This window comes from Chaetodon trifascialis, chromosome 15, assembly GCF_039877785.1.
Source record: "Chaetodon trifascialis isolate fChaTrf1 chromosome 15, fChaTrf1.hap1, whole genome shotgun sequence".
NCBI lineage: Eukaryota > Metazoa > Chordata > Actinopteri > Chaetodontiformes > Chaetodontidae > Chaetodon > Chaetodon trifascialis.
In genome coordinates, this window is record NC_092070.1 from 19,662,254 (window position 1) to 19,733,265 (window position 71,012).

The 71,012-nt window shown below is 42.3% G+C and overlaps 4 protein-coding genes across 5 annotated transcripts in view; 1 reads left to right on the forward strand and 3 right to left on the reverse strand.

Annotated features, from left to right (window-relative positions):
• Positions 1-5,817, reverse strand: part of ints1 (integrator complex subunit 1) — a 17,725-nt gene extending 11,908 nt beyond the window's left edge. Inside the window, exons 1-21 of the mRNA XM_070981025.1 lie at positions 5,707-5,817; positions 5,185-5,313; positions 4,798-5,088; positions 4,511-4,707; positions 4,036-4,173; positions 3,790-3,949; positions 3,584-3,689; positions 3,317-3,503; positions 2,944-3,089; positions 2,724-2,865; positions 2,409-2,585; positions 2,205-2,313; positions 1,996-2,116; positions 1,830-1,907; positions 1,587-1,744; positions 1,221-1,317; positions 1,047-1,138; positions 872-932; positions 589-786; positions 133-262; positions 1-30 (exon numbers count right to left, since the gene is read on the reverse strand). The exon at positions 1-30 is cut by the window's left edge and continues 150 nt beyond it. Of these exons, the coding sequence (XP_070837126.1) occupies positions 1-30; positions 133-262; positions 589-786; positions 872-932; positions 1,047-1,138; positions 1,221-1,317; positions 1,587-1,744; positions 1,830-1,907; positions 1,996-2,116; positions 2,205-2,313; positions 2,409-2,585; positions 2,724-2,865; positions 2,944-3,089; positions 3,317-3,503; positions 3,584-3,689; positions 3,790-3,949; positions 4,036-4,173; positions 4,511-4,707; positions 4,798-5,088; positions 5,185-5,239 (2,673 nt within the window). The 5' untranslated portion in view covers positions 5,240-5,313; positions 5,707-5,817. The remainder of the gene's footprint in view (positions 31-132; positions 263-588; positions 787-871; positions 933-1,046; positions 1,139-1,220; positions 1,318-1,586; positions 1,745-1,829; positions 1,908-1,995; positions 2,117-2,204; positions 2,314-2,408; positions 2,586-2,723; positions 2,866-2,943; positions 3,090-3,316; positions 3,504-3,583; positions 3,690-3,789; positions 3,950-4,035; positions 4,174-4,510; positions 4,708-4,797; positions 5,089-5,184; positions 5,314-5,706) is intronic.
• Positions 5,818-11,200: 5,383 nt separating this feature from the next.
• Positions 11,201-20,737, forward strand: mafk (v-maf avian musculoaponeurotic fibrosarcoma oncogene homolog K). Its single transcript, XM_070981051.1, has 3 exons — positions 11,201-11,354; positions 17,582-17,660; positions 17,746-20,737. The coding sequence occupies exons 2-3, from the start codon at positions 17,616-17,618 to the stop codon at positions 18,181-18,183; spliced, it is 483 nt and encodes a 160-aa protein (XP_070837152.1). The 5' UTR covers positions 11,201-11,354; positions 17,582-17,615; the 3' UTR covers positions 18,184-20,737.
• A 436-nt stretch (positions 20,738-21,173) lies between these two features.
• Positions 21,174-40,817, reverse strand: tmem184a (transmembrane protein 184a). Its single transcript, XM_070981050.1, has 8 exons — positions 40,599-40,817; positions 36,482-36,647; positions 35,497-35,587; positions 32,365-32,440; positions 28,574-28,665; positions 27,019-27,188; positions 26,741-26,938; positions 21,174-24,180 (listed from the first exon to the last, which is right to left on the reverse strand). The coding sequence occupies exons 1-8, from the start codon at positions 40,797-40,799 to the stop codon at positions 23,951-23,953; spliced, it is 1,224 nt and encodes a 407-aa protein (XP_070837151.1). The 5' UTR covers positions 40,800-40,817; the 3' UTR covers positions 21,174-23,950.
• A 1,691-nt stretch (positions 40,818-42,508) lies between these two features.
• On the reverse strand, positions 42,509-45,424 carry psmg3 (proteasome (prosome, macropain) assembly chaperone 3). Of its 2 annotated transcripts, none has more exons than XM_070981421.1 (3): positions 45,297-45,424; positions 44,241-44,469; positions 42,509-43,173 (listed from the first exon to the last, which is right to left on the reverse strand). In XM_070981421.1, exons 2-3 carry the CDS (start codon positions 44,457-44,459, stop codon positions 43,021-43,023), a joined length of 372 nt encoding a protein of 123 aa, XP_070837522.1. In that variant the 5' UTR covers positions 44,460-44,469; positions 45,297-45,424; the 3' UTR covers positions 42,509-43,020. The 2 variants fall into 2 exon arrangements, with proteins under 2 accessions (XP_070837522.1, XP_070837523.1); XM_070981422.1 differs by having other exon boundaries at positions 44,973-45,417.
• Positions 45,425-71,012: the final 25,588 nt, after the last annotated feature.

The following is a 71,012-nucleotide window of genomic DNA, read 5'->3' on the forward strand; positions in this document are numbered from 1 at the left end:
AGCCAACCACGGCATGGACTGAGAGGAGGCCTGTGAGGATTGAACATGCAGTACAGTTACACACACTGAAGACAAAAGCAGAAGAACGACGTGCTATTTAGGCTACATTTAAGTCAGTCACATGGCCGTTACCTGTCTCTGGATGATGTTGAGGAGGAAGTCTGGGTTGCGGCTGCGGCAGAGGAGATGTCCCAGACGAAGAGACTGGTTGAGACTTTTTACCTGCTCCTGGACCTGAGGAGGGGGGCGGCGAGGAGGACCCCTGAACACAACAGAAACCATCAGTCCATCTCCGTCACACAGCTGTAAGAACTCTTATTTGTCCATTCATTAGGCACAGTGGCCTTCAGCATTGATGGACATATAATGTGTAACCAATCTGATGTGCTGTGGGCGGGACATTGAGCAGACAGAGAGAAGTGGCGACATCAGAGCTAAAGCAGCAGTTTTAAATGAATCTTAGTCTGCTGTATAAAAAGATTGAATATTTGGCTCCTGTTGCTCAATTTAAAAAACTTTTCTCTGAGAACACATTTTATCAATCAACTAGTTAGATGGCGCATGAGGTAATTCCTCTTGGTCTCTTACTGCGGATCCAGACTGGTAAGCTGAGACAGCAGCAGGCTGTTGCTCTCTGTGATGGTCTGTTTGGTGGAGGCCGCTGCCAGGTGGCTTTCAAAGGCCAGGATCTCTTGTTTCTCCCTCTGGGAGATCTGCAGCTCCCTGTTGATCATCTCCGTCTTTGTGTCCTCATCCGCAACGGTGCACGGAGGGTAGGTGTAGTTACTGTGGAAGCACAGAGAGATGTGTGTTAGTTGTTCAGCATTTTTAGCTTGAAACTGTTTTAGCGTACAGGGTGACCTTCACCTACTTTGTCATAACCATCTCCATGAGCATTTTCAGCGTTGGATAGCCATCCCAGGCAGCCAAACCTACAGGGGAAAAAAGTCAGACAATATATTATAAAATGATATTTAGATATTTAGATATAATAGCTTAGAATATATATATATATATATATGCAACATAGAAACTGACTGCTGTACCTATTTTCTGAGGATTAAACGCAGCCACCACAAGCAGCAGCAGCCAGGCCTTCCAGTACAGTGTGGATATTGCCAAATTTGGTGGATGGTACCTTAAACATTAAGAGTCCTTTGTTATTTGAGAGTGTAAACTGTATGGAGTGAAAATGTGTTTAAAAGCCAGTAAAACGGTACCCCGCAGGCAGCTGAATGTTCTCTGGGTGGTGGTATGTACACAGATTGAGCACTGCGTCAATGAGTTGGATCCGTTCCACCTTCAGGACCTCCAGATCTGTTTAAAAAGACAGAGTCAGTCAGCTGTGTGGTTTCAGACTGATGCAGTCAAACAATTACAATGAACGCCGTGCTTCCTCTGTTCACTCTTTCCTGGCATGCTCGTAAAACAAGCGAACCAGCAGTTACTCCTTGAAAGGCTTCAGCTGGCTGCTCATTAAACCGATGCATGTGCGTTCACCAAATGTCCAAATACTCTTCCAGAGAGTAATAAACATTTTTAACTGTGATCGCAAACAGTAACAGCCTAAGTGGATCTCTACACACCGTCAGACTGAACTCCAGCAGCCCTCTTCACCAGGTGATCGGCGAGCTCCATGGCGTCGGCCGGGCCCAGCGGCAGATCACGTGACAGCCCGATCACCAGAATGCGCATCAGTGTGTCCTCCAACAGAGGCACCTCGGAGCAGAGGCGAAGGAAGAAACTGAGAAAGGAAAGTAAACAGCTGCGTAAGATGACGCTGTTCAGAAAGAAACACGATTCAGGTTGAAGGCAGGAGGAAAACTCACTTTCTGTCGCTCTCAGGAGGCCAGTTGTCCCACTTGTAATACGTCTCCGGTTGCTCCGTGAAAAGCACTTTGTGAAGGCTGCAGACATGAAAGACATCGTTGGTATACAAAGCAGCTGAAAACAGGATTAACAGTATGAACACATCCGACGCGTGCAGTTACCCACCAGTGAACGTAGTCTTTTGCGCCAACTTTGCTGATGGTTGGAACCACGGTGTGAAGCCACCACACGGCGTCTCTCTGGATGGCAGCTATCTGATTCTGAAACGACCTCAGGACCTCCAGATCTGAAGCGAACCGGACGCGCATTTAAAAAGCAAATCGTGTATGAAACGGTGAACAAATAGAGCATTAGAAAAAACACACAGCGCTCACTCTTCTTCTCCCCTTTGTCCCACGCGATGCCAGCTTCTTTGACCTGAGCCGTGATGCCCAACATCATGGAGACGGTCAGCAAATCCGTCACCTGGATAACAAAACGCTCCTACGGGAGAGACGAGGACAAACAGCTGGAAGTCAAGTGTCAACGCGTGAAGATTAAAGCTTAAATGACTGAGCGAGCTTCACATTTGTACTTACTTTGAACTCCATGTCGACGTAGCTGGCCTCCTTTCTCTCCTGCATCAGACCAAAACAGAAGGACTGGAAGTTAATCTCATGCTTGGTCTGTTTGATGATTTCTCTCAGCAGAGCTCGGGAGGCACGGAGGTAATCATCCTTATTGGTGAGCAGGTCCTGGAACACCATCGCCAAGAACTGCACACACAAGGGAACACAGGGTGATTTTCAGAAACCGGCAGAATCCAACAAGCCAAAACTGGAGCTGAAAACAGACGCTGATTAAAACAGCAACATTATTTCTAATCTGCGAACAATGTTTTTCTCTCGTTTGACCTTTGGCGCCTGCTCTGGGCTGTGCTGCAGCACCGTGTGGAGGACTTGCATGTTGTTTGGATTCCTGGCATTGGACAGCTCATTGAAGATGACCAGCTTCACCATAGTGGCCAGGTTGTCTCTGTGAGCATTGAGCAGCTCCCTGGAGAATCAGCGACAAAGCGCCAGTCAGTTTAAGTCACCGCACATTAGACGCAAAACACAGAGGCGCCCCACGGACCTGACACACAGCATGTAGTGGTTTAGGAGGACTTTGGGTTTGAGCCGGATCTTGATCAGGTTGGAGATCACCTCCATGTCATCTGCTCCGTGGGAGTTGCAGTTCATGCACAAAGACATGAGGAGGTCCTGAGCTGGTCGAGTCAACTGTGCACACACAAAAACAAAGAAGGAGAGCTCATACTCATGACATTATAATCTATATTTAATTATTAATTTACAAAGATATTGTGATAAATTATCTGCTGCAGGACTGCCACGATCACTCTACAATTCACTCACCAAATGCAGTGTGTTACGACAGGCTGTGGACAGAAAAACCAGCCACTGAGACACTGGGAAACTGAGCATTTACAAGGATGTCTGTCCCTCACCTTCGGGTTCTGGAGCCACATCTCCAGCCTCTGCACAGCCATGAGCCGGGCCTCTTTGTAGCCACACGTGGCTGTGAGCAGGCGCAGCAGGTTCCGAGACACGTTGTCCATCGGCTGCCTGCGGTTCAGCTGATCCCTGAGGACGTCCAGCACGTAGTCCTCCACGCTCTCTGCCAGTTCATCGTACCTACAGCACACATGCAACAATTTCAAGAGGTGTCTGTTGGACTGTACGACACATCACATCTACATGGGTACGTTTGATACCTCGGCATGACCTGCCCTTCATCCTCAGGGCTGAGCTTCTCCTCAGCTATCAGCAATTCAGTCTGGCTGTCGTCCTCATCAGGGGTTGAGGGATGAGGGCTGCTCCCTAAAAACAAAGCGGAAACACACAAACGCTGTATTAACCGATCAGCACTGTTTCCCTGCAGCAGCCAACAAGTTTGTGTGCTTTCTCAATGTAAGCATACCCGCACTGAGATCTCCACCGGAGCGGCCAGTGTCAGCCTGCAGCAGCATACTCTTCGGGGGCATCTTTGTCCCAAAAGCAGTCTGGATATTGTCGACGAAATTCTTGCAGTGAGAACTGTCCACCCAGATCCTTTCCCCCAGGGAGTCCTCAATGTACACCTGAAAACACATTTCAGATTGACAAAGACTTCCTGCATGGCTAAAAGAGTGAATTGTTTTAAAAAAAAAAAAGAGGAGATTCTCACTTTAACGAAGATTTCTGGCCAGTTCTCGTCCTCCTCGTAGGCTGCCATCAGCAGATTGCAAGCGAGGACAGACACAAGGCTGTTCCCCTTCGCTTTGAAGTTGATGGAAGCGTCCCGACGCAGGAGGCTGCACAAGGCCTGGGGAGACAGTCAAACTCCACCTGTGAGGCTCACGTTGGAGAAGATGTCTTTGCTGGACAGTAATTATACAATTATGTCCAAAAAGACATCTTTCAAGGACGATTCATGTATATACAATCATGAAAGGACTGAGATTAAAGACTGGTTAGATGTGCATTCATTAATAATTGATTCATTAAGTTTATTATATTCCCTACTTTCATCAGACACCAAAACTTTACTACTTTTAAAAACTAGGCGATGCTAAAGAAACACGCGTGTTGAAACAGAATTACACAGGCTTCACTTTCCTCTTGACAAAGGTATTTCAGCTTCACTGCGTCAGAAATCTCACCTCAATAATTCCTTCAGTAGCAAAAACGTTGGGCTTGATTTTGGCCAGGAACATGAGACTGAGGTACAGCGTTATGTCAGGCTTGGCGCGGTTCATCTTCAGTTGCTTCACTGCTCCGCACAGCAGCCCCTCAATGCGATCATCATTCCCTTCAGACTCTGCAGCTTCAATCTCATCCAGCAGCACCGCCGGTGACACTACAGGAAAAAACGGGGGGTGTTAACTTTGCTTTTTGTGTTAGCGTTTACAAGTTTTTGAAGAAAAAAAAAAAACAGCCATTGATTTACCTTCTATAGGTACCACTGATGGCTCCTTTATTGAGGGCGATATTGCCCTCTTGTCCACAGCTGCCACATCAGCGAGTCGACCCAGGGCACTGACTGGAGGGGTGGTGGACAGCTTGGGCCGCTTGGTGAGGCTGGACAGACCCGATGAGGAGGGCAGACTGGAGGAAGTCTCTCTCTTCCGGTCAGCAGGCAAACCTGTGGATGCCGGCTTCAGGAGGACAGCGGGGGCTTTGGGCTCTCCACCCTGACTCTTTGATCCGAGAGCGATGAAATCTCCTGGTGGAGGGTGACCTGGAGAAAGCAGACGTCCAATTGAGTTCTGATTTTCTTCTGCTTTGCTACTGAAGACAACACTGCGATGACACAGGGGTTGGCATTACAACCTACCTGATGGTTTTGCAGCGCTGGGGCGCCTAAGAGTTGTGGGCTTTGGACGATTCATTCTGTCCAACAGGCGCAAGTCGAAAACGGATTCACAGCAGGTCAAGCGGCTGACATAACAGAGCTGAGAGTAATCTGTATATGGGGAAATACGCGAGAAACACAGGATTAGTAAACGTAAAGCACTAAGATAGTGATGTTAGCTAAGGTAGCTAAACAGCTAGGGGTACAGCTAACATCAACTAGCAATTTAAGAGCCTAAATTGCAGTAACTAATCATTTAGAGGGAGAATAACATTAATGCTACAGAGCACAAGCAGTAAACACAATATGCTAAGTTTGACTTGACAACCTGCATGTTTTTAATTACGTTTGTTACATACCGGGCAAAAGCTGCTAAGCTAACGATAACAACTTTGGCTTAAAGCTACATATGTGGCTGCTAGCAGCTTTGGTTAGCTTAACCGTAGGGAGTGACAGCGTTAATTGGCGTCCAAATCAACAATCTTAAACAAAAACGGGACTCACATATTTACTCGGCCGCATAAAAATGACCGAGTTCAGCCCGAACGATGCACTTTAAGCAAAAAATTAATGTTTGCCGACTCGAAGATATCAGACAGTCCGAGCCATGACGGCTTCTTCTTTTCCGAGTCACTGTTGTTCGTTAGCAAACAACAGCACATACTGCCACCTAGTGCCAGGAAGTGTCAGGTGGGGTTGTGCCACTGGAAGTGACCTCTTTATAGCAGAAGTAAGATGAATGCTTCGCTCCGAAACGCCAAAATCACGAGTCCTCGTTAGTCCTGTTTTGGGCGTTTCATCGCTACACCGCTACACGTCTTTATATCAAAAATGTTTTATTTTGAAATTGTTCACCAGAATCCTAGTTATTTTTTCTACCTTGACGCTAGAGAAGTACAGCTGTAGTTACTAGCTGTGACCACCAGGTGGCAAGAAGATTCATCAACATCGACTCGCGTTAAGTAAGTAAGTAAGTAAGTAAGTAAGTAAGTAAGTAAGTAAGTAAGTAAGTAAGTAAGTAAGTAAGTTATTGTTTAGTAAGCTATTTCTATCTATAGTTGTCCAATGTAAAGGTTTACGAGAAGTGCTGTGCCGGTTTAACAATAAACAGGTGAGAGTAGTGTTCAGCAAGTCATCGGTCTCACCATGGTTTAAGTCAATGGCAAAAAAATGGTTGATATGCGTGTGCCCTCTGGTGGTCACAGAGAGTGACTGCAATTACGATATCGAGTTAGACACAATAGCATAGTAAAGCTTCCGGTCAACACTTTCAAAGAAAAACTTTCCAAACGACGGAGATGTAATTACACAACAAATACCAGGAATTGTCCAGCAGATGTCACCATTTCGCCTGTATCAAATACTTTAAAAACAATGAGTCATTTTAAGCACCACTGCTGTAATGTGGTTCATCAGTACATGAGAAAGCTTTTCCTCCCCCTCATCAGTGTCAGTGTCAGCAGATGTTTTCCCATCTCATATTCATAATCAACAATCCATTTGATGTCATACATGCGCAAATAATCTGTTTTTCTAATCAAATTTTGGATATAGTCCCACTACTTTTGCTAAAGACAAGAAAATCACAAGCTTTTCCTGCATTTTCACCATTTTTTTGTTGAATTGAAGAAGTGGGACAACCTCATTGAGTATTATTCACTACAAGAGAATCGTTCCTCAAGAAAAGATTGAACCATTATCTTTAGTATGACAGCACGTGTTGTTTATGGTTATTTCCATCATTAGCTGCTTCCCTGCTGGACAAAATAAAAGCACAAAAAGAAGAGAAATGTGATCGTACATGAAGTCAAGGTTGGACAGAGACACTTTCAAGCTTCCTTTAAATACCTTGAATGTAACAGAAGGTGGCAGCAGTCTCCACTCTGCATTGAAATGGTATTTCTTCAATGCACAGTGTGGGCTGTTTGTACCTTATCAGAGCAGGATTTTATCATCTGTGGAAATACATAAACATTAATGAAAACAAAACAAGACGTCAGTCTAAATGAAATGTTTATCTGTTATAAAACAATTACATTTCCTGATGTCAAGGACCACACGCCTGAAGAAGAGCCGCACCAAAACAAAATAAGAACAACTTCATGGTAGCTCTGCACAGCTCAGTGCGGACAGCACAAAGGTCTGAGGTGATGTTCAGCACCCCAGCAGCCACAATGACACCGTCAGACTGAACCCTAAAGGAAACAAGATGCAGATGTTTTCAGTCTTAAGTCATCAGAAAAGGTCTCGATGAGTCATTTATTCAAGTAATGCAGATGCACAGTTTTTCTGAGAAATTCAAGAATGCAATATTTCATCCCAACGACTTTTTTCACCCTGTAAAAATGTCCGTGCCTGGAGGAAAACCAAGTGGCTTTACCACCCTTCATAATGTCCATATTTAGTCCTGCCCCTGGTCAGCGGCAGCGATTTGTTCATTCCTTAAACATCGCTTAGCTCAGACAGGACTGTCAAGCACAGAAATAAGAAAGTCTCAGCTGCTGTGTTTACAAGCTGTTCTCTAAAATCCAAAGCTTTTGTTTCGCTCATGCAGTAGTTGTCAGTGCGGTGAAGCTGTCAGGCTGTAAACAGTCCACCATGGCCTGCTCCAGCTGCTGCCACCACTACTACTGTAACTCCACCATGTTCGTTTCCACGCAGCTCCAACCTGCCAGCCGGTTACGTAAAGTGTTTTCATATGAAACACATTTTGGTGAAGTCAGTGGAATGTCCAGTCAGAGCTCCAAATTAAATCTTGTGTCATCTGGGAAGTCTACAAATCTGCAAAAACAATTCTTCTACTTCTGAAATGACGTACAGGCCGCGCTGAGCCAGAGGCAGCGGTCTAATGTGTCAGGCATCCTCGCTTAGACATTCTGAACGCTGTGAGGAGACTTGGAGGAAGAAAGTGTTTTTCATCCAGTGTGATTTGTGTGTTTGGCTCGCTGGTAATGTCATTACTTCAGCTCTAAAAAAAAAAACATGCATGGTCAGTATCAGATTTTTACTCATAATTTGAGAGCATTCGCAGGAAAAAGGAGCTCTCCTTACCACAGGGGGCCTCTTTGTGCCAGATCAGATTTCTGAGTTCAGCAGTCTGAGTCAGAAAGGGGCAAGATTAGTGACTCAGTGTTACTTCCTGTAATCTAAAACGGCCTGCGAGAGCCTGGACCCCACAGCGTGCTGATCTAACGAAAAGCCCGAGCAGTCTGCCACACAGGGGCCGCTGTTTTTGTTTTGCTGGCCTCGGTGGGAGTATTTCAGGTCATCTGTGGACCCTGTTGGCGGAGGGGCAGGAAGTGGGTGCTGCTGTGGCCCTGATGGAGCAGCTGACTGATGGAAGATATCAGCGGTAGAGTTTTGTTTCTCTTTGTCGATAACTGGCTGATTCTCCACACAACATTGTTTCCACTGCGCTCATCTCATTTAATCTGCTGTAATCTCATCTCTAATTGAACATAGTGTAGTATAATCTCACTCATCTCACCTCTAATATAACCCATCCCATCTCATCTCATCTAATGCAATAATCTCTAATTTAATCTGATCTCATTTGATCTCTAACAATGTAATATCATCCTTTTTCTTTATATTCATCTCTAAATGAATCTAATCTGATAGAATCTAATCTAATGTAATATAGTTCTATTTCTTATTCACCTGTAATCCAATCTAATCTAATCCCATTTTTATCTAAACTCATTTCTAATCTCATTTGATCAAGTTTAATTTCTGCTTTAATGGAGTCTAATCTCACTATCATGTCATGCAGTCTGTGGTCTAATCTATTGCAATCCAATCTCATCCCAAATCTACTCTAATTTCGTGTAATCCCACTTGATTTGAGTATGTATTTGAGTATATTATCTAGTATTAATACCACAGGGTAGAAGTACTCCATTGAAAATAAAATAGCTGCATTTAAAATCTTACTTCAGTCAAAGTACATAAACTGCAACATCAACATACTTAAAGTGAGTGAAAATACTCATTATGCAAAATGGCCCATTTCAGAACAGTCTCTATTAATAATTTTGACTGGATTAGAATTACTGATGCATTAATGTGTAAGTGTAACCAACACTGCAGCTGATAAAGCTGGACTTAATCATAATTGATATACTGCTGCTGATCTTAATCCATAACAATATTTAGCATTTAGTTGAGTCATGTTTTATATTAAAAGCCTGAGTTTGCAGAGTAAGCAGTGACTAAAGCTCCTAAATACATGTAATGAAGTAAAAAGTACTATATTTGCTGCTACAGTGTAGAGGAGTAGAAGTATACAGTAAATACAGTACTGAGTAAATGTACTTAGCTCTGATCCACCAGTGAATCTAACATAATCTGTAATCTGTAATCCAGCTCTCTGCATCCCGTCTGGGTGGAACTGTTTCATTGTATGAAGCTGATTTGCTTTTTATCCCAAACACGCGCCAGACGGAAGAATCCAAGTCCACGTGGGATTCAGAGGAAAAGCTCCGTGTGTTGAGTCACTATCCGTAAACCATGACAGTATCCTTCATCTGCGCCAGTCTGCGGCTCTGGCACCGAGCCCAGGCGAGAGAGGTGAATTCTCAGGAGTTTAGTCAGTTTTGCTGGAAGCTGGTGTTTGTGATGTGTGAGCTCCAGTCAGCGTTCACTGAGCGTCAGTGAGAATAAAGCCTCCTGACGTTAGAGACTGCTTAACTTTGGCCTAATCAGTCACACCAGTAAACTCTAACTCCACATTTAACATTTATTGACTCATCACCAACATTTTATCTAAAGGTCAAAATGACATCAAGCATCTGAGGCAATGTTTGAGTGTGTCTCCTCTAAACACAGAAGCCATCATGGAACCAATATGATTCAGTAATGAAGCTGCTTTTGGCCCAAAATGGGAAATTAAAGCGCCTGAACTCTTTAAATTACGAGTCCCACAGCGACTGATCTGCGCTGCATCTTATCTGCACAAACCCTCCGAGATCAACAGTGAGCTGCAGAGCCAGCACTAACTGATCGTGGATGTGGCTCGTCGTAAAATACCCCAGATTCCATGTGTAATTTCATTATTCCTGCCACACAGACTCCAGATCCAGATGTTTAGCGCTGCCGTGCATGTGCTGCGAGGACGCGTTGGGATCTAAACGTTCAAATGTGCAAATTCCACACAGTCTTAGTGCTCGTCCCGCAAGAGACCTGTGGGTGTTTCACGGGATACATTTAGTCTTTGAGAATTTGCTCTAAGCTGTTGATCCAGCCTGAGAAAAGTGTGTTTTCCTCCTCTTTTTTAGCCTTGTTTGAACTGCGTAGCCCTCAGTGTTTGGAGCGTAAACACCTTTTAACAGGCACCATCTGAAGCGACCTCCACGCTGAACCCTTCTTATGTGACATAAATGAACAGGGGGGCCTGATGAGCGCCGGCCTTCAGAGGCTCCTGACTGAACCCATTTATATTGAGCGCTTAATTACGCAGAGCAACCTGTGACACCGCTGGCAGGCGCAGTTCAGATGAGAGGAACCCTGTGACTGCTCTACTACGCCACATACTTTCCTCAGGAATGGAATGCGGCCGCTGGATGGAGGGAGGGAGGAGGTCGCTGTTTTCTCTCTGTTTATGCACATTTTTTGAAAACCTTGTAGTGAGGACTTGACCATAAAAGAGTCTGCATACAGAAGGAGGAGGAGGAGGGGTGGGTGGGGGTCAGCGCACTGGGAGAGCAGCACGTTTTGGGACCCCCCCTTTTGGATCTTGAAGTGAGTTTTCCTTGAGTGCTCTTGGCTAATATTGGCAGCATGCGCTGACTTTGTGCAGATTAGTTTTGTAAAGTAAGCAAAAGCCGCCGCCAGCGGTATCTATCTTCTATTTATGGCCTTCCCCCCGCCGCCCCCCTCCCCCCCTTCCCAGACTGACGTCAGCAGAAAGTTATTTTCATGAATGGAGGGGGCGGTCACGAGGAATCGGTGACGTGAGTGCTTGCGGAAGCAGAGCGTGGAATGTTGGTACATTGTTGTTGTTTTGTAGTTAATTTCGTACGAGGATTCGCCGCTGCCCGCGCGCCCGCCGGACGCTGTTTACCGACTCTGTCAACGCTCTTCTTCGGCTGTGTCGGAAACCTACTCGGCTCGATTCTACGCATTCCGGTCCGCAGATATCCGCGTCCGCAGAGGTGAGGTGCTGCGTTTTATTTATTTATCTCTTCACTTTTTTTGGGGGGGGAAAGCTGTTTTGACATTCCGTCTCGAGACCGCTCCGGTTGTGGCGGGGACACGCGGGCGCACGCAGGCCACGCGCGGCCGTCATGTCGGAGGGGTTTTGGTCCCGGTTCTGAAAGCTGGTGTTGACTTTGTAGGTTGTTTCAGACACGTGTTGTGTTGGAGTAACATAACACAATGCTGAAAAGTGGCTTCGCAGGCTCGTCTGTAGGAAGAGGGGGAAATAAGAACAATTAATGACTCAGAATGACTTCTCATTTTGTTTCTGCTTGATTTATTTTCTCCATTTTCTTTTTTTTTTTGCCAAATTTCAGCCTCTGTCTGTTAAAATAATTGAAAGCTTAGTGGATTCATTCATCTTTTCTTAAATGCTAATAATTTTACATAAAGAGAACAGAAAAAAAACGCTTCCCGTAAGAAATACGGATATAAATCAGATGTTCCCGAAGTACATTAAAGTTAATGTTATAATGTTGCTTTATGTTGTTAAAGTTCGTGTTACAATAATAAAAAAGTCCATTATTATGATTTATTATGAGGCAAATGGTGATTTGTGTTAGTCGTTTATTCATAGGCGACTTTCTGTCTCTCGAATCAGCTTTTTTGGGGAAATGGAAGCGAAATCAACAGTTTTAACGAATCCATTGAAACATTCTCACATCCCCTTTAACGCTGGCCCGCCGACGCGGGATTTATTAAAAGCTGCCGTAACGCAGAAATAACCAGCCTTACTTCTGACATCGGAAACAACACGTGGTGCGCATTTTCGACATGTGGGACAAAGGGCACGACGTGAAGTGAGACCACCGGGGCTGACTGGCCCCCACAGGAGAAACAAACAGTCACCGAGCAGCGGGAGGAGCGCATATTTCCACAAACCATAAATCACCCTGGAAGAGAAAAGGCTTTGACTTATCTGTCCGATTAGCTATCACCTGTGGTGGAGATAAATCTTGACTTGGGTAAAGAAAAGGAAGCTGTGTCCTGCGTGTCCAACAGATTCATTTTATTCTAATGCCATGATAATAACAGTTAGATCAGACACGCTGCAGCTTGGCTCTTTAGCTTGTTTTTCCTTTACGGGGCAGCTTGCACTTGTGACCTTTTAAGGCCTTTGTGATCAATATATGGAAAATATTTGTCTTGTTTCACTTCGGCGGGCACGCAGGTTTGCGCTGAGGGGCTTTTCTGTCGTTTGCGGAGGGTGCGCAGCTGTCTGCCGCTTTCACAGGGGCGGTGGGAGCGGGCGCACTCCTCTGTCATGAGGTTAACATGTGGTCCAGTCACAGAAGTGATGATGTCTTCTCTGGATGGAGAAGTATCAGCGGCTGACTCATTTCACCACCGCAGCCTGTGACAGTGACAAGGCACGTCGGGCGAAATTCCCCCAGAAAGCACAGGACCCGGTTTAATGGTCACCAGATCTGGACAGTTTCTGGTTTCGCTGGCCAGTCGCGATGGATGAAAGCTGCGCAGAATGCAAAGCGTTTTTCTGCGGCGGAGGATTGTGAAAGTAAAATAGCTGTGGTTACTGATGCGATGACTCACGTTCGCTGTGATGTGTTTTGCTCCTCTTACTGGAAAAAATATGTCGAGTTTTGATTATTGGCTTTGGGAGCCAGTGATTTTTTTTTTTTTAACCCACAGCTGAACATGCATGACAGGGAACAGCAGACGGATGCGTGAACAGGCCCGGGGTGCATCCGTCCAAAGTGACCCCCTGACAGTCACCCAGTGTGTCACACAGCCCACCCTCCCTCATTTGCATCCAGCCTTTTTTTTCTGTCAGAATGACCAAATCTGAGCCAGCTACTGTCACCTCATTATGGTCAGAGGTGTGGCGAGCTCACTCCTTTATTTATCCTCTTGTGGGATTGTGTTATTGGGAATTCCTTGCTGGTTCTCGATGGGGCTGACTTGCCATTTCCACTGCTGATCTTTTCCCTTCACAACTTCCCGATTCCATCCACCATGACTCAAGCTGCATGTTTGCAGCGAGACAAACAAACACTGAAGCTCCATAGCTTTCAAAGGCGTATGTTTTGCTGTCTCATCATGCCTGGCATCGAGCCAGTGTCTCAGCCAGCTGAAATCTGGACAGTATTGGGTTATGAAGTGAAGAGCCGTGCTGTGTTTTGGTGTGTCTTGTTTGAGGGAGATGTGATTTATGCTTTAGTGGGAAACAGAATGTGCTTCGTATTATTGGTTCCCAGGTAATAAACAGTTGGACAGGTATGCCCTTGTTTTTTTTTTTTCTTTGCATTCTTGACATTTCTTAGAATCCCAGGGTCCCTGGTGGGGAGAAAATCTTCGCTCAGATATCCGGCGACCTCTCCTCCTTTTCCGCACAAACGTTCCGGTGGTCACGCCAACCGTTTCCAAGGCTCTCTGTACTTTTCCTTCCTCCCCGTGAAACAACGGGATTTTCCAGGAAACGTCAGATCGGGAGGGTGTGATTCCCTGCCGCTGGTCGTCGCTTTTACCAGTAAACAGCATGACTCACCGCTCAGCTATGCTCTCCATTTCCTTCACATAATATCCCACCAAATGTGCTGCGCTGGAGAAAGAGCAGAGCGCCGGGCGCACCAGTCTGCGGAGAACTCTCTCCACCTCCCTGAGAAAAATGCAAGAAAAGCAAGAGCTGGCTCAGAGGAGGGCATCGGGCTGTCGAAGGGAGCAACAAGTCCACTCTGTGCTTCACCCACTCCCAAATTATATCAAAAATAGAAGAAAAACAAAGTCCAGACAAGCCAACTCCGCATTTGTCACTGGAGCGTGAGCGCACAAGTCTTTGATATGCTGTTTATTTTAGGAGAAGCCGGGGCCCCGCAGTTACCTGCTGTAACCAAAGCGCAGCCTTGAACTTGACCAGATGTCTGCCTTTAAAAACATAAACATCAGTGAACAAATGGCACATGGGTGTATTTAACGGACTCCTCTCACGTACAGACGCCGTGATATCAGCGCTCTTTTAGCTCAGGCTGATCTGAGCGCACGTAAAACCGAGTCTCTGCCTCTGTTTTTCAGGCGCTCTCTAAAATAGTCTTGAAAGGGTCAGCTCATCTTCAAAGCCGTGTGTACACCCAAAGAACAAAGTCGATTTTTTTGACCAGAAAACATTCTGCTTTCCACATCAAATGAGACACTGGCTTGACAAACAGCCGTAGACATGAAACATGTGTGTGGAGCGTTAGTCGTGGACAGTTGGTCCAGGAGTGACTCTCATGTCATCCCTTGGCTCTAATCTGCATCGTTAGGTCATAAATTGTTGATAACGTTGTTCCTGAGTAAACTTCTGGCTATCAGTCATCCAATGATCTAATTGAGGAATGAATATTCTACTCTGCTGTGTGAGACGTTGAAATTAGAGATCAGCCTTTTTGCTTTGGCGCAGATGAAGGCAGTGAACTCCTGACTTCCACACGTGTGCACGCGGGCTGCCTTTCATTTGTTTGGGCAAGAAAAAGACGCGAGACTCTTCTGAATTCCAGACATTTTGTGAATTTTGCAGCCGTTGTTTAACAAGTGGGATTGTCTGAACCCCACCCCCATCGCTGAGTGCATGGCAGGACATATTGAGACTGAGACTGAGTCCCCCCCCAGTCCAGATCTGCCTGAGTCGTGCATGTGAGGGTTTGCACATGTGTGTTCACTCAGGAATGTGGTTTTTGTTCTTCGCCCGCCATCTGTGGCTCTTCTTTGAGGTATTTTCCCAGAGTCCTTTTCTTACTGTTATGAAAAACCTAATACAACTTGTTTTCTTGACTATGGCGAGGAGCCACGGCTTGTTGTGAAACATGCCTGTCTCGTCTCTGTGGCAAAAATCACAAAGCTTGGATTTGGCCGTGTGATATAATGGCTGTTTTTCTTCTAAGGAAACGTTGCCGTCTTGATCAGGAAAGCCTTGTCCCTCCGCGAGTTGCAAAAACATAAGCACATGCCCAAAGAATTTGAGGGAAACAACCTGGCCTCTTGGTTTAAGCTGGAGGCCTCCTGCATGAAAAAAAGGGAGGCCCCAGACCACTTTTCCATGATCTTTGTAAGGAATCAACCCAGGGACCCCCCTCTGACGCAACACCACTTAAATTAGGCTATTTAGGCCAACTTGCTGTCGAGGAACGACGTGTTTTAGTCCTTCATCTTCATTTGGTGCTGCTCAAATCTCAATTATGCAACTCTGTGCAACGTGTTTTGCAGAATGAATGACCTCAGATAGCAGCAGCTGGGAGTTTATGTGCCTCTGGATTTAGCCGTTTGGTCTGTACATGTATTTTTCATTTGTTTTTGTCCATGTCAGGATTCTTTGAGGTTCATCTGCTGGTGACAAAAACACAAAAGCACATTCTGTAGACGGCTATTATAAGAGCAATGACTAATGTTCAGGTCCCACCAAAGCCAGAGAGTAACAAGGCTGTTTTTCACGTCCACTGCGCTATTTCTTGCAGTGTGCAGCCGTAAATCAAAGTCCTGCATTAGTAATGTAGCCTGAACATGTGAAAATGTGCTAAACATCCCCAAAAGAACAGCCACACCCAGGCTATGTTCTCCCATTGAAAGCTGCAGCACAGGGCTGTGGAGAATATTTGCCCTCTCGCTGAGCTATCACTTATCGCGTGCTCACTTAAATTGTTTAGTTGGCAGAAATTTGTGTCAGCACTGTGAGCTAAATATATCCAGCAGAGTTAAATAAGGGCATAGAGCAGCTCAGGAAAGCCCAGTGTAAGAGGATCCAACCAGCGAGACACGGCTCTAAATCGATAGACTACATTGTCTCACAGCAAAAATACTTCAGTGACTATAAAGGAAACTATTTCTCTGTGACACTCTATCTCCAGGAATTTTCCACATGCGTATCTACTGCCCTGTAAAGTTCAGCATAACTGTAAATGTTATGCTGATGTGAGGGTCTGTTTTAATGTGTGCTGAGGAGGCAGAGTGGACTGACTGTGTCCCTGTAGACCCAGAGACATCAGATCAGAGGAATAAAGAGTCCACACAGGACTGGATTGAAGTGAAGGGACGGGATAAAGCGGAATCTCGCAGATGAACTGAGGACACGAGTTATCAGCACAAGTCAGTGCTTCTGATTTCCTACTATGTGCAGGCTGTGTTGCGGTTATGAATGAGGCTTGTTTACCCTTTGGGTGACCATGTGACTCTCACTCCCACGCCCATTTGCAGGGCGTTTCCATGGCAGCAGGCGAGCATGGAAGTCAGGCTGGTCCACAGGTCCTGAAATGGAGCCTTGGGGGGATGTGAGCCTCTCACGGGACCTCAGCTCAGCGCTCTCGCTTGTTTCAGCCGTGTGTGTCAGTGTGAGGAGCACAGGCAGGCTTTTCTCTAAACGCAGCGGAGAGCTTGAATGCAAAGCTCGGCGAGGAGAGAGAGAGACTGGCTGCCTGTTTCTAATCTTGCTTGGTCTAGTGAACTACATTGTAAAGGCCCTCCTTCTGAGCAAGTAAATATAGGCCCTCCAGTGTGGGGGTTTCATGGTGTCATGCTGCCCTCTGCTGGCATCTGAGGCTCTAACACGCAAACACAAATATTGACACAGGGCATAACTCTGGCGTGTTGTTGTGATGACTTAAAGTGGATTTACAGGGAGGAGTGCCAATAGTATGACATGCTCAGTGTCTGTAAGGTACAGAAATATGTATTAGAGGCAGAAGTCTTCATACTTCATTACTCACTACTGTATTCAAATTCCAGTAAAATAAGCAAAAATGTATTTAAAATATCACAATTAAAAGTACTAAGTCTGCAGCAGTGCTATATTATGACATGTTATACTAATATTACTGATGCATGAAGCTCTAAGTAGCATTTTAATGTTGTGGCTGGTTGAAAGGGAGCGGATTTAAACTATCCTCAACTTTTGGGAGATTCATCTTTAATGCATCATATTTTAAAAACTGATGTGTAAAATCTTAATCTGTAAAGTAACAAGTAGCTAAAGGTGTCAAATAAATATTGTGGCTTGAGTATATAATGGACAGTGCAAGTACTTGAAATTGTGCTTAAACCTGCAGTGCAGAGCGTTTGTCTCCCCCTTCTGGCAGTGAGAGGAATCACACAAACACTGTTGAAAGTTCTTGTGCACTTTGTTGCTTTGCACCAGTGATAATGTTTTTTCAATTAATTTAAGATTTAACAATATTTCCCCTTTTTTTGTCCCTCCTAGTGAGTCTTCTGTGAGATTCTAGCCAGTTGTCTGCATGCAGGGAATGACGACTCATTTTAAGACGAGCAAAGCTTTAAAGGTAAGCGTGACACGTCTGAGAGGTGATTGGTTGGACTCGTATCCAGATGTGTTGCTGTTCCTCATCCACTGCTCGTGTCCCGCAGGTCAAGAGGGAGACTGGCGAGAATGCCCCGGCGCTCAGCGACGATGAGCTGGTGGCTATGTCTGTGCGGGAGCTCAACCAGCACCTGCGGGGGCTGACCAAGGAGGATGTCGTGCGGTTGAAGCAGCGGCGGCGGACCCTGAAGAACCGGGGCTACGCCGCCAGCTGCCGCATCAAACGCGTCACCCAGAAGGAGGAGCTGGAGAGACAGAAGATAGAGCTGCAGCAGGAGGTGGACAAGCTGGCCCGCGAGAATGCCAGCATGAGGCTGGAGCTGGACGCCCTGCGGGCCAAGTACGAGGCCCTGCAGTGCTTCGCCCGGACTGTGACCCGCGGGCCCCTCTCGCCGGGTAAGGTGGCCACCACCAGTGTCATCACCATCGTCAAGTCCGCCAACCACAACAACTCCAGCCCGACCCCGTTCTCAGCTCCCTCCTAGTGTTGACAGGACTGGGCTCTCCGTCTCCTGCCTGGTCCGTCCTGGTTCTGACCCAGCCTGAACCCACTCATCCTGCGCTGAGAGGACGCTCAGTGGTTAGACTGAGGGATGGAATGGGGTTGCAAGCTCTATGTGATGTTATGCTGCATTCACGACTCTATCTCCCTCCGCCTGTCTGTCTTACACGATCTATGTTGTCTGTGCACTGTGCAAACCCTCCCTTCCCTCCCCTGACCCCCAGCACCGGCAAGGTATTGGACCTCAGTGACCCTTCCTCCGTGACTGATAGCAGAGATTTGCTTTTACTCCAGTGTGAAACGTATTTGCCTTTCTGTGGCAGCACTGGCCTAGGACAGCTCTTACGCTTCACCAGATTTAAGATTCAATGCCAAATCACATTTTATCTACATAGAAGGGTCTCAATGCAAATTGAGCCTTTGAAGCTGTTGCCTTAAAAGGATCCGCAAGTGATCAATACAAATTATTATGTAACACATGTAGTTTAACACAAAGGATTTAGCGTTCCAGCTTTGAGGTTACCAGTGGTCTCCAACCAGTTGCCTTCAAGTGCCAGCCAAACACAACAACAGATGTTTTCACTGATTACTTCCTCTTCTCTTTTGGAGCGTGATAAGCAATGACATCACCTGTTGTAGTGTTCGGTTGGAGTGAAAACCTGCCAACACGTGGCTCTCTGTGGCCCCTTTGGAGAGCACTGCATTATGCAGTTTGATACCTGACAAATGTTTAGCTGAAGGGCTCTGCTTGTTTATAGTTCTGTCTTGGTTATGCAGAGTTTTTACTTGGTGGTCGGTCACGCCAAACAGCTGTTTTAATATTTAGGATTTGATACTAGAGAGGAGCAGTCAGGACACTCCAGTAAAGGCTTCCACACATATGCTGATGGTGGTCTAATGTGGCAGTTCTGAAGCAACATTTTTCATTTGAAAATCAAGCCATCAGGCCAGAATTTGTATGCAAGCCCTTGCTGGACGATATTGACTCATGCTATAAAATATTATCAAAGATGGCAGCATGTGCCTTTTTCCCCCCTTCTATTGGCAATTCATCCATGGAAGGCCTGACGTGTGCTCATGTTTGGTTGAGAAATTATTGAATTTGTCAGTGGGGCTGAAAAATGTTGTGCAGCCATGTTGCTGAAGACATTGGAGGGTGCTGTGCAGGTGCTGCAAGTGATTCTGTTTGCTTCTTTGTGGCCCTTTTGACTCGAGAAAGTACTCAAAGTTTATGCTTCTAATAATTTGAGATGCAAAAGAAGTGAATACTCGTTTTCCGCGGATGGGAAATGCCATTTGTTTAAAAAGGTAGATTAGGGGAAAGTAAAATGTAAAATTGGAAAGTGATTAAGGAGCATTTTGGGCCGGATTTGTTTGGACTCGACATTGCCCATTGTCTGTCATTATACAGCACTTAAAGCACACTGTTTAGATACAGTATAATAGAAAATAATTCACAGGAAAACTGCTTCCTAGAATAGGAAAAGATGACAGAAACTGTTCTTGCATTTCTTTAGTTACTTGGGCTTAACTGCATGACGGCATGTGGTGTGACCACCTCCTGCACAGGCCTGACGTAACGAAGAATGGTGTACTCTCTGATATGTATGCCGCAGCACTGATTGGTTGTGCCTCTTTCTTATATATGCCACTCTTTGGTAGGTAATCCATATTGGATATAGTGATAATGAGAGAGGTCCTTACAAGTGAGATGCAATTCAACTTACTTCCTGTATATTACAGATTACCGAAATGACGAAGCTCCCACTGCCTCCGTTGTCACTTTACATTGAGAACTCCGTCCAAACAGAAATCATTCCTACTGCTGGGTCACGAGAAGTGCTGCTGCTGGTGTTGGTAACTCTGAAACAGTAGCTCTTTACCTTGCTTTTGACACACTCTTCTGCAAGAGAACTCCTGACGCCCATCTCTAGAAACAGCGGTGTCATGACAAGTAAATGCAGTTAAAATCCTCCTGTTGTACATTTTGAGATATTTAAATATGAAATTCACTTGAAATCAAGCCGTTCTTACCGAGGATCCATTCCTAATTTGGAGTGAAGTCGATAGAGATTGCTCATGTCAGGATTTTCTCTTGGCTAAGAGGACATGACTGTTCTTCCCCTGTTCCATAGCTGCAAAGAACAGTATGGGGAACTTTGCTGCTGTACAACCTGCTGTGATTTTTAAGCAGGGGCATTGCTGTGTTCTTACTCTCATTTTGTATTTTCACTTGGTTTCTATGTTGTTACATCCTATGTCCTCTTTCTGATACTTAGTTTTATATGCATATACAGTATATAAATATATATATATATATATATTACATATTTTTCTATATTTATGTCTTTGCTATCCTGGGAGTGGTGTGATTATATAATCAATCTTTAAACTCTAATTATGTCGATGCTGACCCTTTTCTGAAAAAGTTGTATTCACATTTACAATGAGACAACTATTCACATAACTTAAGGCTCTTTGTCAGTATTTATACCCCATGAATTAGTTCTTCTCAGCATATTCACTTTTAGTCAAATTCACAAATTGGACAGACTGTGACTCGGGTTACACACAGGCTGCAGCTAATTATCGCTAACAGTCAAGAATGAACTGTTTAAAAACAGTGAAATGACATCCTGACTACAGGTTCACATCATTAGTAAAGACTCAGGTTTACTTCATAACTTGTAAATCTGTTCTAGCATTTCAACGACACAACAGGCACAAATTAAAAAAATAACTAGGTGAGAGGCTGGAAGTCAAACCATCTATGCAAAAGACAGCTGATTCGACATAATGTCTGCACCATTTGGCTGGAGATTTGTGCCAATCATTTACTTTAACACAGAAATCAATGATCTGAAATATGCAAAACAATTGCACATAATTCAGCACAAGAGCCCACTGATCCGATGTGATCAGACTCAAAACGGCCTAATGTTGACTACATGTTTGGTTCTCAGTTGGGCTGTTTTGGGCTCCAGTAGTTTAAGGAAAAAAAAAAGAAAACTTGCTCCTGCGTCGAAGGATGAACCTACACGTGAACCTGCTCAGTTGTTCTGCACACAGATTGACCTGATCTATCTTTCTAAAAATGCCGATTGATGGACAAGTTTTTGTAACCTCTAGGAAAATAACTGCGACACTGCTAAAGACTGTTCACCCAGACCTCTTTTGTTTAAGGTCTGTTGACGCCTGAGTCCAGATTAAGTCAGAGGAATATAAATGTTTACAGAAGTCATGTCTCAGAGCATTATCTTACATACTATTTGAAGCGTTTCCTGACGTTACAGTGACCTCTTGTGGTCAAGATTCAAAACAAAATGCTGTAAAACGAGGCATTGTTGAATTTTAGCACTTATTACTGTATTTGGATATGAGGTGGATGCTTTTTGGCTTCACACCTGAAGAATAATACTCTGAAATTTTACAAAAAATGTAAAAGTCTATGTTTCCGCACCGTGCCATAATAAAAGACAAACCTCTCTACAGGTGAATTAAACTCTTATTGTTGATCCCACATCCAGCGTGACCAAGCAGAGGTCCATGAATGCTCTCCAACACGTTTCTCTTTGGCCGTCTTACCAAAGACAAGCGCAGATTATCTTCCATAAATCAGTCAGATTTTCACAGAAATGCGGACAAGTTTATAGGTGGGAAGAGGCAGAAACATTACCTGCCGCGGATGCTCTCGACGGCCTTCTTTCTTCCCACAGCTGATGTGACTGAAAGCAAGCAGCTGTTAAAGATATCAATGGTTATTACACACAACTGTGTGTGCAGAAATGAGGGTTTCTCCTATATCTTGACTACATTTTCCTCCTGAAAACATGTCTTTGATTCAATAAGCTTTCACACACACAAGCTTCGCCAGTCCGACAAGCTACAGTATTTAATTTTAGCTATGTGGAAAGTCAGTTTTAGTGTTGAAGATGGAAGAGGTTTGGACTAAAAACTCCATAAAGAAGTAAAGAATTGAGCATGTGTATGGATGATTTGGTTGTGGGTGAAATACTTTAAATGTTAGTTTCTATGGTTTCAGCAGGTTTCTATGTTAAGTTCGTACTTTAGAGTTAAATGGATTTCCTTGTTCTAGTCTTGTGGTAACATGTTGAGGCTTCATGAGCGACTCAATAGCGACTGTAAACGAGGACAGTAATAAGGCAGCATAAGCAGATTATGTACCCTTCACAACTTGTCATTACTCTGCTCATATATATTTTATATTTATTTCATTGAATTGTGTAATTTTATTAAAAACGACACCTAAATTATTTTTATTTTACATTCATTTATTTACATGTTTTCTCAATGAACTACCCTCATGTACAAATAAAATCTGTATTTGTTTCTGCTCTGATTTAAAGTATGGTAAATTATTCCTACAAATAGGTCTGCTGTGTCTGTTTTTGTATTTTCAAATAAAGCTTTTTCCTCATTGAGAAGTGCAGGTTTACTCAGTCCGACAGGTTACACGAGCAAAAACAATTTCATTTTTCCACGAGTGCCACACAGGACTGACAACTACTTTCTAGATTTTCAGAAATTACTTTGTACCCAACTGTGAACTCATTTCTGCTTTCCCAGAAAGACAGCTATCATTGGCACAGAGTGTATCAAAATTAAAACCTATGACTTCATGTACAAAACTGGTCTCCAACAACGAATGCATGTAGAAAGTTAAAAAGTGGGAGAAGAAGAAACTACAAAGTCTTTCAAATCACAGTTTGTCTGTTTCTCTTTTCCCTCCGACACACAGATTCTGACTACGCCTGAGCTACACATATTAAATACATTAAGATCTCCCCACTTCATAATCCAAATATTAACATAGAGCATATTAAAAACAACCACAATTTACACCAATCAAACGGTGGACATACTTCATAAACCCTGGAACATGAACATGTGATGTGAACGTGTCAAACATGACGAGCATTTACAATAGTGCAGAAGCTGCAAAGACTCTGACTGTTAGCGCCCGCTGAAAGGCTGGCTAGATGCACCGATTTACACTCTTTAGCATGGTGGGAAAATTAATGAGAATAATAAAACTCCCATTCTGTAGGAGACAGTTTATCCAGTTTGTCCGTGCTCTGGTAGATACAAAGGACTGCGAAGTGCTACAGTCTGCAGTTTGAAGGGCCTGCTCCAAAACGAATGTGTCTTTGAGCGAATCTTTCCATTTGTCAGGAAGCCACGCAGAGGAATGCTCAGCAAATTCTTCAAACCAGCAGATGTGAGAGACGGTCCATGAAGTGTCATTCCCCGCCATCGCTGGCTTCCCTGCTTCCCACCTGGAGTCACATATTAATCATCTCCTCTTTGAAACCGACATGAATCAGACGGAGCACACTTCAGACGGCCAGAGACCGAGCACTGACATAATGACAGACACAGAATCAGGATCAGGATCAGGGACACTGCTGCACAACCAGCAGCCTGATTTACAGAAAATACACAGCTCCAGACTGACTGAGGGCAGGTGACGCGCCTGCGACGGTTACTGCCAAGATGGAGACACATTAACTCTCTGGTCAATGAGCTATCAATTCTAAAAACTCTTGGTGCTTAAATTATTCATTAAAACAGGACACAAGCAAGCAGTCCATCTTAAATACTCAGATAATGAAAATTAAACACCTGGATTCGATCCAGCTCTGTGCGATATGCGATACAGCTGTTTCCACAGGAGGGTCACTGACAGGGGTGGCAAGGACGCAAACACCTGGGTCTTGCTGGAAAGATGCCTAGAACTCATCATCAGAGGTAATCAGCATGATTTTATCAGACTTGCGGGAGCTCTTGTTGCCTGTGGCCACTTTGCCGTTCGCGCTGGGCTGGACCACCTCCTGCGTGGACTGCTGGGTGTACTGCTGGTAGGCCGGGGAGAAGTTGTGGATGGCATCCTGCACCATGTCTCCTGGGTTTATGGTCTCCTTCAGACCGCTGGAGATGCTCTGCATAGGTGGGATGTTTTCTGTAGGAGTAACACCAGAACAAGGACATTGGGAGATTCATGATGAGACAGTTTTACAGTTTTGAAGGAATACAGTAACTCTGAATTGTTGCTTTTACGTTTGGGTTTTGAACAAATTAAACATATGAGACATAATGCCTCAACCGTTGAGTTTCAGAGGTGCAAACAGGTGGATTCTGTTACCTTTAGGCGGACCTCGCTACCTGTTTCCAGTCTTTATGCTGAGCTAAGCTAACTAGCTGCTGAATCCAGCTGCATATTTATGGCAGAGATGTGAGAGAAGTAGCCTCTAATTTAACCTTCTGCAAGAAAGTGAATAAGCATATTCCCTTAAAATCCTGAACCAAGGGGACAGATCTGAGTATCTGAATAAAAAATAGTGCTGCTTTAGTGCAGAATGTAATATGACGTCTTGAAGGCCAAAGAAAGATTGTATAGTAAAATGCTATGAGCCAGAATTGAATTACAGTGGTTTCATGATTTTAATTAAGTGTGCATAACTAACTAATGATCAATCATTTCAATCATTCATTCATCGACAAAAAAATGTTAATCAGAAGTTCCCAAGGCCCCGGTAGCTATTACTTATTCTGTCCAACAAACAGACCAAACAAACCCAAAGATATTCTGAGTGAAAACAAGACAACTTTTACACCGCGTTTCCAAATTTCCACGACGAAACATTCAACACCACTTTGTAAATGAGACACAGGAAAGAAGCGTGTTCAAAGTGAAATCGTCACTATTTCATATGGACTAGCAGTATAGTTTGAGTGCTGCTTCACACAAACAAGTAAGCACAGCAGGGGCTGGCGTCAGTGTGGAGTATCCGTCTATAATGGAAACATGAAAGCAGATAGAAATGGTGCCAGCCGGACTGGATCACCAATCAGCCTTCATTTTCCCAGGAGATGGTACCCAATGGCAGACAAAACTGCACAGTGAAAATAAGACTTATAGGGAACTAATCCAGACGCTGATAGGGTCATTATTCTATAGCTCTTACGTTGTGCAATGAACATTTACTTCATAATGATGCGTTAAAGCAAAAAACTTACAATTACAAATTACAATTTGATGCATAATCATATTGAAGAGAAAAGCAGCAAATGCTCTTATTCCAGAAGCCAGAACAACAAAAGGTTTTGCAGTTTTGCAGAACAAATGACTTCAGGGTTAACTGCCTATCTGTTTCAGTGCTGCTGCAAACTAACCAACATGGGAAGTGACGGCAGTAATATTTAACAATTAGTATATGAAAAAAAAAAAACCAAATAGGCTTGATTTGTTCCTGTCTTGTCTTTTTCTCCCAGCTGCAGTCTATGAATGGACTGGACAGAATTCAGTCACAGCCACAGTCTCCACTGATTGTCCCTCAGCACCCAGCTGTGAGCCAGGTTGAATTTAGCCCAGAACTAAAAGCCGGCAGACATCCACAGCCTTCTGTTTCAGGGTCACTGACAGTGCCGTCTGGATCGACTTATGGAGGTGGCAAAGAGAAGGACTTTGTGGGTGGGGGTGGAGGGGGGGTACAGGACAGTTAGGCACAGTCTGCTGAGTTTCTTCTCAGTGCCTGCCCGCCTGCTCCACGGGGCCGAAGCAGATGTGGCAGAGGAATTGCAAACTAGAGACGTGGCAAACTCTGCAATCAGCTGAGCGGTGCAGAGCTGAACTACAGGGTCTGTGTCAGTGCCAAAAGGTTCAGTTACAGAAGGGCTGAAGCAACAGAACAAAAACACAAAGAAGAAATTTAATTATCAGCTGTCACACGGCAACATTATTATTATACTTTCACTGGACAGCAAGATGAATAATTGATATCTTTCTGTGTGGACAGGAGGAACAGGCGAGGATGAAAACCAGTCGTTTCATCCCTTTATCTTCTTTGATTAAAAAAAATAAATGGGTACAGAAATATTTTCATCGTCACCTCCTGGACTTCCCAATGCTAAGCAGCTCAGAGGGGACAGAGGGGGTTTCCTATGGCACGAAGAAAAAAAAAAGGCAGAATGATTGATATCGCTGCTGTTCCCATGACTTCCATTTGTAATTTGCTTGGAAGCAGCGCTGACGTCAAAGGGCTGCCGCTCGCTCCCTGCTGGTCACTGTACTGTTGCTTTGAATTCCTTTTCATCTTCCTCTACATTGCTTTACTGGCCACTGTCCTCGAGGCCAAGAGTAATAATGTTTGCCCTCAGACCGCCGAAAGTCCCTGCTGACTTCCAGCCTGACTGACACACTGATACCAACAGCACTGCATCTAATATACAGTAAGCACGCATTTGTAAATATGTAGACACTCCGGCTCGTGTTGCTGTTAAAATAGAAGGACTGAATGTGAAATCCAACTTTAAAAGTCAGCATGTCTCGGCTAAGTGCCTGCAAAATGCATGGAGCAAAGCAATTACTGTTCCTGCTCACACTTTCAAGCCAGTGTCGGTCCTGATGCTGCAGGGGAGAAGGCCAATTAGCCTCGGGACGTGTCAACATATTTTCAAGGCGAGGGCAAGAGGTAATGATCAGCTCAACAGCTTTCGGCTGCGCTGGCTACAGCTCTCACCTGGCACTTCATTTTTTTTCTCCTGGTAGACGGTGCAGGTGAAGGCGTATCGGAGGGCAATAGCAGCGAAGAACATTTCAATGCAGATGATGAAGTTCTGCCAGCCTGCCGCCACGGTGCCGGCGCCGACCTCTTGTCCATCGATGAAGAGCGCGTTGGGTATGACGCCGCAGCGCTCCAGGATGGCGAGGACCATTCCTGCGAAGCATTTTCATCAGCAGTTTATACTTTCATGTGCTGGTGCTGATACAAAAGAGCGAGTGGAGGGGCGAACTTACCTTGCCAGAAGGATAAGAAGATGACAGACTTGATCGTGAGGAATTTGAGCACTGGCTCGTACGGCCTGAGCAGGTCACTTGTTGCGAAGAAGAAGAGGAAGAGCGCGTAGAGAGCAAGGCTGACCGAGAAATTGTAGATGATTGTGATGTACAGGTATCCTCCGTTTATGCTGCTCGGAAACAGTAGGAAAAGCAACACGGTGACATATTTTGACAACTTTACCACCATAAGACATTTTTCCATCTGTGACCATGTGACAAGGCTGCGTATGGCGATGCAGGAAGGTTTTTAATATGCTCATAGTTTGAATCAATCTATTAGTTTGGGCTGGATAAAAATAGCTGGCAGATATTTTCTTCCATATTGCAAGAACAGCTGGAAATACAGACTTTTGGTCCTCTTTTATGAAGCTGTTAATAAAGCTTGTTTGTATATGGCCTTCCTGTCTCAGGATGCATCCGATACACAGATTTTTCTGTTCCATTGTCGCTGCCTTTCTACCCTCTTTGCATTCCAGAGAGCCTCCCTGAGGACTCAGCTGTGACTGCACTAATTACTGCCATGCAGTATAGAGTGCATGGCTCGCTGAAAGCATATAAGTAAACAATCTGTAAATCATCATGGTCTTGCTACAGAGCTTAAAGAAAGACATGAAAAAAAGACATCATTTCTGCCTGCTCATTTTGCTGTTGAAGTATATGAAGAAATAAGCAGGATGACTTTAATCGCGTCTATCTTTTAGCTCGAGAGTAAGAGGCTGACGATATGAAGCTGATTGGAAACGTCTGTCTCGAGCCCTTGTTGAACTCTGAGCTTCTCCTCAGTAGTTCAAAAACAAGCGTCGCCACAGCTGAATCTTCAGAAAGAGACGCCGAAGAGCATCTGAAAATAAATCAGACGGAATTTACGGCTGCGGATTTTATGGCTTCCAATTACACGCAAAAGACAATTTTATTGAATGTATCACGCTCTCCATATTCTGCTGAGACCCTTATTGGCTCATCTGCTACGACTGGAAATACACTAAAATTAAATTTGTCTGCAATTTATCCCCATCTTTGTATCACTTGACATCTAAAGTAAAGTATGAAATGAAACAATGCATCTTCCCTCAGAACACTGTGCTTCACTAGAGTATAACATACAATAAGAATTAAGGGTCTTCATTTCAGAACACTTACTGCTTTTCGAGAAACTTAATATAAAGAGACGTAATTTCTTTAGTCCATATTTCAAAAATCCCTCAATTATTCTTTGCGGAACCAACAATACTCAACAGGCTGTGATTGTGGCTTGGATAGGGACACAACTGGGACAGCATGCAGTGGAGCACCTGCACGCTCACAGGAAAGTTTCCACCCTGTACTTTCCTGCTTGAGAACGAAAACCTTTTACTTCAAACATTTTCATCGTGCCAACTGTGACGAGGTGATATAATTATCTCCACTTGCAAATTGTTTCCATGTGCGCATAAACAGCAAAACAAGCCTGCTGGCAATGACATGGATGCGCAAGATACATAAAGAATGAAATGGAAAGAGTGGTGCTGCTCACCTAAAATCTCCATCATGATATTTGCCAAAGGCCTGCAGGATGATGGTGATGACTGCCATGATGGGTTTGACAACGCAGAACTGGAGAGTCGCCTGGAGAGCACATTACAATTCAGAATGAGACACCCAAACAAGCAAGGACACCGTGGAGGAGGAGGAGGAGGATGAAGGATGAGGAAGGACTTCAGAATCTGTTTGTACACCTAATTAGATGGAAAAGATCTTCAACTGCTCGCTGACAACAAAGTCCATGTCTCTGAACCACTTTCACCTAAACAGTGGCCTTTTCTCACTTAACTACACAGCGAAACACTGATTTTCTTTTCATTTTATGCATACAGCCAAACAAAGAAGGCCATTGCTATTCAGGACTGCCACAAATGTTGTGACCTACTTTGTAAAAACAGCTACAAATTAAGGGAATAGTTTGACATTTTGGGAAGGGTTAACAATTGATTTAATTAGAATATCTTAAATAAAAAGGTCACAAAAAAACACTAAGAATACACCCTTTGTTAAAGCCGTCTGTCTGTCAGATCTGCTGCTGACGTCTTAATGCTGACGTGGATGAGGGCCGGCTGTGACAACAGATGATGCAGGGGGATGTAGACCTGCATGCTGTATAAGGCTGGAGGACAGGTGTCCTCTGTGTTGTGTATTGAAGCCTGAACCAACCAATTTGACAGAGGCTGCTCTAAACTTCCATCACTGCTGCAGCACTTGAAAGCAGCAGAGCAGGAGTGTAGCCGGAGGGAGGTGGCTGGAGTCAGTGGTGGGCTTGACAAAGTGACATCAATAATCATTTATATTACTCGCTTCCTTTGAAGCTTTTGGGACAGACAGCCTTTGCTTGCCCTATGCCTGCTCGGGTGACGGCTTGTCACTCTGAATATTCTGAAAGTGAAGAATTTTGGATGACGCTTGCTGATATACCCGATATTCAGAACGCAATGCACGTTCACAATGCTGGTGGATTAAAGCTCAACTTGAGTTAGTTACAGCACCCGTGCATACAGACTCTATGCAGACCTAGTCATAAACTTAAAGGGCCAGTGTGTAAGACTGAGTGCCATCTAGTGACGAAGATGCAGATTGCAACCAACTGATTACCAGCCTCACTAGATCCCTTTCAAAGTGTGTAGGAGAAACTACAGTGGTCGCAAAACTCCAAAAGACAGTATTTAGTTTGTCCTTTCTGAGCCATACTCTACCAGTAGAAGCTCATAAAGCATACACACTGGTCCTTTAAATACAACGCGACATGTGAGTGCACACCACGTGATCCAAGTTCAGGATAGAGGACCTGTTAATTCTACATACTAGAGGTTTGAACAGCTCTATTGCACACTAGTGCACCAACAGGTTATGTAAATTTAGGGTAACATACACATCAGTCACAGTCATATTTGACACAACCTAACAGTGTTTTCCATTACAACAGTGAATAAAGCTTCACAGAGAATCCACAGCTTGAAATGACCCCAAGCATTTTCTTTCTTTCCCCTTCAGAGTTCACTGCAATGGTTCACTGCTGGTAACTAATGACAGAACTGATTTTTTAATTTCTCCTGAGTCCTAATTAACAGCAGCACCTCTCTACTTTGTGTATTACAATAAAGGCCCTCAAAGCTGATCCTTCAAAAACCCTGATTCCAGAACAGTTGGACGCTGTGTGAAGCGTAAATAAAAGGTGTTTTTGGAGCATTAAACAGCTTTCCCAGTCTTTAGTTGCTCCTGTACTGTTTTCAATCGAATATATGTCAGAAAGGATTTGCAAATTCTGTTTTATTTGCATAACATCCCAACTTTTTTGGAATCAGGGTTGCGACTTGATAACAGTTTAATTAGGAAATATATGTACTCCTCTCCCAGCCTAGGCACTGCTGTCCACTCTTGCATCTTTAATTTCTGCAGGGAAACTCTCTCAGAGGCCTTTCTGATAAAACTGTGTGTTCCTGCTGCTATCACAAAAAAACACCCCCTGCCACTGCTAAATTATTACATTTAGGTAGTAAAAGAATGCAGGAAAGACAGACGTATCAAGGGTCTTATTACTGTGCTGCTGTAAAGGCAGCTGTTGCATAAATGCAGTCACATGCACATTTGTCACATGGCAGGCTATTGTTTTGCACTTGCACATGTTTGGTAATGTCCTAGCTCCTTTTTCTGCTGCCCAGAGGATGAGCTCTGTAAATCACAACTAAATAACAGATACGCACTAATAGAGACATGTTTTATTGTATGATGAGTTAGTGTAGTTGTCTGATTACATTTACAAATAAGACTACGGGGATGTGTGGATGTTGTACAGTATATTTGTGCTTTGAGACTTCATGGTGATCCACGGAGAACCGCCGCCTCTGTTTACCTGGTCCATTTAATCCACCTGCTGCTTTTAAAGGGGATGAGAGGAGCTTGTGCGATTGGCCATTGGCCCACCTGCTGATTCTGTTCTTCTCATACAATGAAGGCTGGTTTACGCCAGCAAAACTGCAAAAATACATTGGTCACAGCCACAAAAACTTTCTTTATTGTTTATTTATTTGTTTTTCCAGTGGCCCTCACCAGTCCAAAAGCTGGCCCGGGGGCCCACAGGATTACACTTTCGCCCACTTTCAGGAAAATAAGACCTTTAAGTGTCCTACAATATGATAAAGGACTTAAAACTGAAATGTCAAAAAACAGTTTTGGATGCAAGTAAAGGCTTATCCTCTAACCTTATCTCCACGAGCCACCATAACTCGAGGCTGCTTTTCCATATCAGTGATTCATTTGTTAACTCCCCTTCTAATCACACACTGAAAACTGTGCGAAGAATCTTAATGGTTTTCAAATAGGGATCAAGGCCTTTCAGATCCTGTGCTCTGTCGGGGGCCTATCAGCTGGTTTTAGTATTTGGCTGTGATGAGGATGAGAGGCCTCACCTGAAGATTTCTCTCAAAGACCTACGCGCTGGCGTTTTCTCCAAGTGGCAACATATGAATATAATCATTTTTAGTAATCTATTATTATTTTGAATCCACTTGCTTACTCGCTTTGCGGGAGCTGATCTGCAAAACAGCACTGAATAATGGCTGAAGTGTTCGATATACATATATGTATAGTGATTTTAATGGTGAATTTAAAGCAGAAAACTAAGCATTTGCTCTCGACCAACACTTTTAGTGCACGCAATCCGGCAAACTCCAACAAAACTAACGTGAGTTTTAGCACAATGCACAATTATTCAATCGACTGTGCTGGTCTTCAAGCCCGCTCACAGAAAATAACAAAGCTTTCCTTCCAATAAACCAACAGGGAGAACTTGAAGGTTTTCCTTTGAAAACACTTCACGTAGGATTCCTGTGGAGACATGTCGAGTGTTTATCACTTGCTGCTTATTTAAAAAAATGCTCATTTTGTTGAGAAGACATAACTCTCTGTTCCAATTTCCATCAGTGTTAGACTGGGAGCTTGTGCAGCATCCCAAGACACTGGAAGGGAGCTCTGCGCTGACAGCTCATATCATCTCTCCATGTTATTATCAAGCTGCTTTCACCTGGACTCAATTGCTTTTGTTTTCCTTTTTTTTTTTTTATAACCAGTGGATGTTATCCTCTGAAAAGCACACAGCCAATTATAACAGCTGTCATTTTTAAGCAGGCTGGAGATCTGGACAGAATGGCAATTTACAGCGCGGTATTGTTTTTTTAAGACAATTTGATGTATTCTAATTGTCAATGTGTGTAAATTTATTTCAGCGGTCAAAAGGAGAATCTCTGGAGTGGAGATAAGGGGATGATTGAAACTCACCTGTTTGCAGAATCGTAAAAAGCCGATGGAGTAGCTCATTCCAACCAGACAGCAGGTACCGTAGAGACAACTTGACCTATGAAGACACCAGGAAATAATGAGCTATACTAACCATCGTATATCACTCGCACACACTTGTATGGAAAACGTATTTGTTGAGGGACATGTGAGAAACATGTACACGGTATGTAATCCAACATGTGCAGTGTAATCCAACAAAATGCCAGACATGTGCTTCTTCCAGCTCCTCCAGTATCAGTGAGGATTTGCTGTTTTTTTTCTCAGGTTTATATTTATTTATGCTTTATTTGACAGGGACAGATACGGTACACACAGACAAAAAACCAGCTACCCGATGCAAGAACTGAGGTGTTTGCAGTGGATGCTAATTTGCAACACCCGTCCCTCGAAGGGATTTTATGAAATTAAGAGATTAAAGCAGTAAAGTACAAAGAAAGTAAACTGAGTAGAGCAAGATGCGCTCAAAAACATTACATTTAAGACACTAGAGTCTGTATGTTGCAGAATTAACCGAGATTTGGTAGCTCTCGTAGAAAGAGGTTTGTAACGAGTTCCAGGACTTTGCACCTATCACAGAAAAGCTGTCTGAGAAATAACAGGTTTTTCTGAATGGAACTTGACAGCTTTCACTTAAAGCTGCTCGGGTGGATCTGCTGCAGCTCTGTAGTCTCCAAGTTTTCCCAGAGAGGCTGGTAAAATTAGTAAAATTTAAAATCTTGAATTCACTTAAAATGTGGCAATGATGGTACCGTTCTCATTTTTTGTCCAACACTTTCCAGGCCTGATCGTAAAGACATTTAATGTGGCCCCATCATTTACGTCTACGTAGGAGCAAAAGTGTCAAAAACACAAGCACAACTTGTAAGTTTTACAAATGGAGAAAAAACTGAGCCTATATTATTCATCCAAAGCTGCCTACACGACTTAATCCCAACTGGGAGTTACTGAGAGCTATTCAAAAAGCAATCATGTAAACTGGAAGACAAGCTGCTTACAAATTTAATTTGGATTGTATGTAATTGGGAATGCTTGTGTTTGGAGTCTTAGTGCAAAACATGAATATTGCTGTTATTTAACATATGCAACATGTACAGTAGGTCAAGGTGTCATGTGAGACAGTGGATTTAAAGGCTTATGTATCTTCGGCACATCAACAACAACAGCATCAGCTGAGGAGCTTGACAAAAAAAAAAAAAAAAAAGATCAGACTTTTCAGTGTATGCAATTACATTTTTATAAGTATTCTTCCTTCATTGCATTATTAATCTGAGAGACCGGCGTTTCGGAGGCAGTTTAGGAGATGTGGGAGCGTATAGATCGAATAAAGGAACTGGTGAGAAAGACTGGCTCTCCTGTGGGACTGAGCCTGAAGGCAGCAGAGAGGAAGATTAAGACCAAGCTCAACCTCATCCTGAATAATAGCTCACAATCAGTCTGATGCAGCCACAGACCACGTCAGCTGCTTTTCATCAGAACATCAGACAAAGGTATTATTACACGTTAAACAATTGCTCAAAATTGTCTTTCTTACAGATACATCATACAGATGTTATAGGTTATGGATGCCCGGATACTCAAACGCGCGCTCATCACTTGCAAATAAGAGCACGGATATTCAGTCAAACCGCATTTGAGAAACAAATTGGGATTTGCCTGCTGAGTATCTGCTCTTCTCTGCGTCATTCCCACAGAGCCTGCGCATGTCTGAGGTGCATTATTGAAGCAGTTCACACTTCTAACCCAGGTTATTAATGGGAACATGGCATATTAAGTTTTATCTAATATTGCTGTGCAAGGCGAACTAGAATAGGAACAGAATTAATGTGCTACTGAAATGCTTCTAACATGCTAACATGCAGATCGTGAGCATGGTAATGGCGTGTATACATGAACGATTTGATCTAATTAATTTGCCATGCTGCTGATTAAAACATAGTCCACTTGAGTATGAGTTACACCAGCTATAATCAAGATTAAACATTACAGAAATGTTGATTAATGTGTGTTGTCCTAATAAATAAATAAAAGGCACAAAGACAAGATGGCGAGAAATTGTTTCCAGAGAGAATTTGATGATGTAATTAACTCTGGACATCTATGGAAATCCTAAAGCACGTGTAACAGCAAGGCAGAGCAGTGAGTTTTCAAAAACAAGATGTAGAATTTATGTCTTGTTTCCAAAGGCTGGTGTTAAGAATTCCCATCATTTATAAGGGCTCAACATTAGTGTCTCCACTGTCTTAAGAAGCTGGCAAATGGCTGCTGCCCCGTGGCTGAGTCAGCCATAAAACACAGCCCATCTAAGGCTGCTGGAGATAAAGGATAACTGTCACAGATTAACAAACGCAGTCGTTTATTGCCTCCTCTTTCACTGCGTCATTCAAATTTAATGCCAATTCAAGGGCAGCAAGATGCACCTTGCACCTTTCGCGATTGTAAAGAAGCCTCCGTCGAGCTGAAGAGAGGGTGATGCAACGTGACGCATTTACTCCTTCTGTCGAATTATTATTTCAAACATTTTCTTTTTCCGGAGCTCCATAGATCACTCCGCTGGTCGGTCGGTCGGTCCCCCAAAATGTCCCCACCCTTTTGGCGGCCTCAGTTTCACCGAATGGGGCTGAAACTTGGCATGAAGGTCAAGCATGTGTGCGTGTGTGTGTGTGTGTGTTTGCCAATTGGCTTAAAAAAAGGGCATGGCAATGGGAGTGTCTATTGCAAACAGGCACATTACTTCCAAATGCACTTCCAGACTTGTACAAGATTTTGTGGTAAGGTCGGTCATGAGCCAAAGGACAGCTGACGACCGTTCACGCATGTGTGTGTTTGTGCGCGGGTGTGAATGCATGAATGTATGGATGCATGTGTGTACATGCAGGTAGCCATACACGCAGGGTGGGCAGCGAAAACGCTGTGACCAAACGGATCATATCGTACAGCTTTGATCCAGATCCAGTCTTATAAATGTCAGGAATTTGACAAATCGTGAACATGTCACCGCTTCCTGATTGATCAGCAAATGGAAAGATAATGGACAGTGAAAATCCATGAGGCGTAAATGAATCCTGAAACATAAACACACATCTTGCACACAACTGGAACGAGCGCACTCACTGTATGGGCTTCCCTCGAATCTCCGACATGATTGCACTCTCTCCTCCCAGATACTCAAAGGACAGGCTCAGGAAATTGTAAATGACAAATGCTGCAACAGAAAGAGAAGAGTTTCCTCTTTAAACCCTGCACCATACATGTCTTCACGGCATGATGATCAGCTGTAGACTCATTTCTCATCACCTTCAAACATGACTCCATTTAAAAAAAAAAAAGGTCAAATCATTTTAGAGGAGAATAATGTGATAACAAATAATTAGGCCTACATTTTGGAACAATAAATGTTTCAGTCCTTACATTAAGAGGCTTCTGAGGGTTCTGTGTCTTGGAAATCCCTTCCTAATCCTTTGTTGCTATTTAAGGGGGGATTAAATGAAGCTAATGCAGATGGTGTCCAGTCAAGAGAAGGTTCATTATGTTTTAGTCGTAGCCGCTTGTGGTATTCCGCTCTCCCTGCTTTCTAAAGCGCTGCACTATCAATCAGCCACAAAATTGGCCTGCAAACTGGAAACTAATCTCCTGAATAATGTATTTCCTACTTTTCCCTTTCTCAAATGACTTGTAATCCATTTTGCATATGATTCACCTTTTCCATTGGTGAAGTGCTTTGGTTTTAAAATTTCAGTACATAATCACAAAGTATGAAGGTAATTAAAATACAACGCGCAGAACAGCGTTTATGTAATACCTGAATGTTGAAAATCAACGCAGAATTGCGCATTTTATATCAAATTGTTAAAAATCCAACATTATCTTTCATTTGCAAACACTGTAAGTCAGCGCACACAAAAAAGGACTCCTAGAAACGCAACACCTCAAATTATGAGGTTGACAACAATGGCTGGTGTGAAAAACTAGTCTGGGCAGTTCCTTGTGTTTCCTTTGAGGCAGCCATTGACAGTGTGAGGGCAGGCGAACAGCCACAGCTGTCTAGAAAGCACGTTACCAGGCGGATCATCTAAGCAGGAGCGCTAGTGATACTTACCTTCGTAGCAGTCTCGCACTGAATCAAAGTAGACGTAGTACTGGTCGTTACTGATGAAGAGCAGGCTGAGCCAAGAATCAAAGGCATAAACCGGCACGATAAACAGGATGCGGATGATGTAACGCTGCTCATTGGGGACAGTGTAGGATCGAAGGTGTGTGTAGATCTAAGAAAATACAAACAAAACAGCAGTTTACAAGAAAATGCAAAACCCCTTATCTTAGCGGGCAGATGCTGTCGCAGATTCATAGAACAGACATGAATTAAGTAACTAGGGAGCTTAATTTCTGCACATGATGTGTGAGATTAAAATGTAAATACATAACATAGCCAACATGAGAAAATCCCTTCACGTGTATGTTGTATTTCCCGTAACCCATAAACTCTACCATGGAAAATATACCCTGATTTCAATGAAACGTGACAAAACAGTGTTTTCAGAAGTGAAATAATTTGCTTTTTTTTAGCAGAAGATTGTGGAAAAAGGCCCATTTTAAGTTTTCAGAGCCAAAGGTGACATCTTCAAACTACCTTTTTCTGTCTGATAAACAGTCCAAAACTCAAAAATGTTCAGTTAACAGTGATATTAAACAAAGGCAGAAAGCCTCAGCTTTGAGAGCTGAAGCCATTTTGCCTGAAAACAATTTTAATTAACAAAATCAACCGGACAGTTTCACAAAAACACAGATTAGAAAATAACTAATAAGTTTTCCCTGCAGCTTTGCCAATAAAGTGATACGAGGCATCGACGTGACATGCCAACCACCTGAGAGCTAACAATCCAAATATGTTTTTTATAATATTATTTATAGCTGCATCTTATCGTCTGTGTAAACAGCAGCAGCACCGATGACTCGAATGAAGACAGATCAGCCAGCTCTCACTTTAATGACCTTCCACAAAACAACAGCTATAAACTGACCGGCTATGTTATATAGTACAGCTTTAACTTCACACACTAAAGTGGACAATAAAAAGTAAATAAATGTTTTCACTAAGCTGATAAAGGTCTTAACTTTTAGTTTTTACACTCACACATACAGCTGTCCCACATGGCCTCCATAAAGGTAATGTGGTGCAGTTATTATTAGAATACACAAAGCTTACAGCTGGTTATCATTGTCTTCAGTGACCTTTAGTTTTTAGACAAAACTCACACCTGATATAATGTTTTTACACCCGTGAGACACATCCAAATGATGCGTTTAAGTGTCTGAGTGCCTACTGAAATGTACAATTTGCAACTGCAGTGGGGCTGAGGTAAGACTGGTTTATCCATCTGATCTCAAGCAAACACAGCACAGTATGATCTGTGTGTCAACAGATGGAGATACTATGCTTTCAACTGTGCAAGTAAAGTACAGTTAAACCTCGGCTAATGCTTGCAGATGACAGCAGGTTGGCCAATGTTAACTAATCAAAAACAAAGCTGTTGGAACATAAAGCTGTGGGGAAACTGCCATCACACCTCTGATCAGCAAAGAGCACGGACTGGAAACATGTCAACAGTATAATATCGCACATCGACTGTCCCCTCACATAACTCTTAACTGACTAATACTCACGGGGTCTCTTCAACTAAACAATTAGCATATTTAATAAGAAAGTCTGTCAAATAGTTTCTCCAGGATTACTGTCCCCCTGCAGTCGAGCAGAAAGAGCTCAGACAGAGTCGAGCTCATTAAAGACCAAAGCATTTTCAGTGAATATTATTGTGATGGCACACACGTGGCAATCGTGCTCTGGTAATGACCGATGACTCATTCTTCATAAAAAGACCATTTCGAAAAAAACAAGTGGGCCAAGATGCTTATGACCCATTAGTCAGCTAATTGAGTACGAGGGGACGATCCAAGCGACCGCGCCGAGCTCAAGCCACTGCTGCCGCATAGCTCCACAGAGAGGCGCATCACGACCACGTCCATGTGTTACCTCATCAGACAATCAGCTGAAAAACGAGTCCGTGAACTGATCGGTATATTGACAGGATGAACTGATCTGATAATGAACTGATCCTATAACCAACATTCTCTCCCTCCATGTGATGATTTGCAGCTTTTCTTTGCCTGATGTGATCGGCCTGGGTTTGAGGCGCTGTTCAGGATTTTCTGACATTTTATCAATATGTATTGGAGCCTAAATCTCAACGTAGGTCAGGAAAACTACTCGGCTTCCCAATTTAAAGGACTTTCTTTTCATAATAACAAGAAGGAACAATAAAGATAAAACCATTTTGTTCCTTTAATCATGTATGTATGCAAACTTATAAGACTGTGACGTATTACAGAAATAAGTGAAAGGTTCCAGCTCTAATTTCCTGAAGCCACAGATGATCTATTCAACTTGCTTGTTTTATTTGACCAACACTCTAAAACCCAAAAATATTCAGGTCACAATCAGGTATGACAAAGAAAATCAGCAAATCGTCACATCTGAGGAGCAAATGCTTGGGATTCTTGCCTCGATTAAATGTCCGTCGATCGATGAATCAACCAATCATCGCTCCTGGTCATTTTGTAGCAGCACTCTGACTTCAGTGGGTCTGAACATTTTGAAATTTTAAAAAACCTCCTTTTGGAAGAACACGCCGAACAACATTCAGAGTCTCACTCTGTCTGACGCATTGGGCTTGATTAAATGCACATTAGAGGCTGCACATTAAAGCCTGATTACTGTGAGGGTGGGGGTGTGATTCATTTGGCCATCTCTGCATGCGAAGGGAAGCAGACTGCAGACTGATGTCCTCCATTTGCCTGAAAAGCCAGAAAAACCGACGTCCTTCCTGACTCTGTAACGCCAACCTGACAGTAATTCACAATTGTTGCTGGAAAATGGCTTCGAGCCCGAGTGAAGCACATGTGCCAAACATGGCGCAGACGTACAGTTTGCCACGAGTGTGCTCGGCTGCTCTTAATCCCAAATGCTTCAAGTTGCAAAGGGACCAATAAACCCACCGAGAAAAATGAGCCACACTCCACCGATTACCGGTCGGAAAAGCACCGGCGACTTTACAGCAAAGAGGATCTAAGGTCATTGTCTATCTGTGTTTAGTATTCAGAATGGGAGTTTAACGGTCTATAGCAATCCAGTCAGATGAAACACCACCAGCATTGCAACACTATAGTCCTGCAGACCATTTTCCTCTCCCTGTGTGACAGAGGGGATGCCAGCTCCATTCTCCCTGTGGTACACTTGCTATTTATTTGTTCAATTAAAATGTCTTGCTGGCAAGTGTTTGGCCGAACAAGCACTATATTAAAAAGATAGAAACCAATTTGCTGGATATTGAGTCACAAATCCCTAAACAAGGATTGTTTTCAGGTCACAGGAAGCAACATGTGAACACTGCGAGGATGTTAAAAAGCCTGGAAAGTTACCCAACCGCAAGCGTGTCAGTAATAATCACAGGTGCAAGCCTGAGGGATGTTTGATGGAAGCATGTTCGATCAACTAAATCTGTGAGTTACTGTGGCTGCAAACATCAGCACAAGAGCAAACATGAAAACACCACCCTCATCCTTTGTTGCACAGTAAATGTTATCTCAATATCAATTGATTTCCCTGCTGATAACACACTGCACCCTACCGCATTCTCTGCAAATGATAAAGCCATAATGATAAGCTATCATCCGCTCGCAGTGGGCACCTCACCCACATGCGAGGAGATGCTCATTTACAGCGGCAGTGAAATGATTTCTGGGTAAAGGTGGGCTGTGTTGAGTCATTTATTCTTCCTGACCGTCGTTCCCCCTCAGATGGAGAGCGAGCTTCGTGTGTATCCACAGTCCTATAACCAGCTAAAAGACTCTCCTCGCTATCAGTCGTTAAGTAAGCAAAAGGTTTCCCACAATGCAGCGGGGCAGCACAAGCACAAAGGCCGGAAAGAAATACTTCACTGCGAGTCCTGTAAGGTAATAATCCTTTATGGATAGAGGAGCTTGTTTCTGTCCTCTGGCAAAGGAGGTCCAATCCGTCCTCCTCTAACCACATCACTGAGTGTGCGACGCTTTCAAGCTGCATTACTCTGAGTGCCGTGTGGCCCAGTGATTTAAGTTCCTTCAAACGCAGGTATTCAGATGTGTTCTCGTCTGAGACTTCTGCGAGATGACGAACTCACCTGATGGCATGTTATGAGCAAGGCGGACCAGACAAATATCCCTGAGAGGGCCTGAGCAGTCACGGTGTTTAAGAACATCTGGTCCTCGATGATCGAGCCGTTCGCCGTCCGAATGATGGTCATGTTGGAGATGTCTGACTGGTCTGGGAGAATTGGTGCAGCCAGGTGAACAATGGAATTATTTGCGGCTGAGGAGTCCATGTCTTTGACAGAAGAGACAGACAGAAAACACAGACAGTCAGAAGAGGGCTGACAGGTGAGGTGTAAGAGCATGTCACCTGTGGGTTTGATGTGGCCTTCAGGGCAAACAAAACCTACATTTTAATGCTATTATACTAACTAAATAAGCAAATGCACCACTGTATAGCAAGAGGACAGACTGCCTTGTCAAAGTGTCTTCAGAAGCAGCCTCCTTACCGGCAACAGCTCACCTTGTGGCGGAGGGGGGGGGGCAGCTTTGTCCCGTGTTGACGGTTCTGTCCAAACGTTACAGGTTCAACATGGAGGATAAAAGCGCCCGTCAGAACAGCCAGCCGAGCCCGGTTCCTATCATTTATTAACGGGCCATCGACTTCCCCGACGACGGGTTTGACGGACTGGACTTCCTTGTTTGAGACAGGTACCTGGCTCAGGTCGAAGTCCACACAGTCGACGAGTAAAAACTCAAACAAAACCTTTCACAGACAAATAAACAAACACCCAAACCTCTAAGTACTGCAGGAGCCTGAAGCGTTTACTCTGCAATCCGGTGAGAAGCCACACTTTGCGTGTAAACGACGGGGATTTGAATTTATCCTTGAGCGACGAGTCAGCGGAGAGGCAGAGATAAACAGGTTGGGCGCAGGTGGATGGGTCACGTGTCCTCTGCGCGTATGGCGTCATCGCGTTGCCTTTATGTTGGAGAGATTACGTTTCAGCCACAGGTGCATTACCTCTGATCCGGTGTAATCAAACACAGAAGTCAAGTCAGAAGTAAGAGAATCACGCATAAAAATGTGTGGTGGACAGTAAGAAGTACATTTACTCAAGTACTTGTACTTTAATTCCACTTTATGATACTACATATTTCTACTGAAATACAAAGTATAATCAACAACTAGATTAAGCTGCATTAAATAGTTGAATTCAGGCCCACCTTCATCTGCTTCAATATCAAAGAGATCCATACATTAATGTATCAATTACTGTAATCCAGTATGTTATATGATTCTCAAATGGGCCAATCTGCATAATTTTACTTTGGGTTCTTTAAATATGTTTCAATGCTAACACTTTTACTTTCACTCAAGTCAGATTTTGAATTCACCATTTGTACTTCTACACAAGCAAAAGATCTTAAAACTTCTTCCAGCAGTCGAACATGTAACGTCAGAACAGATACTGTATATGTATGCAGGTGATTCTGTATATCCACGCTTTAACAGCCAGAGGACACAAGATCTTATGAGACACTAAATCTACTCTGTTATTTTCTGTTATTTTAACCAAGTTCTCATAAAACGTTTCAAATGAGTTCCAGATATTGAAAAATAATTTTATTACTTTTAACAGAATTACAGATTTCTGAGGATGCTAAAACAATGTTCACTAAAACAATGTACAGCCGCTGAAGACCTGATATAGTTCAACTCTTAAAAAATGGTTCTGCAGAGTGCTGCTGACACACACACACACACAGTAAAACACTGCAAGCACAGACTGTGGCACTTTGAAATATATTGAAAATGACTCTAAATGATGTTCTACTGCATCTTTCCAGCGTATCACAGCTCGAATTGATTAAAAATACAGATTAAAGAAGGTCAAGAGCAATTTTCCAGTTGGATGTGAATATCTGAGATGCTTAATATATTTATACCCTCTGGGGATGAGATGATTGAGCTGCATTTGTTTCAAAGACAGAAAAAATACAAGTTTTAGACATGACCAGTTTTATTTTTACATTCTCTTCATGAAACAATTTAGAATATTTGCACTATAAAATCCAAAAATAAGACAGTATAAAGTATTACAAATGACCAAAAAACACAGTAACATTGATGCATATTTTGTACAGTGCTGAATCTGGAGCTATTGGCCATCATTTTGCAAGATGTAACTTATTCAATGCACCGCCTTCAGTTTATCAGAGCACACCGGCTTGCAGAAAATAAGTCTTTAAAACCAGATAAAGTCTGAATTGTGTTTTCCAGAAGACATTCCATACTGTCTCAACAAATCAAACGGATCAGGGTAAATGAAATTGGATTTATACACTTCTGTCTTGCAGCACAAGCCTCAGAGTTTATTTTTTAATCACAGATTGGCATTTAGTAAAATCCTTTGAGTTTAAAAAGACGCAGAAGAAAAAAGGTGGCATCAGGGGGGATCCAGGCGGCCTGCATTTCAAGCTTTCAGGCTTCATGTCCTTTTTGTTGGCGTCCTACCAGACTCGACAAGTTTTGATGATCTCCTTCATTTCTTTTATCGCATCTATGGAGGAATCCTTGAGCGCCAGTCCCAGTAAGACGGGCCTGTTGGTGGCTTCTTGCGACACAAACGTAGCCAGGTTTTTGGCACAGACGTGCGTGAGTGGCTGAAACAGAAACAAAAAACGGGCCTTAGATTATCACATATAGAAATTCTGTGATGCAACATCTTCACATCAAAAAAAGAGAGAATTTGTATAAATGCCTGGACTGTGAAACCTCACTGATAAAATGAAAGAATTATCCCTTTCTCACACACGATCCTTTCCCTTGACTTCATGTTTGATATCATGTAAATCAAGAATCTTACTTTTCAACACATAAACCAGTTTTTTCCCTTTATAACCTTTTTTTCTTCTTTAAGTGTATAGCAAATGATTTTTCCACATCTTCCAATGCTGTGATGTTTTACAGGTACCAGCTCACTTTCCAAATCATTTCACACTCTGAACAAGTTGGCCCGAAGAAAATACTTTTCCAATCACACTCTGTGCTGCTGCCATCGCATATGTGGTAAATAGTTAGAACTTGCCTTTACTGCCATGCAGCATTATTGATTGGGCCATATTCCACACGAATCATGTGAAACGTAATTCATTTTTGTGAAGTTCTCCCAAAGTAAGCAGCGTTTGCACGTATTACAGTGTGACTTGATTCCATTTTAATGAAACCCCTAACGTGGTTGTAGCAGATTATCTGGCAGCGGTGTAATCCAGTAAACTTGACAATAACAGAGATGAAGACTCGGTGGTTGACATTACATTACGTAACCGTATTCAATCACAGTCATTCATTCAGCCCGTGTGACTTCAACACTGCATCCCTCCTCGACTCTCAAACCATGCGCAGTGGAATGAAGTGCAAGTCGTCTTTTTAAAGCGCGTACAGTGAAAAAACAGCCAAATAGCTCCACAAGCAAACATAAATATAATTCATTTCTGCACTGATGAGCCATGCCTGGCACTGTATAACAGAAAAAACATGCTAACGCAGAGCTGAAATGCATTTCTTCTATCACACTTTATTTCTCCCCATCTACCGCAGCAGTTCAGAAGCAATCTCATCTGCCCTTTCACAGCAGGAGATGAGTTACCCCGCGCTGCAACAAGTCTGCTTGGCGTCCTGTGAACAAGTCTATATCACAAAATGTTTTGAACAATTTCCTGCAGCGTACCTCGTCTTTGCCCAGCAGTACTTTGGTGGAGAATGTCGGAGTGCTGATATCATTGGATCTGGAGTCAGGTGTGACGGATATCAACGTTCCGATTTTGCCGTACTGAGTGACAACTATGAAAATGTAATTGGTGAACTCTGTGCAGACGACCTGCGTTGGAATCCCATTCACTTCTTTCTCCGTCTGTCTCGATTTGATAATGGGCTCGGCGGAAGACATTTTGTTAATCCTGGGGAAGAAAAAGAAACAGGAAATGGTACATGAAGATTATTTATAGGGCTTCATCTAAGTGTTTTCATGATTTATTACTCTTATTTTCTCAATCAATCAATCAACTGATTAAAAATTGTGTAAAATAGTGAAGAAATTGCCCAGGGTCCAAGGTGACAATCAAACCTCTAACATTTTCCCTCATGACAAATTACCATCATATAGGAGCAGCAAATGTTTGGGGATTTTTTATAGTAAAATGACAAGTCCACAATTAACAAAATAGTTCCAAAATAACAACTAATCAATTAATCGACTAATCATCTCTGTTCTAATGACAGAGTACTGGCACCACAATGAGTCCAACATTTATGTACTGGTGAAGGCTTGTTATGCACTGACATACATTTAGCACGACACTATCCCTCAGATAAGTCACTGTAATTGTGGCATTTCATGTTTGACATATATCACTTTACTTATTTGCAAAACACGTGGAAATAAGCTTCACTGCTGACTTACGATTCAAACAAGTGAGACTGTCAGCTCTGATGCAGCACATTGTTAGCGGCTACGTAAAGAAAGCAAACACCAAAAGCAACTTCTTTGGGAGGTGTCTCCTCACTAAAATCCACATCCCACCACCTGCAGAGAAGTTTTACGATGGATTATTGTGCTACTTTGCAGCTGGGTAGTGAGAGAGAAGCTCCAGAGAGGCGATGCTCGGACTGACATGCAGAGGCTAACGTTAGCTTAATAGCTGATGGTAGCTCCGGCTGTAATCTCCACAGCTGACGTTACAATGAACAGATTTTTCAGCGTCTGTGTAAAATAAAGACTCCTCACCGCGTTTCTTCGTGTGTACACAGTGTAAAGCTTTTTCTCTACTGGTGTACTTCACTTTCAGCAACTTCGGGAGCGCCCTGTCAGTCACCCTCCACCAACAACAAACGTGCCTCGGTCTGTTGAACGTCAGAGCGGTTATCTTTGCGTGATGACGTAATGTAGGCACGCCTCACTTCCGGGTAAGTTCCGGCTCAATTAAATAAATAAATAAATACATAAATACATAAATAAATAAAAACGAGAGGCTTTAATCATGGTGTCATCATGGAAAGCTGAAGCAGGACATTTTAGGTTTTAAGTGTCGGCAAGATTGGCGAACTTGACTCTGATTTTGCTAGAATCCAACAACTACAGCTCCCATGAGGCATTTCGGTGGTAAAGTAATACATGTGGTTGAATTAAACCATATTGATAGAAGTGACTGGTTTTTTTTTTAAACTAAATCGGACGTCCTCTTTGATAACTATATTGTAATCACCACTTGCAACTGCCAAACTGCCAAAAGCTTTTGTAATGTAGAACATTAATTTGCATAATTTCTTTATGTCACTGGCAGTAAAGTCAGTAATGTCAAATTGGACAAAATGACTGAAAATTTGAGAGTACAGTCAAATCAAAGTTTGAAAATACTCAATGAAACTGAGTCGATGTAAATGTATTTCCACCGTCACTGTATTTTAGTTTGCCTTCTAAACTCATAGGAACAACTGTTGCCATTCATTTTTTCCTAACGTGTTTTTATGTTTTTGTTTTGTTTTGTTTTGTTTTGTTTTGTTTTGTGTGTGTGTGTGTGTGTGTGTGTGTGTGTGTGTGTGTGTGTGTGTGTGTGTGTGTGTGTGTGTGTCTGTGTCTGTGTGTGTCCTTGGCATTGTCCTCACGATAAACCTTCCTTACAGGTTCACCTCAAATTCCTAATAATGAAATACTCTAAATGTTCAGGTTTTTTTAATTAATGAATTTTTTTCTTGCCTGAAGTTTACAGAGACTTGAAGATTAACAGATTTAAGTGCACTTTGTGTTTCTCTTTGCTTTTCTCTTCAATGTTACCCAAGGCTTCGCAATGCATTATTATACTGAATATGCATTGTCATTTTCGTCAGAAATGGCTGTGATGAAGTGAGGATGATTAAAATGAACTTCGAAGTATTATCAAGAGCGACTTCCTTTAACTTTGAAAATAAGCCGATCCTCTGCCCTGGTACTTTTCAATCAATATTAAGTAACAGAAACAACTCTTCCAAAGAAAGAAACCACAGAAGCAAGAGCTTTTTTTAATTAACAGTAAATGGAGCTTTAGTTTTAGCAGCAGACAGCAGCTTTTTAATTCTAATATTATTTTTACTTAAGCAGCAAGTTTTATTAAATAGTGGCACTTTGCACCACAGACTGAATAAACCCTTTGTTTACCGGGAGAGATGTAAAATGTGCATGGAGCTATCATATGAGGGAAAAACAATAGATGGAGGGGACAGGGCAAAGACTTCATGACTGACAAATGATGTGGATTTTAAACAGTCCATGCATTGTTTACATTTTTAGCTCATGAGTGATGAAAACCAGCTGAAAACTATCTTCAGTGCCCAGCAATGCCAATGACCTGATATGGGAACTGTATTTAAATGCTATATGTAGGCTATGCAAGGATAATTTAGTAGGACTTTTCCATTTTGGCTATACACTGGCCAACTGCAGCAGTCACATTGCTTTTAACACTACAAGAGCAGTTTAGGAATTTTCACTATTCGCAGAAGTGCTTGCATGACATTATTTTTTTCAGGTGGATGTGAGGCTCCACTGAAGTCTGCGAGTGCTGCATCAGGCTGATCCAAAAGGAGCCATCCTTGAACATGGTACATCCACAATGTCAAATAGAGCCGGCTCAGCGGAATTGTTATGCACTCTGAGTAGGCAGCAGTAGGTATGAAATTGGTTGGACCGCTCCCTATACTCTCTGGCTGACCATCTGTGTCCTTGACTGATCACTTTGATCAAAACAAAGCAGTCATACAAATATCAATATACAATATTTCAGCATTGCTTATAATGCAGCGTAATGCACATTTATACCATGGCAGAGCCTGCGGTGGGATGATAGTGCAGCTAGAGTCAAAGAGGAAAGATGGGGGAATCTTTGAAAGCACAGAAGCAAACTACACAGAACTAACATTCCCAATTTCATATAAAAATCAATACTGAGGGTGTGCAAGTTCACACTGATTACACAAAGCAGCCTCAGATTATTCCATCACCGTGTGTCATCCTGAGAATATCTCTGTTCAAGTTCATGGCCAACAGGGGTTTCATTTTCTCGTTCACAAAAAGTGCTTTTGTTTTGGCCTGTCATTCTTTACACATTCAGACGACACCTCTGTTGTAGCGCTCGGCGAGAAATCCTTTCACGCTCTTCGCTTTAATTAAAGGTCACGCTTTGTATGGGCGGGCATCAAAGGTGAGGTTTTAGATTTCCGAAAATGACAAGAGTGAGGCAGGAAACGTGTCCGTGTCAACTAGCGACGGACAAAAATGTTTTTGAAATGAGGCCACAGCAAGGTCATGAGAATGTTTAGTTAATGACGACATTACGACATGCTTGGCAATGAATATGCATCGCTACATGAGGCATGCTATTCAGTCTTTTTATACATATTAGCTTAAGGCACACTGGAACCGCTTCATAAATGTTAGGTGACACGTGAAGGTTAGTTCATATCAGTTCAGTCCTCATGACCCCTGTTATTCTAATTAACATCGGGTTTGGCATGAGAACACAGACGTGTGTTGTGAAGCTGTTTCTAACATGTTGCATCTGTTTTCTTGCCCTCATTTTTCACTGCTTTTGGTTGAACATTGCCAAATTCACGAATGTCAGCCGCTTTTCAGAAGAAGAGCACACACTAGGTTATCCAGTGGGTTTTTATGATGGAAAACACAGCAGAGACTTTCTAATGAGTTCTACTTTGTATTACTCAGTCTGTGTAATATTTTCTTGTGAATTACTAAAGCCTTGCTTTGCATAATGAATTACAGTAGACTCACATTAATGGTTACAGTGGCTGTTTCAGGGGTTCAAGGGTCCTTGAGCTGTTTCCAGGAAAAATGAGGACTAGTTTAATTCATTATAATGCGATTCATATGAAGATAGCACTGGTTGAAAATAATTACATGAATTTTTTTCCTTTTTTCCATTCCTGCCTGCTGCACCAGCCTTTTCTAAAATCACCTAACAATAGCAGCCTTGCAGCTGTAGCACATGCACATGCATTGGAGAGCTTTGATTTCACAATCTTTGGATTATATATCAAAAGAGGGCAGGCGTTTAATTTTAGTTGTTGGTAGTGTAAATAGATTTGTAGTCATCAGCACGCACTCTGGGTGACATGTTGACGTGTCAAATTTAAGAACCAGATGCACTTTTAAACCGTCTTGGAAGACATCCTTGAGAGGCGTTCTTTCATGATCTTTCTTTGGGCAATAAACATGCAACAGACGCCAGCTGCTTCGCAAAAGTTGAGGCGTTGGCGTCACGCAGAGAAAAAGAAAGTTCGACTGTCACACATTTCCAAAAGAGTTGATGGTGCTTAAGGGTTCTCGATTTTACAAGCACATCCCATCTCTGTCTGTATGACTAGTCAAGCATTTTCTCTGTCTCTGTCTGTCTGTCTCACTCGCAGACTCTCTGTGTCAGAATGTCATCCCAGTTGAAAATATCTTATTTGCTGGATGAGGAAGTTCCTGCCCATCACCACCCTGCATTTCATCTTCACTTTCAAAGTAGCTGCAATGCTGTGTTTGTCTCATCAAGTCTCTTTGGTACAGGCTGAATACATATCATGCAAGCTCTTTTTTCTCTCTTTACACTTTTTGAATAATAACTACCTCAATATTAGGCCGTCAGTGATCTCAATATAGCAGCCAGGGCGGAAACAGTTTCCTCACAGCTGCTTTGTAAAATCAGAGACGCTCATAGAAGAGGATGGAGGCAAAAAGGCACCTTCATGCCTCAGTATCACTCCATGGTCACAAATTCTCACACTCATTCACACACACACACACACACACACACACACACACACACACACACACACACACACACACACAGACAAATATTACCCCTGTGGCCACTAGAGTGCTGTGCTGTATTACAGATAGAGCTCAAAAGCGACTTTAGCATGACATTTGAAAGTTGCACTCATGCCACGTGGGATTAACCGCTGGAGCTAGTTTCCATTAAGTGTTTTTAAAATACAGGCAAAGACAAACCAAAGGGGAAAAACACAACATGTTCAGGGCTTTTGTTAGAAAGCCTTAACAGGCTGTGATTTACCTTCTGTGCCTGCAGCCCACCCACACACTCACTTTGGTTTCAGTACGGTTTCATGGATTCTTCCAGTTTGATTCATCCAGTCAGGTTTTTCAAACGCAGGGAGAATAAGGAGATATAAAGCGGGGATTTGTAAGCTTATTATTCAGAAGCAGAATTGGTGATTGATTGGAATTAATAACTGAAGATCACTTTCCAATGAAACAACAACAAAATCTCATGCTTGACCGTGCTCCCATCTGCTTAACATTTATTTCCAACTTCTCAACAATGAAGGACATTAAAACAAGCAAGCGTTAAGCCATGAAAAACATTTCACTCTCAAGCACAAAAGGCACATAACAAAGCTATTCCACTCCAGCATACTGCGCCATGAGAGAGGTTACCAGTTTCTCATGTTCCACCAACTACAGTCAAAGACACTGTGATTCTGTTGCCTTGAAATTACATGAGTGACAGAAGGAAGAGCCAAATATTTGGGAGAGGAAAACAGAAATCAGAGAGGCAGCAAAGACACCTCCCACCCTGTCTCATCTCGGCTGTCCACAGTGTTCCAGAAACGCACACAGTACATCATGACTGGAACATCTTTCAGTCAGGTTTTGGCTTCATGTGTGAACGCTTTGTTAAATTACTCCATGTTCCTCAAACCATGTAACACCACGGCGGAGGTGAAACGAGGAACGTGTGGTAAATCCCATATAACTAATGGAAAAAGATTTCAAACAAGTGCAACAACATGTCTCATGGCTGACTGAAGTCCCTTCGCAGTGTCGACGTTCGGCTGCACTTGAGGCGAATGCTTGTTCTGCCGTTTTTCCATGTCTTAATGATAGATGAAGATCCTCAGCTCTGCTTTTTTTTATGAGTGGCAGAGGGAAGACATGCACTTATGAATGTGCAAACCAGTAGCCAGCTTGTAAAAGCTTCCCCCCAAAGCTGATGCACAGACAGCCATTAATACTTCAAGGTGTAATAAAGTTAATGCTTTGGAAGAAACAAACGCAGCATGCTGAGGTAATCTTTTAATCCAACTATGATCCGATTAGACTATCTGTCAAATAACATAACTCTCAGCTGAAAGTTTCTCTACCTAACTCACAAGCACTATCTGGTAGCGAACACGCTGGAGAGTCTGTGCATTATATCTTTAAATACAGGTTTTGATCAGGGCTGTTTGTTTTAATGATTTAGTGGTGTTTGTTTAACTTAGACGCTTTGCATGAACAGACATCTTACACGAGAATCAGAAAATTACAATGCAATGTTGTGCTGGGTTTACAAGCAATTAACTGATAGAAATCCATTTAAACCCAAGTAAAAACATTGGAAATGTTTCATTTTAGCATGTTCAGCTGCCTACCTTCATACTTTACTGTGCTTTAAATGCTGTATATTGTAATTGTGTACTGAGCATATGCTATTTAATACAATAGTATACTAACAAATGCTAACGCTAACAAAGCATAAAGTTAACAAACATAAAGTTTTGTGTTTGGTTAATAGATTTGTAGTGTAATTTGCAATGCAGATGTGGAAGTATATCCTATCACTGTGCTGCTATTGTCATACAGACTAAAAACAAAAGGGACCCTGCTAGAAAAAAACAAACAAACAAAAAAAAAAACACTATCAGTGTAAACATTTGTTATTTAAAGAAAAGATCAACATTTCACCACAGTTGACATATAAGTGAGAGCTGTTGGCGAGAATCAATTTATGAAATAGAACATATCCATAGACCTGAGTGGAGGTGGGAAGTCTGCACTATTAATATTTCCATCTTGTTGAAAGTGAAACCTCGTCCTTTGGTTGCAGGTTGCGAGGTGTTATATAACCGCTAACCCTTCAGCACCCTCAGATTCCTCAGTATTCAGGTCAGCGGGATGTATGCTGTTGTGCTTGTCCTTGTTTGTAGATTAGACGCACCCTTGTTAGCTTTTCTGCACTGTTCTAGCTCATGCTTTCACATCCAGAGTAGAAAGATTTTATCTCCATCTGTAGAGTAATAATATTTGAATAATTAGCAGCAAAGAAGACTTCTCGGGGCTGCTTAAGATAGCCGGCGCTTCACATTTTCATTGTTCTCACACATAATAAGCATCAGTATTTGGTCTGTCGTCAGTCTTCTGTTTGTGATCATTAATCATTACTAACGACCTTCATTAGGTCTTAAGTTGCCTGTTTGCTGTGCAGAATATAATAGTTAATGCAAGATGGAATTAATGTCATCAAAGTCAGAAGATATTGATGGGCTTCACCGACATCGCCTAAATAGCTGAGCACATTTGGCTGATGAGTTCATTAAAGGTAATCAGTTTCGAACGCCTCTTGACACAGGCCTGAATGAAATGAAACATAAGTAGCGTGCCCTTTAGTGTTGTTTAAATTTTCACACGCATGTATCACCTGATTAATTCAAATAACTGTTAATTTGTGCCACTGATTATCTGCCTGGTCTGTGATGCAGCACCTCATTAGATCAGACGAGCCAGAAGGCACTCATAGCGGCCTTGCCGAGAAATTAATTATTCCAAACAATTAATATTGATACTCGGCAGCATGATGTGCAGCAATGTAATTCCTAATTGAATTATTAAATGTACACCGAAACATATCTGAAAGTTGTGGTGAAGAAAAGGTGTAATTTCACAGCAGCAATGCACTCCAGCTGTCGCAGCTGAAATAATGAAGTGCACTTCACTTATTCTGGAGGACAACAGAATAATTGCAGAGGAGAAACTATAAAAAGTACATCCCATGTATTTTCACAGATGGTAATGGGGAGGAGTGCTTTTTTTCTTGATGCCTCAGGAGCTGGACTCAAATGGCATCCATTAGTTTTCTACACTGTCGCTGAGTGGTCCCAGGGAGAATTCACCTCACACCTCCAAACTCCATTGATACCAGGACGCTCGCGGCCTCCTGGAAGAAGGCAGGCGCACGGTCGAGCATACCTTCCACGTCACGTCGGCGCTCTCAAAAACAAACTCCGCCGGTGAGAATGTGTACAGTGTCCACAGCTTGCATCAGGGAGGGCCTGGGTGAAATATTTGTCGGGTTGTTGGGAGGCATGTGCGGAGCATGAACAGTATGTTATGAGGTTATTTCACTCCATTAATAGCCTCACTGGAATGACTAATTAGTTTTGTGTGTCAAAGGAAATTAAATCCTCTGATTTTAACTTAGATATTTGTCAGTCTGTCAAGGTTTGTAGATTCCAAAGGTTATTTTCTGATTAAATTATTTACTTTTTTGGTTTTCTGGTGCACCTACTCAAATTTTCTCTTAATGAAAGTGACTAAATGTTCTTCACTTCCTAGGATGGTGTCCAACAGCTCACAGGGGAATGGAAAAAAAGTGACGGCTGTGGGTGGGTGTATGTTCATGGAAATACAGCCGGTCGGTCCACTAGTTTGTAAAAACTGGAGCAAGTCGACTGCATATGACAGTCGGTTTAGACAAAATTTGTGGCTGCAAGCTAAAAATGTTGTTCTGACTCGTCTACAAAGGACTTTATAGCATGTAACTATACTGTTTGATCCTGAAACATATCCAAATGTAGAATAGACTGGTGAATACACTGTATGTGCAAAGATGGCAGTTCATTTGCTGCACTTGTCTTCGCCTTCCCCTCATGTGTTTTTGCTTTTGTCTCGTCTCTTCTTCTGTCCTGCTGCTTTATTTAGGGAGGTCAGTTTGTTCTGTTCAGTGTGGTTTTGTTCAGCTGTTTGTTATGTTGACCTCACTTATTTTTTGGGCTCTTTTTAGCCGTTAACAGGGCCATGTTTTCCCTCTGAATTGGTTTATTTCCCTTGTTTTCATGTTTCTGGGAGATAAAACCCTGAATTGTTAGCCCTACCTGCGGTTCCCTGTGTCCTCAGTTTGGTCTTTCGCACTGATTTTACGGTTATTCTTTAATTACTTTCAGTTCCAGTACCAAACTTTAGAATAGGGGGCAGACTGGGGAACTATTTACTCAGGCTTATAAATGAATGCCAAATAAACAATTCTAAATGAATGAACACATTTTATTCTATTTTTGTGCATTTTCCAAGCACAGGCAGTCAGTTCACTTGTTTTTTGCAAAGACATATTGTAGAATTGGAACAATTAAAGAACTGTGTGCTTTGAATACTGAAACAGCAGGCAAATCCAGAGCAGCTCAGTGCAGAGCAGGTGACGACATGTTCAACGCTGAGACAAATCGCTAAAGAGGCAGGAAATGAGGCGCTTTAAAATGTCGAGCAGTGTGAAACTCTTTCTGTTTCTCTCGACTTTCTGTTCTGACACCAGAAAGGATAATTTGCTGTGATTAATTCACTTAACGCCCCGCACATCCAACAAACAAAAACTCAGAATAATGCGGGTTAATGAAGTACATGATACTGCAGCTTGTAAGATCTCACACATCCAGGCGGGGGCAGGGCTGGTATTTAATGCTGGATCAAAACACACATGATATGCATATTTTAGAAAGCTGAGAGTTCTCACCCATGCATTACTGTTGAGAGGCGATTCACATCTGAATACTTCATGCCATTCGTGAGTCCGCTGTCAATTTGGCTCGATGCAGCTTGAAGTTTCAGCCAGCATCAGTTGAACCTCAAAACAATCAATGAATAAAACAATACATGTGGCCCCTGTGAGAATGGGTGATTTTGATTTTCCTGCACACATCAGCCTCTGCACAGCTTTTCAGTCATCCATCAGCATCGCTGCCCGGGAGGAGGCTCGTCACAGGGAGCTCTGTTGTCTGTCGCCCGTCTTTGTGTACAATGAGGGAGAGGTTTTGTCAGCAGACAAAACAGCCTTTTAATCACAGATGTGGTCTCAAAAGAAAGGCATAGCAGCCGGTTCATAACGTTTGGGTCGCTGCAGGTCCTCATCTAATATTCTTAAAGGTGGAAAACATTGTGAATAGATTTTGGGCTGAGCAAGGGAAATTAAATCTGTAATCTACAAGCAGCCTCGACGAGCATGTCTTCCTTTTAGCAAAGCCCTCTTTTCCAGAGCTGGTTTCCATTCTTGTAGTTGTGGTTGCTGTTGAGTGTCATTTTGCATGATTTATCACCCATGTGATGACTGCTCACACGCACTGAGAATGGTGTCAGGACTTGAGTGAAAAATGAACTGAAATGGGCTTACTTCCTCAGTATATGACATTTATGCTAATTTGAAATGAAGATCCTCATTTTGAAACACCAGCCTGTATTTAGCCTTTTACATTTTGCCCACCATTGTAGATTTCAGTCGCAGTATCAATCTCACACTGGGCTGGTATTCAATGTGTTGTTTGATGAATACATGAGAGCATTTGGGTTTTGTTTATCGTGAGACATAATGAGCACAATATTTTACCGCGACATGGCGATGTCTTTGCTGGCGGACCACCCTAAATTCATTCATCAATCTGGGTCCCTGTGTTTGAGGACTGGGTGGCATTTTGTGAAGACTGAGTGCGGGTGTGGTGGCAGGTCTGGGATTCTGCCTTGGCATTATTTAGAACAGCAGGAGGCACAGAGATGCATTGCACACACCTGAGAAAAGGTCAGAGAGAAAAATGGAGAACAGCAGCAAATTGCCTCTCCATCCAATTACTGGTCTTGGTTACCACAATATGTTACCCAGTCTGTCTCACTGGAGGGCCGATGCGGACTGTGGGCTCTGATTTAGGACGAAAACTTTGATGGTGTTCTGTTAATCTGGTCTGCGTGTTTCCCACCTGTCAACAAATTCTTTGCTCTACCTCCTCGAGGGAAATATCTGCTGGTAAATGTGCGTTTGTAATGCTGGAAGTGACATTTATGAATGCGAGTAAAGAAGCCTTAAAGCAGTTTTGTGCTTTGCAGATAAGTGATTGTGTCTGGAGGTGATCGTTTTCGCTTTGGAATAATATATTGGAATAAATGTGTATAAGTCACATTTAGTTGTAAAGATTTTATTGATCACATATTGTCACATTTTGCATATCTAATGCACAAAAGAACTGTGCTGCAGATTGAAGATGATGCTGTAAAATGCATGGAAAATGCCACTCAGCTGCTCAGATCCGACTATTTCATGTTTATATTGACTTAATGTTGCTTTTCTGTTTCTGTGCCGACAGTCCTGCCGTCATATCTGAGAGCACAGCTGAAGGGGGGCTGAGATCTAAGAATTTCATTGCAAATGAATGCTTCAATGTAACTGTTGTCTGCATGACAATAAAAGAAGTTAAACGTACGTCATTGTGAGTCACCCATGCTTGGTTTTGCCATTATCAATGACATCCACCGACACTCTGTCCTCCAGAGTTATTTTTCAGATGTAATCTCTGCTGTCTAAACACGTGTTCGCGGTTCAGTCCTGCTATTATTTCAAACATGTCAGCCGTGAACACACAACATGCTGGACTTGTCATCGGGAGCCCCGTCTGAGGGCAGCAGCAGCAGCCAGCAGAAGATTATTGATTAATCTCTGCATTATTTTCAGTTATTTTACTTACTTCAGTAAAAGCATGTAAGAATTATAAGCAATACGTAGTTTAAGTATGATGAGTAAAAGTAGTAAAATGTTTCCTGTCAGTGTTTTATTATTATATACGATGTTTTGGGATTAATATTACAGCTGCGTTAATGTGTATGCTGCATCATACTGCTTTAGATGTTTAAGGTTGAGCTCATTTTATCTACTCCATAAACCGCTGGGTAGTTTAATCTACAGCAGTGCATCAGATTCTATACGATCCTCACATGTTTGTAGTGTTGCTGTCCTGTGAGAGACACGTATCTGTTAGAAGTCAACTTTTCACCAGCTCAGAGAAACAGCCTGTTTTCGGCTTTGTGACGAAGCATTTTCCAGCTCATCCGAGAGGTTATTTAGCTGAAGAAGGAGCAGAATTCAACCCATTTAGGAACATTTAGTCCTTCACTCAAATTCATAATCACCACATTTGGACATACGTGGTTTTCACTGAGCAGGAAGGGTTGAAAAAATGTAATCTGAAAAATTAACTAAAGCTGTCAGACAAATGTAGTGCAGTAAAAAGTACAATATTTCCCTCTATCCCTACATTGTATATGTTGAACGGATATGTTCAGTGTCACCGTTTTGGGGCGATGTTAATTAATCCATTAATTATGACGTTACAGGCAAACATAATCAAATATGTTTCCTTCAACAAGTATTTGCTGTTGCATATAAATGTAATTTGGAGACGGTTGTGTACAGTATGTCACAACTGTAAAGCCCTCTGTGATCAATGTGTGCCTGACCCATATAAGAAAATCTGACTTGTGCATGTATGACACCAATATCACTACTATTACATGAGAGGTGTAATATGTCAGATTTTTTTTTTTGTTCCCAACCTCAGACGCACATTTTTACTGGGTGCAGGTTTCATAAGTTGAATAGAGAAGATGAAAATATTTGAAGCTTTTAAAAAACACTTCTCAGCCTGTTATCCCTGCCCTCTGGACTTTCCAGACACTTCAGACTCCTCTTCAACGCTCAAAGGTCAACAATTACCCAAAGTCTCTTTTAACTGTCATCTGAAATCCTCACTGTTTCATGTGCAACAGTTAATAAAATACAGTAACGTGTTACTAAGGCGAGTCCTTGCCACATTTTAATTCATGAACTTCTTGAATAAGCACTAACCTAAATGCAAGATATCCTTTAGGATACTGTGATTTTGTGTTGCTCAGCAAATCAAGCTTCCCACCAGCCTGGTTTTTAATTCTCCTTTAGCGCTCCACTAAATTAACAACATGGCAGAAGCAATTCAGAGTGGGAGTGCACTGCCTGTCATCATTCACAAAGGCATCGGAGCATCAGTGGAACACTGTGTGTGTGTCGTAGTGTTCGGAGGTGAGAGGGTAGCAGCTGATGAGGTTAGGGAGGCGTGCTCCTCTGCGGGTCTCTGTGGTGTTTGCTTTGGTTTCCAATCTGTTTGGAAAAGACTCCCAGCAAAGCCTCAAAGGTTCGTGGCTGTTTTTCTTCGAGTGTACCCAGTGTCCAGGAGCTCGTGAGGCACACAGAGCGAAAATCTGCCAGTTTAATGTGCTCACTGAACAGGAACATTGTGTTTGACGTCGGCTGTTCTTATCTGCCCCTTGGTAGTATCCTTCTCACATTCTAATTTACTTTGCACTGAAAGGCATTTTTGTTATTAAATTATTCAAATGAAGACAGCCACAGTATATGAAATAAACTTAAAGTGAGTCGGTCAAGATTCCACTTTAGGCAGTAATTGTTCAAAACAATTTAAACCAATAGCCCTCAAACCATGACGGGGAACAAGAAAAAGCAATCAGAGCCGTTCTGTCATCATGTGTATACGCAGCTGGAGCTGATGACTTCACACTTTGAACTTAGATGAGGAGCATTCACCTCAGCAGCAAACTGCTGAAACACTGTCACAGTGCAGCATTCAATTATTCTGTTGGATGCAGGTACAATCTGGGATGACTGACACTGCATTACACAACCATGAGAAGTTATCCTGGCTGGAGTTATTATTCATTACTGAGACGCCGGACCTTACGCTAGCTAGAAATTTCTATAAGACTCAAGCTAAACTCCGAAAAGCAACATTTCGAGCCTACGTGAGTTCAGTATTTGACACTAAAACAATACATTTTTGAGTGGAGTATCACTTTAAGGGACACAGGATTTGTCCTTTTGTTCACTTGGAGGACCAGTCAGCCTTATCTTGCACTACACTTTGTTCTGTGAAAACGTTTGGGTTGCCTGATGCTAGAAGCTAATTTCAGTCCTTTTGTAGAAAACGACACGACGGGTACCTCGCTTCAGTTTTTTTGACCAGTCACCTGTTGCTGTCATCCGGATCTGTGAAGTTGGCTCGTGTAGTGAGCCAAAAACATGAAAGCGCCACAACAAAGCTGACACTTTGACAGGTTATTGAAACATCTGCACTGCGCAAAGAGACCAGAAAAAAAAAAAGCTTTTTCTATCTGGTCATGCGGATGAAACAATCCTGATGAAGTTATTGGATCTGAATGAAACAGTCAAATCCTTCACCCCAGTCTCCTGGGGGCTTCATGCCTGAGACCGGAGACCATCCTGCATCCTGTTCCAGACGAGAGATTCATATTGGCCTTTTTCACCTGTGGTGACAATCTCTCCCTGAGTTGAACAGACTTCAGCTGCCTTCCTCAACCACACCCTACCTAAACCAAGTTAGTGGTTATTGCAACTCATATTACAGTTATTGTTATTATTATGATGGAAGCAAAGGAGAGAGTCAAGTGACTTAGGGTAAAGAGCGAGGAAGTCTGCATATTGAGGAAGGTGGGGTGGATGGATGAGTCAAACAAACACTATTTTACACTATTAACTATTACAAAGGTCCAGTACACCTTCACTGGTCCTCTCCAGTGATTATATGTCATTTTGGGAGTCACTGGCAACCTATTCAGTCGTTTAGGACATGTTGAACTGAGCTGCATTTGCCACAAGATTTAACGTCCTCATCAATGTTCTGTTGGACAGAAAGGTTGACAACTCCGACCACAATGAAGCCAACGCTCAGCATTGCTGTTACAGCACCGCACACTGCTGGGAATATTACCTATTAAGTCTCCTCTGAACACCTTGAACAAAATGTCTTTAGAATCACCAAAGGCACATTTCAACAGTTTCTGTGACTCATTTTTTCATGACTTCATCTCCAGGAAACTGTGGAAAACCGCTAACTTTGCTCCTGAAAGTGAGCTCAGGCCCTGGAGTGCTTCAACAATTAATTAAAGATTTCTAATGATGGAACTATAGTTACCGTATGAATAAACCATGTCTCAAACCACAGGAGTTAGCGTAGCCTTGAGGGAGATCAACAAGCAGGCTTACTGTAATTACTATCATTCTTACTTCATTTATTTATTTTGCAGCCAATGCATATTAACCTTTGCCATCTAACTTCTGATAAAATCTGTTTGCACCGGGTTGATTTCAAGGCCCAAGCCGCGCATAAATAAACAGTTTAGCCCACAATTTTCTGTCATTAGCAATCAGTGAGGCATGATGAAATGTCCCTTATCTCCATTTTCATCTCTCGCCTCTTGATAGTCTCTTAATTGGTCACGATTAGCCTGTGTTTACATTAAAAAAAAAATACTACTTTTAAATGTATCCAAATCCAGTATATATACTAAGTTAAACATTAGATGCTTATGCATGTTAGCAGCATATTAGGTCTTTATTAGTCATCAGAAAGCACTTCTTGATGCCTTATTCTGCATGACCCCAATCTACATGAACTAAAAGTCTTCCCTCAATATCATATTTAACACTTACTGATATTAAATAAAGAAGCTGTGCATGAATTAATAACCAAACCCTGACCCTTAATGACCCTAGCCTCCAGAATAAGGAATTAATAAGCGCTTTATAATGACTAATAAAGAGCCAATTATGCCTCTTATATGCATGGTAACAAGCAACCAGTTGAATATGTGTACCTGAATATCAAGTGTTAACCCAAATCTGGTTTGTTTTCACATATTTTTGGATCTGGAGGAGAATTTATTATAACAAACAGACTTCAGAATCAATGGGTCTCGCATGTCAAGAGAAACAGTAAAAAGAAGAATCTTTCTGAGTTTTATCCATTTCATTTTTCACATTACTGTAGGTAAGAGCTCTTTGACAATTTCATAGCATCATGGAGAGTTTTCACATTAACATCACAGGAAGGATTACTGTTGTGGATTAGAGGGACTGAGTCATGTGTGGGTAGAACAGGTAAGCAGAAGCAGAAATGTTGCTATGGTGTTGGACTTGAAAGTACTCTTTATGTTTCAAGATATCAGACTTGCGTGGGCAAAGTCTGTGCAGTTGTCATCCATCCGACCTCCAAGCTGAAGTCACATTTCTCCGCGCAGCATTTGATGTCAAATATAACGTCTCAAGAGAAATCAGAACAGTGTTTGCAATAACAAAATGAGGAAATGGGTCTGAATCAAGAAACGAAGGTACAGTAACAGCCAGTCTTCATTTGTTTTGTTTTTTTCATTGAACTACCTCAATGCAAAGACTGGAGCTCTGAGAGTCAGAGGAAGCAAGAAAAACACAAAAGGTGAATAAAATGAGAGTGAATACATATAATATAATGTTCATATAATAACTATGTTATCCAGTTTAACCTTTAAGTTTGCATGTTCACCCATTTGAAGTTGCTGAACACTTAAACTGAGCTCAAATTGCTGTGAAAATTAACATGTTTGCTTGTTGCTCAGTGTTCTGCTATGATTGAAAATTTTTGTTTGGGATTTCGTTTTGTTTCTCTTGCAGTACAAACTGAAATAAGGGACCTTTTTGGCAACAGAGCTTCACATAGACAATAACTGAGTCATATTAAAATTCAGGTCAGTTCTACTGTGGAACGGAAAAACAGCAGAACTTCATCAGTTCCAGCTTAGTTTATTGTAAATATTCATAAACATCACTTATCTGCTTGAGCATAACTTGTGATATGGATGTCACCTGCAGGTGAACGAGTGATGAAGCGATCAAAACATTGCCACGTCATTTATCCCTTGCAGAAATCCTTGTTTCTATCGGAGTAAAAACTGACATTGCTGACAGCTACAACCTGGAAGATTTCTCCGCTAAAATACACCCATGTGGCTTGTTTCAAGACAACGAGCTGCCAAATCAGAGTAGGGTTATACAGAAACAGCAACAAAAAATCAAAATCTGCCAAAAATAAGATGTGCATGTGCTGAAGCAAATATGTTGTCATATTACTGTCTGACTACAGAGACCCCAAATGTGCAACACAACAGCCATAGTTTGGCTCTGGCAAGCAAAAGCTAAGGCTACAACACACACACACATACACACACGTATACAAACAGCATGAAGACACCACACAAACATTTCAGCTTCCCTTGTTTTCTTCGGAAAGGCAACCCAGTGGGTTGAATATACCGGCTGATATACAGCATGTGTACAAAAACAGTCCCATCCAAACAACTTCCAAAGCAGAATGTGAACCGACTCGGTTCACAAATTGTTTGCCCTCTTTGCTTTGAAACTCTGTGTGCTTGCGAGCAACATTTTGAAGAGGCAGTACCTGAGTGTGCTCATCAGACATCTGGATGCCGTCGACTCCTCTGACTGGATTCAACAGTTTGGTTGATGAAGCTCCAGAGAGGATGAATGATTGAAAAATGAAAGATGCAGTATACCTTTATGTATGTATGTATGATGCTGTTTATCTTCTTTATATTATACTTCTACACTATTTACTGAACATCATTCATCGTCTGATGCCTGTTTAGATTCCTGTGCTTGCATGCTGCACACGCTGTAGGCTGTCCTGCTAGTCTGGAGCAGAGGAAACAAAGCCGGTGCTTCACTGTTTGTCAGGCGGAAAATATGAAATGCAAAGTAAGAGCATATGTGAACATACAGTATGCACGCATTTACATGCAGTGCCCTGCATAATGGCCGCTACATTGCAGCACAGTACTGCAGATTCCCCCCGTCTTTAATTGATTTGCTGCTGCCCACAGTTTACAGGAGTCCTCGGACTTGTTCCTCATGCTGACAAAGTCTGATAAGATCTCGACTTCTAAATTAAAATAATTTTCACCTGGCATTAAACTCTATCACCTGGCCTTTACCTCCTCCGGAGTCATTCCTGTATTCATTCATCTTTCCAGAATGTAATGTCAAATGATCAGTGCTGCTGCTTTGAGATTATCTCTCCACTGACAAATTTCTGAATGCATCTTTCAGTGAATGTGATGTAGCTTCATTATGTCACCACCTGTATATCACCTCTGTCCACACGGGTTTCATTCAGAAGCAATATTTAGCTGCTGTATGTAGATGCTCTGACATGATGAGCGTGTTATAAATCAGATGTCACATCACGAGCTGACATGCATGGAGGTACCAAAGATTAATAACTGTATAAAGAGCAGGAATTGCTGGTAAACCAGCTGTGCACATCAGTGTCACCCTGTCATGTTATTTTAAGTATAGAGGCATCCTAATAAACCCTTAAGCACTCAGAATGATTAGCTATTGCATAACCTGAACCTGCGCCAAAGGGTTAAAGCCCAGTTTTAATGTAGTTCAGACATTACTGGGCTTCAGTTTTGGGCATAATTCCAAAAAGACAATTTAAGAGAATTACTTGAGGCACATTAAGTTGTCAAGTTATGCATTCGATCAATGAGCCTAAAGAAACATTGTGCTGCTGGAGAGCAATGCATCCCACACATGTGGGCTTTGTTAATTTGCCGCATGCATATCCTAAATTAACTCTCTTGAGCTAAAACAGGGCAGCTAAATTGCTGTCACAGTTTAAATATTCTTCTGAGGTAGACCTCATACTGTGTTTCTGAAGGGTGAACTGTACACTGTGTGGGCTGATGTTCAGAAATTCACCGTGACATAATAACAGCAGCCTCTTGATTTGATTTGAGTACATTAATACAAAGCACAATTATTTTGTTTGGAAGAGGTGAGAAGAATGTGTTATTCATTTGTGTCACTAGAGTTATATTCATGTTCCTGTGCGTCGGCTTCTCGGCATCAATGTCATCACATTTGTTCACTTTGAGGTAAGATTTGGGGGATCTGTTGAAGAATATGGCAGAAACTAATAATAATATTCATGCGTATGGCTTCATTGGTGAAAATAAGAATTGGTGTGTTTTTGTATTTTAGAATGAGCTCTTTTAATCTACAGATGGAGCAGGTCCTCCTCCACAGAATACACCATGTTCCTATTGTAGCCCAGAAGGGACAAACCAAACACTGACGGGCCTTTTTGTGATGGGCTCTTCTGCGCACTTGGAAAGGGAAGGGTCTGCAATCTGCATCCTCACCAGTAGATCAAAATCACTTTTTAAGGACAACGGGAATTTCAAAGAATTGCATGACTGCATTGAGTCTGACAATACTCATGTACAACAGGTAGAGGATAGAAAGAGTAGATTTTTTTTTTTTTGACTTATTACCTGCAGTGTTTCACAGTAGCAGAAAACACACCAGCGACTTTCATGTAAACAGAGTCTCTGTCTGTGTTTGCAGTCCACAGTCTCTCCCACCGTGTAACAACAACTAATAAAACACTTGCAGTGCGGCAGAAAAGGTGATCCATCATTGCAAAAAGACGCAGAAAACAAATATACTAAATATCACTATTTCACTTGTTATTTCAGAAGCACTGTCTGTGTCACTGTAAGTGACTTAGCCTCAAATATTAGAACTGCACAAATTAATTCAATGATAATAAGTAACAACGTTTGATATCGTAACAGTATTTCCTCTCTGAAAATTTTGGATTATTTCAAAATGTGGAACAGACATGACCAGGAGACCGAGAAACACATCGGACATCCGTCTTTTGGCAGCTGCTGCACAGTTGCTAATTAAGAGTTACAGTTCAACCAGACCCTTTCAGGGAACCTATGTCCCTCTGGTCCCTGTGGATCGACTTCAGAGCTGAGAGCAGGACGGGCGACCTGTTCAGGATCAATATGAAGCATTTGCGTATAAAACCCAAAAAATATGCAGACACATAAATATATTGCAATTTACCGTTTGTATTGTTCGCATGACCATCTAGTTTAAAGGGAACTGTATTCACGGGTCTTGGGGAGTGTGACTACAGATGTGACAAAAAGCTGTGTAAAGCCTGTCATGGCTTTAGAGGGAGCGGCACAAAATGTAACAAAGTGCCTCAGGTGATGTCACTTGAGTCAGCGCCAGCTGGGACGGAAAACTACGACTTTGAAAACGAGTGGAGTCAAAGTGGAGTTTGAAAGACGCAATCTTTCCAGACCTCTGGAGACCTCCCCTCATCTCTGCTTGAGGCTAGCTGCTCAAGGCTACATTAGCAACGACTAGCATGAAAAAAGAGCATCTTGAATCGAGCTGTCAGCGTCATGTTGCTTTGTGGGTAATACAGGCGATTTTTGACAAGGAAGAAGAATGAGTGCAAAAAAGCTGTCATTACTATGATTTAATCATACCCATTTTTTGCATTTTTCCTAAAGTGCTGCTTTTCATTTTCAGCAGAATTTCTCGCTCTCTTCCTCTGCCTCTTCACTTGTAACCTTCCTCTGAAAAAGCTTCCTAATTTCCTGCCAAAGAACAGCACACAAACAGCCAGGTTACAGCTACAGAAACCCAGATATCAGAAAAGGGTGGCCTTCACTCTTTTCGGTACATGAGTCACTGCGCCTGACCTCTGCGCTGTGTTCAAGATTATGTAACTTCCTCAAAAGGTGATACTGTCAGATTGACCAAACTATGAGGCAGCCCTCACTCTCTCTCTCTCTTACCTCCAGGTCCATCAGTACATGTCGAGTTTTCGGATTCAGTTACAGGCGAGCAGTAATATGTGGGAGTGCTGCTTTTGCTCGCATTAGCATTGTCTTTGTTCTTGGGTGGGAAAGCCCAGCCTGACCTGCTCTGCTTTCTGAAATTCTGGCCTGACTTGATCAACGCTGACTGAGCATAAATATTCAAGCTCTGTGGCACCGTCTGTGCTGCCACATTAGAAACAGCATTATCATTTTACTAAACAAAAGCTTTTATGCCACACCTACTTGTGGTTGAATTACAATATTGTTTTTTTTTTGTTTTTTTTTTCAGCCTCAACGACACAATGACATTTTTAAAAGTGCGCTGTCAAACACTAGAAATTTTAAACAGGGTGATTTACATAATGCAGAGAGGTAGAGCAGAGATTTACAAAGGGTCAAGCTTGTACTTACTGGTATATTTTATGATCACACGATCATCCCAGAAAGCAAAAAAATAGAAAATACAGGACGCCAGTTTTCACCAAAATAAACATCCAATCTTATGTAATGCCAGCTAAGATACAAGGATTTCATTTCCTTTATATTTTCATTTTAAATTGTGTTTCATCTTTTCCCTTCTAAGTTGTGAGTTTGCAAGGGGTATTTGTACATGCACTGTATTCATTATTGAGTATTTCTAATGTTGACTAGTGTGGTTACAAAAGCAGCTTAATTCTTTTGACTGCCACTGAATATAATCATCAGTGGAAAAACTGCACATAAGTGTTTTTAATTAAAGTCTCTTGCTTAGAAAAGCCTGGGGCAGCCTCTAATCTCAAAGCAGCATGTTGTTGAGAATAGGGATATATTATTTTCAGGTCAAAATTAAATTCTCAGCAAAGGTTCCTATCAGAATCAAAGACCGTTTTATTTTTTTTTCCTCAGATGTAAGAGAAAGTGTTGTCTGAAGTTGTCTGATGTCTGTACCGAGTGTTGGAACTGGCGGAGCTTTTTATGTTACAGCTGTCTAACTGCCCTATTCAGGCCTGCTTCACTTACCAAACAGCATTCACCTTCTTATTTCAACCTGTTTCACCGTTCTCAGAGAGGAATAATAATAATAATATGCAGCTCAAAATGCAGTTAAAAAAAGAGCATAAATATATGATGGAGAGCAAGACTCACAACAAGATTAAAAGAAGATCAAAATACAATAACAATTACGCATAAGATGGACTGAATAATTTTAATAAAATAAAGTTAAAAATAGTACACAGAACGTATAAAATCAAGTAAAATACGACATTTTAAAAGAAGCACAGCAGTAAAACATGAACTGGCTTCAGCAGAGCGACCTGAAACCTGTCCTCTGGTAGAGGTTTGCAATTTCAAGGTTTAACTTTAGTTAAATATTTAATTTAGCAAACCCTTAATTTAGGATTTAGTTCAATATTTTGTTTGGCAAACTCTACGTGTTGGATTCCGTTAAATATTTAGGGCAACTTAACATTTAACATTAAATGAAATATTTAGTTTGTGTTAAAAAAAAATGCATTTTTGTCAAATTCCACCTTTCTTTCTTCTGTTAAGTTACCAAACTGACACACTCTAACAACACTCTCCCACTCACCTCTAATGCTTGCTGCAAGCTGGCAGGGCTCGAGGCCCATCTTCAGATTTAAAACAAGCAGTGGAGGCAGAGTTAAGATGCTAAATCACAGACTTGACTCACACTTGTCATCGAAGACACACACTTGAAACTGCGTGGAGGTTTGACCTCATCTGAAAAGGAAATCCTGAGAGTTGACATGACGTGCCTGCTTTAACAGCATTAGTAGCTGCCTCGGCAGCAAAAAGGCAAAAATATGCAGTATGGCCAGGTGAATGGAATAACGCATGTCACTTCTGCTCACGCACAAACAACCATCAAATGAACATCATAACAGGTTTAAAAGCTTCAAATGCTAGCTAGAATACAAGCTTCAAAAGAAAGGTTTAAAATAAGGAAAGCAAGGCTGTGGGCCCTGCAAGTTCTGGACCAGGAGTCAACATCTTGAAGTCTGTAACCTCAGAAACCCTGCGACTCATCCAGAGCAGGATCTACCGGGGAGGTGGAGAGTGTGGGAGGAGGGATGTGTGTAGGTCTGGATGAGGTTAGTGAATCAGGTGAGTCCAAGACCGTGATGGCATTTAAAGACGACCTGGAAAATCTTGCTCTGTGTGCCACAGTGGACTGAGAGCCAGAGTCAGTGCTGCAGAGAGCGGTGAGGTGTTAACAGGTCACAGGTCAATACTCAGTTTAGGGCATACTGCTACCTCAGAAGATAGAGTACATGTAGGTATTTATATACTGGAAGCCTGGATGTTACAAAACCATGCACTGGGTCTCAGCTACAGAGTGTAGGAAAGCAAGGAGCGCATCACTTTAGTCACAAAAAATCTGCATTGATATACATCTTTAATTCTTAAATAAGGAGCATTGTAGTCTTTTAAGTGTCAGACTCAAATGTGTGGTGCAAAAGGAGGAATCTCTGAGGTTCTAACAAAATCCCCAGACCACTTCTGATCCAGAGGTGTGGCTCCACAGCTCAGAGGTGCGTTTAATTGAAGGCCCTGAGAGGTGGGAAGGAGTTCATGTGTCAGTGGTCCTGGCCTGGTTAATCAAGAGATGAATCTATACCCGATCAATCAAGCAACTCTCCGCCAATTCTGAGCAACTGCGAGCAGATAGACCTTTGATAAACCTTCATTGACAGAGGGATTTCAGTAGTTTGTCAATATATTCTCTGTGTTGGCTTTTCTGCTGTTTACCAGCTACAAAGCTTGTTGTATTTTTCTCTCACAATAGCACAAAGTGACATTGTTGATGTCGCTAATTATACATTAGGCAAATATTTAGACAATCATGTGCTTCCACAGACACTGGGAGCTATAAAGCGATGTCATTTAAATAAATTTTCCACCACTGCAGTGGCCAGGGACACATGTAAAGTGATTAACAGCCAATAGAGACGAGGAGGGAAGAACCCAATTCTGGCCACAGCAGAGGCACACGTCTTAAAATGAGCTCATAGTTTCTTGTTGCAGAAGAAGCAACCTGTCAACAGCGTGATGGGCAACACACAGGAGGAACCCCGTCACAGTGTGATGTTAAGGCACAGTAAAAATTCACCATTACCACAAGCATTTCAACTCAACTTCAAAAGCTGGCCGAGAAATGATCTCCATGTAACTGTCCAAAAAAACCACAACATGACATTTTTTACTCTGTGGTTTTTTTGTACAAATTAAACAAACAAAATCTGACATGCTAATTAGATTTAGAGACGCTGCAAAGAGATTTTATAACTGTTGGACAGAGAGCAGGCAAGCTGTTTCCCCCTGTGTCCAGTCTTTATGCTAAGCTAAGCTAAGCTAGTTAGCTGCTTGCTGTAGCTTCATATTTACTGTGATAAAAGTGGTATCAATCTTCTCATCCAACTCTCAAAAAGACAGCAAATAACCAAACTATCTCTTCAGCACCTAACTTTGTAGCTCTGTGCCGGTTTTAGCTCTCTTTTCTAGCTCCCTGATTTAGTTTTCCAGCCACACACAGATCGTCTCACGGCTCTCAGTTTTCTAAAATTTAAAATTAAATAAGCATTTCCAACGAGTGACCTTGAACAAGCCAAATGCAAGCTACTCCTTAGCTCGCTGATAAGAGTCAGGCAAAGTTAACAAGTGGCTGAAAGATAAGTATGAGCAACTAAAGACCGAGCTGTGTTTCTGGTTGGTTAAAAACCACATGCAGGATGAAAGAATGAATCAAAACACTTAAATACCACAATACCACAGGAGTTTTTCTCACCGTCATTAATAATTAAAATCAGTGTTCATAAATTAGAACTGATACGGTAGCTATTTTAATCTCATTTAACTTTTCACTCTCTGTATCCCGAATCAGCTTCGCAGAGGTCACAGACTTCTCGGGGAGGCTGAGCGCTAACAAAAGGATTCCGCTGCATGTTTGTTTTTGCCATTTCTTCCCACTGAGCATCTGATCAGAAATCTGCACGATGAAACGCTCGTTTTGACACAAGACGCGCGCTGAAAAACGTGCTTATCGCCCTCTAACACGGGGTGAATGTTAATTAAGCAAAGTTTATCAGGATGATGAATTTAAATGACAAACAATATTTTTTCGGCAGATAAAATTATCATTTCAAATGTCTTCCTATTCAGGGCCACTCTCACCTTCATGACCTCCCCCAAAGAGGGAAAATGTCCTGTGAATTTTAAATCAGCGGCATGAAGATCCTTACTGTGGAAAGGTCACAAGGTCTCATTTTTCATTTAGCCTTTGAGACTGACTACCATGTTATTATTAGCAAACTTCAGGGTTTAAGAGGAGTTCGGTCCCGAAGCCTCGACATGCATTTGATGACATTAAACTTTCGGTGCATTCATTGAAATTTCTGATCTAATTTGAATGGAATGAAAACGCCATCTGTGCAACAAAACTTTCATTCATCATTTATTGACTTACAGAGCGGGATAAAACGCAGACCTGAGCCTTTGAAGAGCGCCATCGCATCTCGCCTTTTTCACTCCATCTGTCATGTTGATTTGCCGGCTTTGAAACACTGACTTTTTCTGCATGCGTGTTGTTTTTGCTGTGCCAGACTTTTGCCAAAGTATCTGCCTTCGCTACAGAGTGGACAAGGAAGTCAGTCTGTCGAGAGCCAATTTTCTTTCTGAACTCATGCACAAAAAAGGAATTACTGCCAGCAGCAAATTTCACTAATAATGTAAATTCAGCACCTAATTGGCAGCACACCAGCTGTTTCTCATCAAATTAATGAGTGTTTTTCTTTTCTGAGAATATTATCTATCTTCTTTAGACACCGAAAGCTCAGCTCCTGTGTGTCTTTGCGTTGAAGCAGTATGTCCTGACCACACCGCTACAGCCTGAGGCTTCCAGATAGACATCTAGTCTGAACCTGCCTAATGTTGCCAGCAGCCAGAAAAGAGACAGGGAGGCTTTTACCACCAACAGGCAGCTCACTGACTGCTCAAGACTGGCTGATTACTTTGCCTTTCTTGGTCAAGACGATATAGACCACTTCATAAGTCTTCATCCTCCTTAATGGCTCGCTGCACAGTTTGATTGTATGCAGATGAGGGAACCTGATCCAGTCAGTTTTTGTGCACATGCATAACTGCAGGGTCTTAGATCTGCCACCCGAGTGCAACATATTAATGATTTCTGGGACTCTAACTGTTAAACATGCACTGAGCAGAAGAAAAAGTTAATGGGTTTTATTTTCTCAGTCTAAAGGAAGGTGATCAAAGTGCAATTCTTGTTGGGTATTAAATAAAAGAGCCTTATGGCATTGTGCTTTTGATACTGAATGATAGCCACTCTGTAGTATTAATTAATTGCTGATGGCTGATTTAATGAGATCGCTTCAGCTTATCCTGAATTGGAAAGTACAGATATCCACGTTTTAATTAAGTCTGTGCTTGATTCTAGTGAGTAAAACGTTTAAAAAAAGTGTCATCAATCAATATGTACTTGGTAGTCACAAGAGGCTGATAAGTTTGTTTAAATCTTACATGAAAATGTCAAGAACACCAACAAAGAGAAGAGATTATCTCAATGGTTTACAGCCGATTTGAGCTAAACGCTAATGACAGTATGCTACCATGCTCACAGTGACGATGCCAACATCCCAAATTTTTACCTTGACCATGTTTGTTTAGCATGTTAGCATGCTAACAATTGCTAACTGGCACTGAACACAAAGCACAGAATGTCGCTTTGCAGGTATTTGCTCATAAACCAAGGCACTGGAAAGATTATGGCGCTCGAGGAAAAGCTGGGAGAGCACCAAAGTTATTGCGACTCGTCCTGAAAGGCACCAGAGGGTGTGTGGCAAATTTTATGGCAATCCATCCAAAAGTTGTTGAGATATTTCATTGTGGAACAAAGTGGTGGACAGACAGACAGACAGACAGACAGACAGACAGACAGACAGACAGACAGACAGACAGACAGACAGACAGACAGACAGACTGGCATTGCTATGCATGAAGCTGTAGAAGCATATGCCTCCAGTGTTGCAGAATATATAATTTATTATA

Bases quoted from the DNA above. Each gene is read 5' to 3' on its own strand.
- mafk (XM_070981051.1), top strand. From the start codon at position 17,616: ATGCAGGGAATGACGACTCATTTTAAGACGAGCAAAGCTTTAAAG. The intron at 17,661-17,745 runs GTAAGCGTGACA...CGTGTCCCGCAG, and splicing joins AGACGAGCAAAGCTTTAAAG to GTCAAGAGGGAGACTGGCGA.
- tmem184a (XM_070981050.1), bottom strand. From the start codon at position 40,799: ATGGACTCCTCAGCCGCAAATAATTCCATTGTTCACCTGGCTGCACCA. The intron at 27,189-28,573 runs GTGAGCAGCACC...GTTTCCGAGCAG, and splicing joins TATCATGATGGAGATTTTAG to CATAAACGGAGGATACCTGT. The intron at 24,181-26,740 runs GTGAGAGCTGTA...TTACTCCTACAG, and splicing joins GAAAAAAAATGAAGTGCCAG to AAAACATCCCACCTATGCAG.
- psmg3 (XM_070981421.1), bottom strand. From the start codon at position 44,459: ATGTCTTCCGCCGAGCCCATTATCAAATCGAGACAGACGGAGAAAGAA. The intron at 43,174-44,240 runs GTACGCTGCAGG...TTTCTGTTTCAG, and splicing joins TACTGCTGGGCAAAGACGAG to CCACTCACGCACGTCTGTGC.